Here is a 72,089-nt window from a genome sequence, read left to right as displayed (position 1 = left end):
CCTTTCTGTTTTTCCCTAGTTTTCTCTAGAGCTCCCAAAGCCAAGCTCTTACATAAACACAAGGATGAGAACATTCCAGCCTTTCCCCCCAGCCAAGGTTATCTATATCCAAGCCAAAAGACCCATTTGCCCTTCCATCTAACTTTTATTCTGACTAATCTTCAAGGGCAACTTAGACCTTTCCTATCCTCTTACAAATATACCATTTTCTCACTTAGAGTAACTATCCTCAATGGTTACCTATGGTTACCGAAGCTACTAAAATACCATTAACCATTAATTAATAATCCCCAACTAAATTTATAGTAATCCCGAAATACCCCTAGGCTCCTCCTGAGCCGGGTATTTAATCCCGTTGTGACTTTAAGCATAATAGCTCTCTAGGACCGTCTCAAAACGTGCATCCCAAATATATCACCATTATATCGAAAATATCACATATATCACATTTATGCCCTCAACGGGCTAAAATTGCCAATTTGCCCCTAACTACCAAATGGGACCCACATGCATATTTAATCACCTAACACATGCATTCTAACCATATATTCATTAAATTCACATAAATTAATATAGTATAACAATTATTTCCCTCCAGGCACACTAACCAAGGCTCCAAGCCTTATTAGCAAATTTGGGTCGCTACAAAAAGGATGATCGGGAGGAAGAAGAAGAGGAAGATGAGCTCTGTTTTTGGTTAAGTTTAATCCACAACCTTCTAGTTGAATATATCCCTTGGTCAAATGACCAAAATGCCCCTAGGTTAAGTAAAATCCTTTCAAGGCTAGCAAAGGCAAAATCGTCATTTCCCGTCTATCTCATTAATCATAATTAAAGTCCTCCAATTCTCATTGTTTCCAATATTTTCAAATGCTAATAAACCATATCACATTACCCTTTAATTCTCGATAATGTACTAATCATCAAATTACCCCGAGACTCACCTCGAGCCTCGAAATTAACCCCGTTATGACAAAACCGCTAACTTGCATTCAAAGATCATCTCATGTCGAATAGCTCGAACAAATACAAATTATAATGTGGCCTCTTCAATAATCACCAACATGCATGAAAATATACAAATATGCTCTCAACGGGCCAAATTACCAAAATACGCTTATAATGAAATGTGGACCCACATGCATGCATTTATCATCATATAATAATATAGTTCACATAAACATGCATATAATCATTTAATGACATAATAAATAAATTATGACCCTCCCGGCCTACTAATCTGACCATTAAACCTCATTAGGGATTTTGGGGCATTACAAATATAATATTTATTGAGGCGAAGGCCCTTCCCACTTCAGTTCGTGGTATAACGACCTGAGGGCTGATAAAACTCTAAAGGAGTTGGTTTGGAGTTGGAATGGGGCGAGCCCAACGAAGTCTAGAAAATTCTTGAAGTATGATTTTAGGGGTAGTAGAGCCATTGCCCTCATGTGTTGGCGACTTCATGCAGCGAGCTTGGTTTTACAATCGGGATTTCCATTTCTTGGGGAGAAGTAGCTCCGTTCGTTCGAAGTTGCAGGCCAGCACATCAAGGAGCCTGAGAGCCTAAGACCGCGGTACGCCAACAACTCAGATATTTGACTGGTAGATGTGATTGAGCTCCAATAGTGCTCAGCCTTGAAAAATTCCTCTTTCAAGGTGGGAATTAAAACGGCTTGGGATGTGGAAGGACATGTTGAAGGATCTTCCATCAGAGAGAACGAGAGTGCACCGGGCTTGAAGGTGACGGTGACTTTGAGTTTAGGGTCCAACGAAACAGGCCTAATCTCGGGATATGGATCGGGATAAGCTGCCACTCGGAGTACCCTTCTCTTTTTCTCCTGGACCTCGTCTATTTGGCATTGAAAGCGATCTCAGATATCTTCTTTCTCACACCTTTCTCTGTGCTCGCGTATCAGTCGCTGGTTTTGGCTGTAGGGTGATTCAGGATTGGGGGTTCATGGGAAGTAAGGGATAGCAAGCTCGGGCCCCCACCGATTCTCAAAGTACTGTGACATCTAACAAGAAAGAAAAGGGTGAGGGCCCAGTATATTAGAAATAATAAAGGAAGCTTGATATCGATTACTCGAGCTCAAAAGCTCAAGATAACGAGATTGCCTCAATCAAGACTGAAGTCTCGAAAGGGCGAAGTTAACTCAAGGTGATCCCCAAACTATTGTAAAGTTCGGGCTTTGAGCGTGTACCCACATGATGGAAGGGGGAGGTGGATACCCGTTTCAAGGAATCCCAGATTTTCAGGAATAAAGCTGACGGTTACCCAAAAAGGTGAAATTTTTGGGATTTGTGCAATAAAAACCCTTGTTTCTTGGATTACACGAAACTCCATCTCTAACCAGAAAAACCCCATTTTTGCATTTTTGCACTGGAGAATTTGGGTTTAAAACCGTGATTCTGTTATATTATGATACTTCGGACCACAAGTTTGCTTAGTATTAAGTAAACAACTTTATAAAACTAAAATAAAAAAAAATTTAGTGAATATGTTCATAATATAGAGGATACATGCAAAAAAGAAAAATAGGAGAATAAGGATTAGAAACTTACACAAAGTTGTTCATGGGTATGATGAAATCATCGACTGAAGTAGCAGAAGCAAGAATGATTTCACGGAGTTGAACGTACTGGAATGACTTTGCTTCTTTGGTTTAGAGAACATGCAAAGAAAACTCTAGTTTTTCTTTTTTCTTTCTCTGGTTTGAGTTTTCTGAGAGGTAAAAATGATGAAGATGGAGCGTGTTAATATATATACCCCTGTGGGGATATCAAGGGTCAGAAAAATCTGGGCCGTTGGTTTGATTTAGAGTCTGATCCGATGGATAGGGTGTAAATATGATAATGGCGGCAAAAAGAATATACGAAAAGACGTGGGCAGATATAAAGGATACTCAAGTACCCTGAGTGTGCAACCCTTGGTTGACGCGTGCCCATACTCGAGTACAGTGGGTGGCACGATTTTCGAAAGTAGAAGTTCAAAAGTTTCATTCACATAGGATTCGAACCTATACTTTTGAGGGGGCAAAATTTTACACCCAAATTTCGAGAATAGAAATTATGATCTCGAAAGACAGCTCGTAAAGTGTAAGCTCGAATAAGCAAGTGTGCCATGTCATCCGCATTTATGTGAATTAGGTTTGACAGTTTCACTCAAGTATTAAAACGACGACGTTAGAGTCGGTGAGCTTGGAACTACATGCGGTCTCGAAGGTGTTCTGAGGTTACAAGTCAAGCTTGAAGCTACAATTACAAGCGTTCAACACTTGTATAAATTTCCTGGTTTATTCTTGTTGGCGATCTAGTATCAGTCAAGAATGTTCGAGCTTGGGCGTTGCGAGCTCAGAGAGGATGATCACCATAAAGTTATTTGCTAAGGCCGAGGCAAACCAATATAGCGAGCTTGTGATGATGATCGATCTAAAACGTATGTAAGTTATATGTTCGAGGTCAATAATCTAGTGTGAATACAGTTACCATTTTAAAATCCCTGTATCTAGGGGATTTGTTGTAATCTGTTCATAAATCTTGATTGTTATGGGATATTATTTAATTAAAAGAATTTATTTGTATTTGTTTGAAATTTGAATGATAACTTCATGTTACACCCAGATTTCGAGACCAGAGGTTATGACCTCGAAAACTAGACTCGTCAGGTGTGAGCTCGAAAATTATGAATGCATTGTATGGTCCAGCTGTAAGATCTCCGAAGTAAAATGACGACCTCAAAGATGTGTAACCTCGGGAGGCTTTCTGAGTTCGAAATAACACGACGTCAGGATACATCGGTTATCGATCATCTTCGGATTAAACAGTCTGAGCTTGGGAAGTGCAAGCTCGAGTGTGATAGCTTCGGCAGTGTCTATCTGCTCTGAGCATGTCCTGAAGTAGGATGGTAAGCTCGTAGCAATACCATGAGTCTCAACAGCCACAGGGTCGATCGTTGATCTCGAAGACCCGATGAGTCATCTGGGATAACCCTTTATGTATGAACATATTTATTGTTGTATAATCTCAACATTTAAGGGATATTATTTAGTATGTTATCCGTTCCCGATTCTTATGGGACGTTTCCATATATGTAGGAGATATTGCATTTAATGTCATTATTTAAATTGATATATAGAATATCTTCCCGAAATATGTGGGAATGAACTCTGTAACCTCCCCTATAAATAGAGGAGGAATGACCACTTGTAAAGGATCGATTTCTTTTGGCTAGAGAACAATTTATGGGTAATTCATCTCTGAAGAATTTCTAGAAATCTTTAAGCCTTAATAACAAAGTCTCGTGGACTAGGCAGAGTTAACTGCTGAACCACGTAAAATCCCTCTTGTATTTCTTCGTTATTCATTCTCTTCATAGTATATGTTGTTTAATTTCTCTAAGATTTAAGTTGACGAAAAACGGCATCAACAGTTTGGTGCTTTCATTGAGAGCATTAAGCAGTACGTACGTGAGTCTATTCAGTCGAAGAAGCTTCCCTGAATCAACTATGGCCGCGAATGATCCCAATATTCCTAAGGAGGAAATCTTAGAGGGAGTTAACTATCCCCGGCGCCCTGGGAAACAGTCGATGATGAATTCGGACCCAGATGAGAGGAGTGGATCCTCTGACTCTCGAGGACCACCGGCACCACTTGCCCCCAGGGACAACAAGGACATGTAGTACAACCCTGAGCGATATGTCCCCATTGTTGAGCTTGAAAATCGTCAACTGCGAAAGCAGTTGGCAGAGGCCAAGAAACGTAATGAGGAGCTGGCCAGATTTGTTGCTGAGGCGCAGACGGCTTAGCCCCTGCCTAAGGCCCAAGCTCCACCTCCATGAGATGTTCATGCTCCACCACACAAGCCTCGTGGATGACCTCGCAAAAACACGGCCACACGAAGAACGGAGCAACCTCTGCCACCAACAGAACAGCCTGCTCCCTCAAGGCCCCGTCGAAATACCCGGGCTGGGGCTCCTGTCAACTCAACTGCTGAGGTACTAGCCGAGACTGGGAATAACCGATCCCCCGCGGTGGCTCGAACCCAAAATCTTGGTAACACGCAGAACGTTCCAAAACCAGCACAGGCAAACTCGAGACCTTCTAGGCCTCGTAATGGATGGCAGCCACCATCACCCATAAGGCACCCACCATCGCCGATAAGATATCCCTCACCGCCTCAGAGAAACACGCAACTGATGCAGGGTGATAGGGAAAGGCGAGCTGGGTGGAAACATGGGAATGGGGAGACTGCTAGAGAATGTAGAGGCGCCCAGCCTACGAGAAGCCAAATGTCCCGGTCTCAAACTATTGAGACGAGACAACAAGAAAGGAACCCATCTCGAAACTACCGTGCAGTGAGCCATACCAGTGAAGGCTCAGGAGACACTAGATCGATCAGTATGTATGACCGGGGACGCATAAATACTGGGAATCGAAGGGATCACCCAGATTCACGAGAACACTTGAACCAGAATCAGGGTAATGATAACCCCTCAAACCCAGACTTGAGGGACCACCTAAATGTGCACAAGAATCCCATGCAGAGGCACGAAGCTGGAATTATGATCAATGATAACCAATTTCAGGTCAGGACCCCCGTGAATCCTGTCCAAGAAAGGATTGATCAACTGGAAATAGCGTTCAGGCTCTTACAAAATGAACGAGGTCAGGATCGGGACAAAGAGTTTGACGAGGAACTCGAACCCTTCACCCCCCATATTTCCAGCACCCCGTTTCCTCAAGGATTTTGGATTCCTCATGTCCCACCATTTGATGGGAATTCCGATCCATACAGTCACTTAAGTACATTTAATACCATTATGAGAGCGAGTAATGTGGGTTACGAGCTCAGATGCATGCTGTTTCCAGCTTCACTCACAGGACCAGCAAAAAACTTGTTCGAAAAATATAAGAGGCATTCAATTACTTCTTGGGATCAATTATCTAGAGATTTCAAGAAGCAATTCAGAGCCATGATCGGAATAAGGCCCGAGGCGTTTGCCTTGACCAATGTCCGACAACAGCCGAACGGAACATTGAAAAGTTACCTCACAAGGTTCAATTTGGAAGTCGCTCAAGCTCGGGACGTAGATGACAGCGGTCATCTGATGGCTGTCCGAGCTGTGGTAATGCCTGGAAGCCCTCTCTGGGAAGACATGCAGAGAAAGCTTGTGAGGTCCTTAACCGAGTTCAATCGACGAGCTCAGAGGTTTGTCAATGTAGAGGAGGAAATGTCAGCACTGAATATGGCCTCCCAGGCCATAACTACAACGACAAACATAAACTCTGCCTCGACCTCGGTGGACCCATCGGCCTCGAAGCCCTCTGTAGACAACCCTTCCAAAAGAAAGAAGACTGAAGGGAGTAACCCCGAGGCGGAAGGGGGAAAGAATAAGAAAAAGGAAATATATTTCTTCGTGTACAAAGTGTATACTGAGCTGAATGAGTCTCGGGAGAATATCTACCTGGCTAATGAAAACCAGGTCCCTTTCAGGTGTCCGGACCCTATGAGGAACCAGAAAGCAAAGAGAGATTCTAGTAAATACTACAGATTCCATAGGGATATAGGTGATACAACCGATGAATGTAGGCAACTAAAAGACGTGATAGAAGGCCTGATCTCGAGAGGATATTTCATGCAATATGTAAGAAATTAAAATCCCAAGCAGGCTTCTACTAGTTAGAGGGCAGCTGCACCACCACCTGCCCAAAATAATAACTCCCGAGCCTGGGAAGATGAGAGACCCCCTCCGATTGATGGAGAAGATGTTGTAACCATCTCGGGGGGACCTCATCTCGCAGGATTGGGCAGGAATGCCCAAAAAAGATACGTGAATGAGCTAAAAACTGGTGATGCGTCCCCTTACAAACCGGAACCCAGGGCTCCAAAACACCAGAGGGTTGAATCTCAACCTATAACTTTTACTGAGGACGGCGCATCTCATGTGCAGTTTCCTCACAATGACCCGCTGGTCATCACTCTTCAGCTAGCGAATAAGAGGGTTCATCAAGTCCTGGTTGATAATGGGAGCTCAGTGAATATCCTCTATAAGGCCACCTTAGAAAAGATGGGACTCATGCTTCATGACCTAAAGTCCTGTGCAACGACATTGTACGACTTTTCAGGAGAAGGGATTGCCTGTATGGGATCCATTGAACTCCCTGTGACCTTCGGAGACTTCCCGGTCTCAACAACCAAGATGATGGAATTCGTAGTAGTGGATCTACCATCGGCCTACAACGTGCTGCTCGGGAGACCCGCCCTAGTAGGGCTGGGGGTAGTTTCGTCTGTGAGGCATTTGGCCATCAAGTTCCCGACTTCTAGTAGCATCGGGACACTGAAGGGAGACCAACTAGCAGGGAGGGAATGCTATAGCATTTCCATTAGAGGAAAGAAACAGATAAGCGCACAAACACTTGTCATAATTCAGAATAAGGATGGAACGATCTTCGAGATAGACGAAGAAATTGATCCGAGAATAGAGGAAAGAACCAACCTCGAGCCGTTAGAAGAGCTCGAAGAGGTCAGGCTCGAAGAAGTAGACCCCCTAAAGACAGTGAAGGTAGGGAAAAACCTTCCAGAAGAAACAAAATAGCAATTAATTTGCTTTTTGAAAAAGAACTAGGATGTGTTTTGCATGGTCACACTCGGATATGGTAGGAATAAATCCGAATGTGGTAAGCCATGCTCTAGACAAAAGCTTTCCCCTGAAGCAGCAAAAGTGAAGACTCTTGGATGACAACAGGAAGAAGGCCCTAAAAGAAGAGGTCAACAGGTTGAAGGCAAACCGATTCATTCGAGATGCCTTCTACCCCGATTGGGTCACCAACCCGGTACTAGTCCCAAAACCTAACGAGACACGGCAGACCTATATTGATTACTCCGACCTCAATAAGGCCTATCCAAAGGATTGCTTCCCCTACCTCAAATCGACCAGCTCGTAGATGCCACAGCTGGGCATGGACTTATGTCATTCATGGATGCTTATTCTGGATATAACTAAATCTCCATGCATGCCCCAGACCAAGAGCATACGAGTTTCGTGACAGACAAAGGACTATACTGCTACGATGTCATGCCATTCAGACTGAAGAATGCTAGAGCCACTTACCAACAACTCGTAAACATGATGTTCTCCGAGCATATAGGTAATAACATGGAAGTTTATGTTGATGATATGTTGGTTAAATCTAAACATAATAGTAACCATGTGGATGACCTTGAAGAATGCTTTGCCGTGTTGCGGAGATATGGCATGAAAACTCAACCCCCAAAAGTGCTCTTTTGGAGTATCGTTAGGAAAATTCCTAGGCTTCATTGTAAACGTCCGAGGAATAGAAGCTAATTCAGACAAGATCCAGGCTTTAATTGATATGCCCTCACCTCGAAAGCATAAGGATGTCCAAAGTTTGACTGGGCGAATGGCGGCACTAAGTAGGTTTATCTCGAAATCTAAAGACCGTTGTCTTCCATTTTTCAACCTTTTGAGGGGAGGCAAAAACATTGAGTAGACAGAAGAATGCGAGTTAGCTTTTCAAGAGTTCAAAAAGCACCTCGCGGAACCCCCCATCTTGTCGAAACCCATCACGGGGGAAGTTTTGTACCTATATCTTGCTACGACTGAGCATGCCATTAGCGCCGTGCTCGTCCGAGAAGAACAAAAGGTGCAGATGCCAATATACTATGTCAGAAAAAGGTCACTGGGGGCAAAGTCGAGAAACCCCTTAATGGAGAAGCTGGCACTCAGCCTAATTCACTCATCTCGAAAGCTCCGACCTTATTTCCAGGCGCATCCCATTCATGTGTTGACTGATCAACCACTAAGACAAGTCTTGTCCAAGCCAGAAGCCTCGGGCCGATTATTAAAATGGGTCGTCGAACTCAAACAATTCGAGATTACCTACCATCCAAGGATAACTATAAGAGGACAGGCCCTGGCAGACTTCATAGTAGAATGCACCGGAGTGGCCAACGATGAAGTTATAACCCCAACCCGCGAGCTGTGGAAACTTTATGTCAACGGGTCTTCCAATGAAAACGGGTCAGGGCAGGAATAATACTGATCACCCCAGCAGGGAGTCGATTTCACTCCGCTTTGAGATTTGACTTCGAAGCGTCAAACATCGAGGTTGTATAGCCAAGGAACTCAAGGCTAAGGCAGTACATTGCTATAGTGACTCCCAGTTGGTGGTCAACCAAATCTTAGGAGAATACCAGGCTCGCGGGACAAGAATGGCCACATATTTAGAAAAAGCGAAGGAAGCCCTCAAGCAATTCGAATTTTATACGATAGAATAGGTTCCCCGAGAGAAAAATTCGAATGCAGACGCTTTAGCCAGGCTCGCCACGTCCACCGAGGTTGATGAACTGAATTTCATACCAATCGAACATTTATCGACACCCAGTATAACCGAGCCTGAACAGGAAGATGTATGAATGATAAACTCTGAATTGACCTACATGACCCCGATAAATGAGTACCTTGAGACCGACATTCTCCCAGAAGAGCGGACCAAGGCTCAAAAGTTGATGTATCAGATCCCCAGGTATACCGTTATGGAGGGAAGGCTATATAGAAGATGATACTCTATGCCATTACTCAGATGCGTAACTCCACCCGAGGCTAAGAAGATCATGGAAGAAATTCATGAAGGATTCTATGGAGACCACACTGGGGGGCATAGCCTATCCAAGAAAATCATACGCCAAGGATACTTCTGGCCTACCATCAAAGCATATTCGTTTGATTACGTCAAGAAATGCGACAAGTGTCAACAATTCGCCACAATCCCTCGAGCTCCACCTTCCGAGCTAACTATGATGATCTCCCCATGGCCATTTGCAGTCTGGGGAATAGACCTCATAGGCTCGCCGCCAACTGGCAAAGGCGGAGTCAAATACGTAGTAGTCACAGTAGATTACTTTATGAAGTGGACTGAGGCCGAGCCTCTAGCAACAATTACCTCAAAAAAAGTCTTGGACTTCGTGGTAAAGAACATCATATGCTGATATGGGATACCAAGGAAGATTGTGTCCGATAACGACACTAAATTTGATAGCGGCATGTTTACTGACTTTTGCGAGAAAAATGGGATAATAAAGAGCTTCTCCTCTATGGCCCATCCCCAATCGAATGGCCAAGTCAAAGCTGTAAACAAAACCCTAAAGAGTTCTCTGAAGAAAAAGTTGGAAGAAGCAAAATGGAAATGGCCCGAAGAATTGCCCAAGTTTTGTGGGCATATCGAACCACAGCTCGTACTTCAACAGGACACACCCCCTTTTCTCTGGCATATGGATTCGAGGCTATGCTCCTAATCAAGGTTGAAATACCCACAGTTTGTGCCCACTATTATGACCAAGCCTCGAACTAATCCCAGCTCAAAGTAAGCCTGGACCTGATTGAAGAAAGAAGGGACGAGGCACAGCTAAAAATGGCTGCATACCAACAGCGAGCTACCCGGTATTTCAATAAAAGAGTTCAAGATAGAAAATTTGGTGTGGGAGATTTGGTGCTGAGGCGTGTGTTCTTGGCAACACGGGATCCAGTTGTTGGCGTGCTCAGGCCTAATTGGGAAGGACCTTATCAGATTGAATCAGTCATCCAACCTGGCGTCTAAAAGTTGGCTAGATTGAATGAGAGTTTGGTACCACAAGCATGGAATGGCGAACATCTACAACCTTACTATCAATAGTGTAGGAATGATGTCACCTGTAACCATACTTGTTTATCTGTACTATGTTCCTATTAATAAATTATTCAAATAAAGTTTGATTTCATTTGAATATGCTGTATTTTTAGCAAACTCTCTTAATTTAATAACCTATGGTCACACTCATAGGATATTAAGGGGGCATTAGTAGTACATATACCATCAGCTTGAAAAAATGAAATAGCATATATCAAAAGAATACAAGTGTTTGGATTTAACCAAATACGCGAGATAAGATAATTTGGAGACAACCAAATTATTAAAAATAAAGTATTTGGATATAACCAAATACGCGAGCTAAATTTTTTTGGATATAACCAAATACGCGAGATAAGATAGTTTGGAGACAACCAAATTATTAAAAATACAAGTGTTTGGATATACCAAATACGCGAGCTAAAATGTTTTGGATATAACCAAATTATTAAAAATAAAATGTTTGGATGTAACCAAATACGGGAATATAAGTGTATGAATTACAAACCAAACACGACTTGAATAGGTTTGGAACGAACCAGCTAAAATTAATTGACATTAAGTTGGAACACGACCGACTTCAAAATAAGTCGAGATCGAGGCTAGAATATCCTGCGAAAGGGTAGTTTCGACCACATAACCTTGGGGAGCTACCCAAGGACGAGGAAAAGTAACTAAAAAAAGCAAGATATAACTAAACCACTTATGTTACATGCCATAGAATTACTTTCGGGTGCATGGTAAAAGTAAATTTTGGCCTTGACAAACAACGAGATCGAATACGGATATATCGTGCAAACTATGCATGAATGTATTGAAGCTCGAACCTAAAAATCCACCGCGTGTTTGTATGAATAAATAGACATAAGGACACTTTAATATAAATTGCGTGAAATATTTTGACCTAAGAAATGTAAAGTAAATATATTAAAGTAAAGTCAAATACGGTATCATAAGAAAATATCTCTTTCACGAGCTATAAATTGTCTTAGCCCCAGGGGCATAAAAAGCAGAAAATAAAAAACTATTACAAAAAATTTGAAGGGACACAGCTCCAGGAAAAGACTTAGGAGGGAGGAGCATCCTCCTTATCCTTCTCGGCATCCTCCTTGGCTCTCTCTGCCTCCTCCCGAGCAGCCTTCTCCTCATCGAGCCGAGCCTACCACTTGGCCACTAGTTCTGCCTCGAAAGAGCCTAAGAAGTTGGTATCGAGATCGGAATTACTGGCCCATATCCTATACATGGCCAGGTCGACCGCCCGATCCTTCTTCTCCTTAAACTCTGCAAGGAGACGAGCCTTTTTTCCCTCCATAATCTCAAAAGTGGAAGCCATCTCTTCCTCAAGCTTGGCATTGATCTTCTCAAGCTCTGCGACCTGGGCATTCACCTTCTCAAGCTCCGCGAGCCGGGCGTTCAACTTCTCGAGCTCGGCTGTCTTGGCCTTTAGTTGTTCAACTTTAGCCTCCATCTTTGCTTTTGTGGCCTTGAGCTCGTCACTAAGCTTGAGTTGGAGATCCTTCGACTCCTGAGCATAAGACATGCTCGAATGGACCTCATTGTTCAACTTATAATTAAGTTGAGCAGAGACAGCAAGAGTCTGACATAGAAAGAAATTAAATTAGAACATGAACTAAATATAAATACAACTAGCAATGAGATGAGGAAGGTTACTACAGCAGTGAGCTCGATACTCTTCTCATAAAGAGTGTTGCAATCTCGAGCATTGTTCAAGAACTGCCATTGAGGGGCGTTGAAGCTACCAAAACTCTGGCCCATTCGAGAAAGAATGTCTGAGCCAAGTGTAGCCCCATGGGTTCCGGCTGCATTGTCGATTACATACTCATCAATGTGAGTAGAAATCAACAGCAGATGCGTTTTGGAGGCCGAAGGCTTTTTCGGAGGTGGACCAAGCGCGGAGTGGACCAAGGTCGGAGGAGGCACAGGAGGAGTTACCGTAGAGGACGCCTCGAACTGAGGAGTCAGATCCATAGCTGGGCTTGGAACAGCTGGAGCTGGTGGGGGAGGTGTCTTCTCGGTCCTCTTAAGGACCTTGGCAGGTCAGTCTGATTTCCGCGACCCCCTCGGGCGCTTACTCCTTTGGGCTCCCTCGCCACTAGCGAGCATAGAGTCGAGGTCAAAATCCATATCACCTGCACATTCACATCGCATTATGAGATATTCCAAGTCAAAAAAGTTAGCATGATGCAGACAGGCAAAGAATAAAAAGACAAGTAGAGAGAAACCTAACTGGAGCTCTCCCCTAAGCTCGTGCTCGGCGACTACGTAATTCCCCCATCTTTAGAGGAGGTGGGGGGAGTACCTTCCCTATAAGTGGAAGTCAATCTCGAAAGGTCTCTATAGTCGTTTGTCCCGTATTGAATGGCTATTCTGTTCCATACCTCGTTTAGACTATACATGGTGTCATACTTCCCAAGCCAACTATCAAACCTATGTACTCTCTCATTTACCCAGGACCAAACATAAAAATGGTCCCTATCGTCCTTGCACAATACTAATCTATCGGGTTTATGCTTAAGTAGTGAAAGAGACCACAAATCCGAGCTAAGGATGACTGTACCTCTGTCACTCGAGCTCGAACTCGAGGCTTCGTCATTGGCCACATTCCCCGATTCTGGGCTCCTGCGGCATCAAACTGGAGATGGAGGCTTAACATTTCACCTCGGAGGGAGGCTGCCGGTTGGAAGAAGCACAAGCTCCCACTGGGCATATTTCTTGTTAGACCAGTTGAATGTGGACTGATCCTTCTCCAGGAGGTCGCAGGCTCGGAGGTTGTCTTCATGCAAGAGATAGGAGAGGGACCTCCTGCCGTAGGGGAGTCGGAGCAGAGCCTCCTTGTGCTCTTTCATCTCCTTGGTGGGAGTGGGACGTCGATAGTTAGCTGAAAAATTGAACATATTGTGACTAAGCGCGAGCTCAAACAATACTCGAGCGCAAAAAGAAGAAATCAGTTGGGGACTTACGAATTCGTCTGAACAAATAATATCTGGAGGGAGCTAGACCATCTGTCCAGAAGAAAGCCTTCTTGAAATCTGGAGGATGGTTGGGAAGATCCTCGAAGAACTTTTTCTCCTTGGGATAGCTCGAGAGGTAATAAAAGCCATCCCATCCCCGAGCTCGGGAGGGATTGCTTTTCAGACAAAAGAGATACAAAATCTCTTTTGGCGAAGGTCCTTCCCACTTTAGCTCGTGGTAAAGCGACCTCAGGGCAGACAAAACCCTATAAGAATTGGTGTTGAGCTGGAAAGGAGCCAGCCCAACGAAATCCAAGAAATCCTTGGAAAAGGACTTCAAGGGCAATACAGCCCCTGCCTTCATGTGTTTCTGGCTCCAAGCTGCGTATCTTAGCTTGCTGTCAGGGTTTCCATCTCCCGGCACATGGCAACTTCACTCGTGGGAGGCCGGAGCTCGACACCTCAGCGAGCCCGACAGTCCGATATTGTGGAGGGCCAGAATGTCGGAGATCTTCCCTAGTGAAGAGATCGAGCTCCAGTAATGCTCGGCCTCGAAAAATTCCCTCCTCAAGGTGGGAACAGAGGTTGGCTGTGAGGAAGAAGGTTCCCCCATCAGTAAGAATTGGAGATCACCTGGCCTAAAGACAACTGTCACTTTGAGCGCAGGGTTGAGGGGAATCGGTCTAGGCTCAGAATCCGGATCTGGGTGGATGGCGACCCTTAGTCTTTTCCTTTTTCCTTATTTGACCTCGTCTATCTGACGTCAAAAATGATCTCGGATGTCTTCTTGCTCACACCTCAGTTCGTGCTCTTGAATCAAGCGCTGGCTCCGAGTAAAAGGGGATTCCGAGCTCGAAGTTACTGGAGAATAAGGAATCGCGAGCTTTGACCCCCACCACTTTCCTGAGTTCTGCGGCATCTAGCAAGAGAGCAAAAGGGTGAGGGCCAAGCGAACAAGAAATAATGAAAAAACGGGATGACCTAAGCTCGAATGACCGAGGCTATAAGGCAAACTTGATCCAAAGGACGAGGCCAATCTCAGAGCGTGAATTACACCGAAAGAAAGGAAGGTGGATTTATTTTTGAAGATCCCGATATTTCAAGGAAAAAGTTGGCGGTTACCCAAAGAGTGGAATTTTTGGGAAACGTGCGTTTTACAAAACCCTAATTTTATACCTGATATCTTGTGTACAAGATAAGCCATTCAAAATTCAAAAAATTCAGTAAAAGAACTGTGTCTGGGTCTTCAACGCATGAACTGGGTTTGGAACCCATGATATCAGAATTTAAGACTAGTATGTACTGAAACATTCTAATGTGCAAAACTAGCAAGGGAACTAACAGTGCAACAATATAAACATGCATGAAAAATATACGGGCATACAAAGTTATGAATAGAAACTTACACAATGCGATCGATGGAAAAAGAGAGATCGATAATTGAATAAGTGGTTGCAAGAACGATCTCACGGAGTCGAAGAGGTGAACGTTGCTCTGTTTTCGTGGCTTGGAGAACATGCAAGAACTGGGCAATATTCCCTGGTTTTTTCTTCTTTTATCTCTGCAAAGGCTTGAACGTGAAAATAAAATGGGGACGACAAATAAAGTCCTATTTATAAACCCGTGGAAGTGTAAAAGGTCGGATTAATCTGGGCCATTGGCCAGATTCCGTATCAGATCTAACGGCCAGGGACCTATGGGTTGATAGTACCATAAATAATGGCAGGCGGATAGACGTGGGCAGGTTTCCAAGGTACTCAAGTACTTTGAGTGATCAATACCCATTTGATGCATGTCCACACTCGAGTGTATTTGATGGTTGACGACCTCGAAGATGTGTAACCTCGGGAGGCTTTCTGAGTTCGAAATAACACGATGTTAGGATACATCGGTTATCGATCATCTTCGGATTAAACAATCTGAGCTTGGGAAGTGCAAGTTCGAGTGTGATAGCTTCGGCAATGTCTATCTGCTCCGAGCATGTCCTGAAGTATGATGGTAAGCTCGTAGCAATACCATGAGTCTCAATAGCCACAGGGTCGATTGCTAATCTCGAAGACCTGATGAGTCATCTGGGATAACCCTTTATGTATGAACATATTTATTGTTGTATAATCCCAACATTTAAGGGATAATATTTAGTCTGTTATTCGTTCCCGATTCTTATGGGACGTTTCCATATATGTAGGAGATATTGCATTTAATGTCATTATTTAAATTGATATATAGAATATCTCCCCGAAATATGTGGGAATGAACTCTGTAACCTCCCCTATCAATAGAGGAGGAATGGCCACTTGTAAAGGATCGATTTCTTTTGGCTAGAGAATAATTTCTGGGTAATTCATCTCTGAAGAATTTCCAGAAATCTTTAAGCCTTAATAACATAGACTCGTGGACTAGGCAGAGTTAACTGTTGAACCACATAAAAACCCTATTGTATTTCTTCGTTATTCATTCGCTTCATAGTATACGTTGTTTAATTGCTCTACGATTTAAGTTGACGAAAAATGGCGTCAACACTTCCTGAAATAAGAAGGAAGATATTCTGTAAACCAATCTATAAATAGACTGGAGAAATTCCTTTATAAGGACATTGAATTAGGTACTGGGAAGACTCTGCTAAATTTCTTTCTAAGAGCTTTAGGAGAATTCCACTATTGAATAATATTGACTTGTGGACTAGGCAGATTTTAACTGCTGAACCACGTAAAATATCATGTGTTTTTCATTGATTTTTATTATTTTGTGTTTAGTGCTCTCCTTTTCTATGTTGACGAAAAACAGTGTCAACGGTTATATAAATTTTAAATAAATAAACAATATTATATATTAAAAAATGACACAAATATATTAAAATAAAAATTAAACCAAAACATTGGTTATGACTTCTTTTTTTTTTAAATAATACGGTAACATTTTAGATCACAAACTACCCTATTTAAGTTACAAATTATTCATGATATTATTCAAATCACACCTCAATTATTGGAGAATAAATTTGTTTATTCTTGATAGAAGATAAATGTTATTCTAATTTCTTATTTAGTTACACATTCATACTATTTTTACACATATGACACATATATATAATGTACTTATTATGTATTAAATATTATTATAATAATGATATTTTATAAATATCTAAATTTATATTAATATATTTACTAAATATTTATTCTAGCAAAATTTTATAAAAATTAGGATTATATATTATTATTATTATTATTATAATATTTATAAAATTTGAATTTATATTAGTATAATTATTAAATATCTAGTCTTGTATTATATATTATTATAATAATTATATTTTATAACATTAGAATTTATATTAATATAATTAATAAATATATAGTTATAATATTATTTTATAATATTTAATTTTATATTAATATAATTAATAAATATATATTTTTAATTTGTTTTAAAAGTTTATTTCGTTATTCTTTACGGTATAACACACAATCATTCAGACATGTATGGATTTTCTCATACTTCAACCCTATGCAATTTAAAGTTTTCCTCACTTCACACATAGACTCAGGGAAGTAATTATCTGATGACAAAATCTCCTTAAAAGTAGCTAAAAATTGACTAAAACATATATCGCTCACTCCATATTATACTTTTATGTTATAAAATTTCACCATCGTTGGTAATCTTTATTTCAGACAACCATTGAATAATGATTTATCTGCATCTGTAACAAATTTATCAAATTTTGAAGGATCATCAACAAACTCTTGTTGTGCTTCATCAAGCAATTCCATAGGATGATCGTCAAAATCTCTATTATCCAAATCATCAACTCTTTGACTCCCGAATGGATAAGGATTATTATTTTCAATGATTCTCCATGCAAATACCATGTACGATAACTTGTATCAAATCTTCGACAAAATACATGATTCTTTATCATGGTAATATTTCCTTTTGATCAATTACCATAATCTATACATGGACAATGAATTATTTCCCGATCACTACAATTTGTTTGATAAAATTCTAAAAATTAGTTGAATCCGTCTTTAAATTGTTGTATTTTTCTATTCTCAAGCATCCATGATTTACCCATAATGATAATATCTACCTAATTCCAAAGTGAATATTGAAAAGAAAATTAATATTGTAATTGAACAAAAATATGTTCATTTAATAAATTCTAAAATAAAATGGGCACAATTTCTTCTATTTCCATAACATATCCAAAATTCATATGTATTTACAATTTCAACATAATAACAAATGTTATCCCCAAAAATTGGAGATCGATGACGTGGCGATAGAGGTGACAAGTGGCAGTACATGGTCCGTAAATGACACGTTAATAGTCAATAAATATATTGGCTCCTCAGAGTTGTGATAATTTTTTACTGGCTTGAGAAGTGTCATGACCGACCAGGCATGACCTTGTCCAACCAGTCACGTGTTTGTCTACCCAGGCGTGACCTTGTCTGCCCAGGAGTGACCTTGCTGCCCAGTCATGACCTTGCATCCGACCAGTCATGACCTTGCTGCCCAGGAATGACCTTGCATCCGACCAGTCATGACCTTGCTGCCCAGGAATGACCTTGCATCCGACCAGTCATGACCTTGCTGCCCAGGAATGACCTTGCATCCGACCAGTCATGGCCTTGCTGCCCAGGAATGAACTTGGCCGATCGGTCATGCACATGTCCGACCAGCTAGGTGCATGTCCGACCAGCTAAGTACATGTCCGACCAGCTAAGTGCATGTCTGCCCAACTAAGTGCATGTCTGCCCAGCTAAGTGCATGACTGCCCAGTCAAGTGCATGACTGCCCAGGCAAGAGCGTGTCTGCCCAGTGAAGGTGTGTTCGACCAGATTGAAGGTGATATGGATCAACTAGATAGAGCATGACTACGTCAAGATTCCCAGAAACAGCTTCAACAAGAATCGGTCTTAGCATACGCGGGAATCTCTCATTCTTCCCACAAATTTGGTGTTATGTTACATTTTGAATATTGTTGTAATTTAAATATTATGAGAATAATAAAATATCCCGATTATGGGGATATCATCTGTACAATCCTAAGCCTATAAATACAAGGCTTATGGCATCATAAAGAGGACTTTTGGGGGGCTTTTTGGGAAATTTTGGATCCGAATTTTCTAGAGAGAGAAAGTACTCGTATTTGAGAGAAATTCTGGTATTCTTTTAATTTGCACTGAAGAAACTCAGTTGACTCAGGTTCATCTGATCTTGAGTGCAAATCTATAATCACAACTCTAAGTGGATTAGGCTATTACCAACATATTGGGGCTGAACCACTATAAAAATTTCGTGTGTTCTTTACTTTCTTTTCAAAACTGTCTGTGTCGTTTTATTTCTCTTGAAGGTTTTATCGTTTTTGACGTTCTCACATCGTTGGCCAAAAACGCGGTCAACAACAAACATATTACATACATTAACATATAAAACATGTTCAATAAATATATTAGTCTTACAAAAATCGAGCAGGGTTTCCTCTGTTTCTATAGCATATCCCAAATTATTACTACCTATAAATTCAATTCAAACAAAACACAACAATCAACATGCATAATTTCTTCCATAAACCACCGCAATACACAAAATTCGCAGAACCTACTTCACTAAGACATACATGTTCTCAACCTTTTGTTATCTCCGTAGCACACAATTTTATCTTAGAATCTACTTCACTACGAATGAATATCTAATATATTCAAACTCCTATAATAATAGTTTGTATAATATCAAAAAGAAAAATAAAACATTAAGTAAAAATTATTACTCACCTTCAAAATTAATCTTGAACAATTTCAACACACTTCAAATTCAAGCAAGTATTTCCTACAATACAAGTTTAAATAATGATTAGTAAATATGGTAATTGGTATGATTTAGAGTATTCAAAATTACTTATTAAATTAAAACAAGTAAACTCAAATTTCAACTAGTAACTTTCTAATAAATTAGTTAAACCACTAAAATTAATTTACTAAACCATAATTACAAAATTAGTGTTAAATTAATAATAAATTTGCATTCCTAAAATAATTAACAAAAATTAACTTTAAAAAACTCATTCTGTAAATAATATAAAAATTAATTATGTAAAAATAATATATTGTAAATAATTAACATAATTAATATTAACATTATTAAAAAAAATACATTAGGTAAATGATATACAAAATTCCCAAAATCCGAAATATTAAAAAAAAGTCAAGTTTAAGAGATCAATACTTGTTTTGAAGCATGAAAATTTCTTCTAATCCTCCACAAATAACATTAAAAAGCGTTCAAAAGTTGTAAAAAAAAAAAACTAACTGTTATCCCTGTTTTCCACCGGTGACACGTGGCCTGACTCAGTGGGTCCGTGGGCCCTCTTTAAGGGGTCCGGCCCCATCCTGAGCCCAATGAACGGGGAAGGAAGAAGTCCTGATAGCCCAATCATCATCGAGCCCAACTACATTCGATGGGCGCGACCATAACGAGGGAACCAGGACTAAGATGCAGACCAGACTCATCTTCTCGATCCTAACCTACCTGTATCCTTCGGGATGCCAATAGAGGTAGCATACCTACCTATCTTCTCGGTCCTAACCTACCTAACTAGTCGATGGAAATAGACTTTGTCAAGAATCCAGGGGAGATATTCAGTGTCATAACGTTTATCCTGGTGAACGAACCTGAGTCCTAGTGAACGAACCAGGACTCCAGTAAATAACCTAGGACATTAGTAAACGAACACGTACCAAACTTCCAGGTAGGGTAAGCCTGATCTTCCCTGACGCTGACATGTCCCCGAGAAATACAGAAGTTGGTCTCCTCAACGAACGTTGGTATGCATGGAACGTACACTGTTCCTAGGAAACATTACTGCCACTATTATAACAGATCCTGTCCCCAAGATCTCTTTAGAAGCCCACGCAGACCAGCCCGAGCTAACATACTATAGATAGCTGTAAGGCTTGGCCACGCCCAAGCCGGCCCAATGGGCCTAAATTACTATCTTTTATTATATAGCATTCTTTGTATTGTGACTCCATTAGTGAGTAAACGGTGATTACATCCCTATTGGACCCGGATTATTTCGGCCCAAACCCAGTGCACTTGACTGCCTATAAATAGAGCCAGTTGTGCATTGTAGCATGGATCCCGGATTTTCTCTTATAAGCAATTACTTTGCTAAAACTAGCAGAAAACTCCATTGTCAAAAGCTCCCTAAAATCTAATACAATAGACTCGTGGACTAAGGCTCATTAACAACCATGTAAAAACTTTGTTGGTTCATCTTTTATCCTTTCTTTCCAATTCTTATTTTTTGAATACATTTCTAGTTTCTGAAAAACTCGGTAAACACTAACCTATAAACATACATTAAAACATCATTAAACCCACTCAAAATTTCTTCATTTTTCCCCTAAAACTTCAAAATAAATCATTTTTATGAATATATACATGATTTAAAGCATTAATGTGGAACAAAAATAAATAAAAAAACACATAAAAAGGGTGAAGATGGTGATTACCGTAGTTGGGGAAGATGGGTTTTCCGTTCTCGCGCACGACTGGAATGAGGGGCTGAGGGAAATGAGGAGAGTGAAGGGTCGGGGTCGAGTATATGGGGAAGGAGACTTTTCTCAGCGGCTATTTTGAAAAAACCACACAGAGAAAAGTCTCCGCTTCCCCACACTTACAACTTTACACTGCGTTTTTTTTAAATCGCAATAACATAGTATTTTTTTTAGGCAAGTATTAAATGTGATATTTGAGAATCATTCAAACACTTTTTTTGCGCTTTTTATTTAAGGTTGAAAAAAAAAGTGCAGAAAAAATATATATTTGTAATAGTGATTATTATAATAATGATATTTTATAATATTTAAATTTATATTAATATAATTAATAAATGTCTATTTTTAATTAATTTTAAAAAATATATTATATTATATATTTAGAATATTTCGTTAAAATTAAAAAAAAAAATCGTTATCTATATAAATGATATAAATATCACTTAAAATTTGCTTTTTTTCTCAGTATGGCCTGAATTAATGGTCCAATATACTATGCTTTGAATATAAGCCAATTTACTCTAATATTAATTAAATTAACACCTCATAATGATTAATATTGAATCACTGTCAAAAGATGGATGTGGTTAATGATCGTTCCTGACCAATATCATTTAAAAAATAAAATAAAATAACACAGCTACAAATTCAATTATTATCATATTTTAGTTTTAAAAATAACATTGTATTTTATAAATAAAAAAAATTGATTATCAATAAAAATATATATTCACAATAAATTATATATATGTTTTATAATGATATGAATATTTTAATAGTGATATAATTATAAAATTAAGATTATATATGTATGGTCTGATTACATTATCACTTGTATTTGTATATATTGAAATAATGTTGAATGTTTATCACTGTCACTAGAATTTCACTTCTGTTGTCAATTATTTTTCTTCGTAACCCTAAACCATCTAAAATGTTGACTTGATGTTTTGCACAGAGACTAAAATTATTGGTGCTAGATTTTTGTTTTGATTAATGTTTGGTGATTATTATAATAATAAATTGATTAAAGCATGTGCATATATATATATATATATAAATATATATATATATATATATATTTATAGAATCTGAAGATGATCTTGTAAAGCAATTAACATGAATATTCCTAAACAAAATGTTGCAACTTTCTTGTTTCTAATGAATCCCGGTTTGGTTGGGTGAAAAAAAATCTATTTTGCAGAATGGTTATTCTTAAAAAAATAAAAATAAAATAAAAGATCATTTTAATAGATAATGAATGTTTTTTATTTATATTATATTAAATTTTATTTTATTCTTATTCTTGCATTTTTATTATTTCTAACCAAACATGTAGAGTTGTTTGATCTAAATTAAATTGTTTTTTTTTAAATGGAGCTAAATTGTTTTTATAAATATATAAAAGTAAAATATAAGTTTTGTTCCTTTACAAAAAAATATAAGGGCACTTAAAAAAATAGTTTTTTATTTAATTAATTAGAAATTTAAAAATTAAACATAAAATGTGTTTGATAACTCTATTTTTATTTATTATTTTTTTAAATTTTAATTAAAATTTGTTAAATTTTGAAAATAAAAATTTTTCACTTTCAAAATTTTTTTAAACAGTTTTCATTTTTTTCTTTTCTTCTTCAAATTAACACCTCACATTATTAAACAAAAAATTAAAATAAAAGTTATCAAACACGTTTATTATTTTTTGTTTTTAAAAACAAAAAACAAAATAGTTACCAAACATATTTTTATTTTTTAAAAATAAAAGAAAATAATATTTCTCTTTTGTGTTTAAAAAATTTTAAAACAAAAATTTGCCAAACGGACCCATAAATTTTGTCTGTATTATAAAATGTCAATATATTTCATGTCAAATGTGGAATTTCACTTGCAATACAAAACACATGCAATTTTTGAGTATTGATGATCCGTATACAATTGAGTGTACACCAAGCTTTTTCCTTCCACATCTTAAGAAGTTGACTTAAAAACTGTCTTCAAACAATAAATAAATAAACACAAAATCATCTCTTTTGAGGCTATGATGTTAGAAATGATAAAAAGTAGAAAGATTATTATAGATTAGATTGTCCTCTCCAAGTACTATGAAGGACGAGCATGGTACTGTACTTACATAGATAATGTACAGTGATATTTTCTTAGTTCCGTGTGCACGGCAAATGGAACACATGATGATGCTTTGCCTTAACTATATATTTACTTGTTGTTTGTTCCTTGTAATTATTAAGGTGCAACTCTTCAAGACAATATTTGACTAGGCAGTAGGCACTATCTTATGCCACTTTTAATGTATATATTTTTATATATATAGTCTTTATACAAATTGAGAAAAAGCAGGATCGATTAAAGATGTCAAAAGATATTCATATATCTATATATATTTATTATTTTTTAAAAAAAATTAATTTTTCAAATGCTTTTTATCCAAGACTAGTACTTCATTAATCTCAATATATAGGACAACTTGTCGAACTTTAATTAGTGCACGTATCATAATATTTATTGCGTGCTAGCTAGCTATTGTTTATTGCTATATATTGTTCTTTTGTTCGATCGATCACATCATTACTTTCTATAATCACGTTATTAATTTGGAAAGAACTACTGGATAATTTTTGTTTCGCTTTTTTAATTCCAACATTCTTTTGATTTTGGTAAGTAAATGTAGTTAGTACATATATATTATAATAGTCTAGATTCAAAACAGTGTATTAATTTTTTTTTTTAAAATAAATAAAACTAGTGTTTTAATATACTGCCTAATAATAATAATAAGATGATTAATTTGTGAAAATGACATCTTTTTTTAAATTATTTTGTACTTAATTTAGTTTTGATAATTTCTTGTAAAATTGTTTGTCTAAAATTTCGATCAATTGTCTTAATTTTTTAACCAGTTGTCTAGAAAATTTTGACCAATTTTCTTGAGTGTTGGATAACATTTTATAAACAAATTATCAAAATTAAGACGAAATACATAATAATTTCAAAAAATAAGTAATTTTGCAAAAAGAGCCTAATAATAAAGAACTGTGCTATACATCATGACTGGAAATGCTTCACCATCCAGGTGCTTTCAAAATATTGGTCCAAGTAATGGTTAAAAACATGAAGTGTTTATTCAAAAGATGGTAAAAAATTTTAAGGCCCGATAATTTTAAGGCAAGTCAGATTGTAAAAAAAATTAATCGGGAAGATAAGCATTTTTCAATAATAAATCCAATATCATACTAGGGATATATATAGCTAGCTTGCTAGCTTATAGGTCCTTCCTTAGTAGTGTTGAGAGATCGAGTTGATTAACAATATCAATAGTCTGTAAAAAGTGAACATGACCTACTAATGTAATTTAGTGCATTGAATATAAATTAAGGACAATTTTTCTATAGATGCTTCACTTTAAATTCTATCAGTAGGGTTTTCAGTGTTTCTTGACCTGTGAACAGTTTTTGGCGCGAATTTTTTTTATGACCGTGTATATTGTAGCTATTTAGAGCATCCTGCAAATTTTCAGAAAATTCTGAATAGTTTACAGTACCGAAACGTAGGTTCAAACATGTTACTTTCCACGCGCATAAAAAAAATTAGTCACGCGTACAACAACATGTTTGAACCTAATTTTTGGTACTATAAACTATTCGGAATTTTCTAAAAATTTGCAGGATGCCCTAAATAACTACAATATATACGATCATAAAAAAAAATCGCGCCAAAAACTGTTCACAGGTTGTAAACACTGAGAGTCCTACCAGTAGGGCTTAAAGTGAAACTACTATAGGAGAATTCCTCTATAAATATATACTTTATATTATGTTTAAAATCCATCTAAATATAGTACTGATTTACTCATGTAGATATATAAGAGAGATAATATAGGTATACTTAGTGGAGAAAATACTGGCTATATATTGTCAAAATTTTCTTAGATTTAAGTCATGATTAAAAAAAGTGTAATAATTTTATGCCTTGTAGGCTCTAGCCTCGAGTTTGGGGTATGCATTAGCAGCCGGCCAGTATATTCCATATAATATTTATGTTAGAATCAATAAGGTGGATATGTTACTTTGAAAGTCTCTTCCTTAGCATTTGAAATATATATGCATTCGACTATATATATAATATATGTCGTCCCTATCTAAGAAATAAATAGCTATATAATCTATTTTTCTAGTTCATTTTAACACAATTTTTTTTTTAAATAAAAAAATTGTGTGTATTATCACATCAATATAAAACATCAATTTGTTAAAATTTATAAATAATTTTCTTATATCTCACAACACGATATAAGATCAAAATCAATAAGAACGATGGCGAAAAGAGAGAGGAATACCTTCCGTGTTAGTTCTAGAGAGGACTAAATTAATCTATACTCCTTCTATAAATATTTGAACATATCTCTTCTATATAATAAGTGTGTAAATAAGAAATATTTTTTGTTTTAACTATTTTTTATTTTTGTAATGTTAACTTTAATAGAATATTTTTATATTTAACAGAATATTTTTATATTTAACGGTAATTTATAAATACTTAAACATAAATAAAATAAAATAAATAATTAAAAAAATTAAAATAAAATAGTTTTGAGATATTTTACAATAATAACTATTTAAAAATAATAAATATTTAAACAAATTAAATAAGATATATTTTTTTAGATATTTTACAATGATAGTTATTTAAAAATAATAAAATCATACGTTTTATAACTTAAATAAAATTTAACTAAGCTTAAACTCACTTATTATAATAATATCATATTAAACATATAATATAATATACTGTCAATTAGCAACAAATTATTTTTAAAAAAAAACTAGCAAGACACTTAAATTTAAAATCCATGTATAATATTTAATATTACATTAAACATATAATATATAATCTCTTGTTGTCAGTCTCAAATTTAAAAACTAGAATAAATATAAAGTTAAACAAAAATAAATAAAATATTTAATTAAAATAATATATTTATTTGAAATTTATATGACATTAATATAAATTTAATAAAATAATTAATAAATTCTATAAATAAAACTAAGCAAACGTGCATATTGCACGTTCCTTATATCTAATATATATATATATATAGATTTTGGATTTTATTCATATTTTATATAAAAATAGAATAGAACAAATTATATACTACAAATTTTATTTTATTAACTTGAATTAAGTTATATTTATACCAGTTTGATATATTTAGATTTTTAATAATTAATAACGGTCTAATAATTCTAATAATTAATCCCACACTTGTGAGAGTAAAAAAAATGCATCTTTACGATATGTATATTAATTTGGTTTATATAAATAAAGAGAGCTTTTTAGGTAGGGACATCACTTTTTTTCATTATGAGTGGAGACATTTTTTTTTCGGTATGTAGATAAATTATAACTCATTTTCTTATATATATATATATATAAATTTATATATATATATATGATAGTATACAATATAGTTATAGCAGACATTGCACTAATTTTTTTAAAAATCTGAATAATTTACGGTGCTGAAAATAAGATTCAAATAGTCTCTATTTACGGTGATTATTTGAACTACGTTTTCAGCATTATAAATTATTCAAAATTTTCTAAAAACTAATAAAAAAACCTGCTATAACTACAGTGTAGATTCCTATTAAAAAATTAGGTTATAATTACCTAATAAAATTTCTAAATATATATTTATTTATGGCCGACCTCGTACTATTAGATTAGATTCATCACATTCTGGCCGACCTACTATTAGATTAGAATAACGATACGTAAGGTTATTGTCCTTGTAAAAAATTTCCTAAAACTTTTGAGATTGTGCGGGGGTTTTTTTTTTGGTGGTGCAAGTGAGATTAAAAGGTTAGTCAACAAACACGTTGATGGTCCAGCTCAAAAGATTTGAAATTGAAGGTTTAAACTAATTATTAATGATTCTATGATCTATATAATTATCACAACCATTTGAAACTTTTATTATTTTTATAACAACCTAATTGATTAAGAGGAGGTAGGTCGAAATTTGTCTTTAATTTTGTTTCTTCTTTCTCAAAATTCTAAAATCAAGATAAGATCAATCGAACATGTGGTCGATCGAGCTTGACCTAATAAATTACAACAATAAGATGAACTTTTCTATATAGCTCTGCTTAGAATCACATTGTAAAAAAATATATATAAAATCTCAAAGGTTTGCTCCAAATCTCACTCCATTATTTTTTTTCTAATATTTTACACCTCCTCCTTCTAATTAATATTAATAGATACAAACAACGTACAATGCACGTTTATTTAATTTTATATTGTTATACTCAAATTTTGAGATAAGAAGTTATGACCCCGAAAACTGGGCTCGTCAGGTGTGAGCTCAAAACATATGCGGTCATCATATGATTTAACCGTCGCGACCTCGAGGATGTGTAGCCTCAAATATTCTCTGAGCTCGCAATGGTATGGTATGACACTTGAATATATTTTTCACTGATTGCCTTCAAGCGAGATGGTTCGAGCTCGGGAAGTGCAAGCTCGAATGTGACAACATCGTCTACATCTACTTGTTCCGAGCATAAGCAAAGCTGGGCGGTAAGCTTGTGAATGTCTCATGGTCTCGGCAAACTCAATGCCAGTGGCTGATCTCGAAGATTTGATGAAATATATGAGATAACCAGTTACGTGTGAACATGTTTATTGTTGTACAATCCCAATACTTAAGGGATATCATTTGTTATCCAAAAAAATAGCATTGATGACATGGCAAGTGATCCCTGGACACGTGGCTGACACCTGGAAGAGCTCTGCTAGGGTATCGACCAGAGGACGCACTAGAAGCAGTAAGCAGCCCAGTCTTACCTGCGACCAGTCTGGTCGATAGTTCCGCATGCAATGTCATATTACTGTAAAGATCTTTGTAGATCCCGAATTTAACTCACACAATCTCCTGAATATCCGATTATTTTTGAGAGAATATTGGCAACTAAATCATGTAATCCCCCTTGAGCCTATAAATAGGAAAAAATAGCTCAAGGGAGGGACTTTTGGCTTTTGAATTATTTGAGATTAGAGTAATTCTCCTTGGAATATTGTATTGTTCTTCAGAGGTTAGTGAAACTCATTGAACCCTTGTTCTTTGATCACTCCTTTGATTCTTATATCAATAACAGTCTAAGTGGACGTAGGTTATTACCAGATCCTGGGGCCGAACCACTATAAAAATATCGTGTTCTTATTACTTTTTGTCATTACGTTCTTCTCAATACATTCATTCACATCAAGCATATTCTGACTCCGTGTCAGTTGACCAAAATCTGGGTCAACATTCTGGTGCTTTCATTGAGAGCTTGATTTATCATTGTTGAGAAAATCAATGGCGAAAACTGGAAGGAAAGCTGGACAGGCGGCCGCTGTTGTGCCATCAAACCCACCTCCTCCTCCCCCTGTGAGCGTGGCAGAGGATGAGCCACACCTGGACTTTGAGGAGGAAGAGATGGATGATGCAACGCTGAAGAGTACCCTGGGGGCGTTGCAGGAGGAGCTGGCTAGTCTGAAAGCCAGTCAAGAGACTGCTGCCAAAGTTGTGGCGTGGCAGCAGCAGGAGATTGAACGGCAGCGCGCGGAATTAAGCGAAAGGCAGGCGGAGATGGACTACCGCCAGAGCGAAGCCATGGCAGCCCTTGAGGCGGCCTTGCAACTGGCAAGGAATCAGGCTGCACCTGTTTCGCAGCCTGACCAACCTGTCAATGGGCCACCCCAGAGGGGTCCTAATCCCAGCCCACCAATCCAGCCTTTGAGTCCGCAAAGGCCCGAGCAGCCTCAGGTGCCCCATGACGATGTCCCACTGGACCCTGAGGTGCAGCCACCATCCCAAGCTGGTCGCGACAATCCCCCGCAACAGAGGCAGAATAGGGCCGAGCATCAGCCTCGTAGTCCTAGACACCGTAGGGGCGATGAGCCAAACCTACCGAACAGAGGTCAGTATCCCCCTGGTAACAGGAGAGACTCAGAGTTAGGCTCTGCAGTCTGGGGTTCCCCATGGCATAATAATGCACGGGGACACCACGACCAGTGCAGGCCGCCCTCTAACGTTCGGAACGTTTCAGCGAGGGACGGAAGTCGAGGGAACAGTCAATCCCACCATAGCCAATCAAGGTTCAGAGATGGCCATGGGTATAATGAGGCCGACTTAGGCAAGGGAAACGCTGGGCGAAGGAATGAAGAAAGAGGTAAAGGCAGGAGCCAGGTACCTCAAGATGACTGACCCGATAGACGGGATGCTGGGGGGCAGCCCAGACAAAATAATGTCTTCAACCGGCTCGGGGGTAGCGAGCAGCGGAGAAGAGACGAGGATTTGAGAGACGTACTCAACGATCGCCGGGAGCGGCATGGCGAGAATTTCCCCCCAACAACAGATGCCACAGCGATTCCTGCCGCTGTATAGGTCCAAATAGATGCCCTCAACCAAGCAGTGCAGCAGCTGGTCGGGGGAAGAACATCTTATATCAACCACGATAGGAGGAAAGGCACTCCTTTCGTACAAAGGATAGCTAATGCTGAAACTCCAAGCAAGTTCAAAATGCCTACACTTCCAAACTTTGACGGGTATGGAGACCCAGTGTCTCATGTCAATAAGTTTGAAATACAAATGGACATTCAGAAAGTGTCCGAAGACGCTCGGTGCAGGATCTTCCCTGCAACAATTTCTGAAGCCGCGCAGGAATGGTTTTTTAAGTTCCCTCCCGCAAGCATAGTTTCCTGGGAAATGTTCGTAAGGAAGTTTTACGGACAGTTCTATGCAGGCCGTGTGCATCCGACCGAAGCAAACCAGCTGGTTGAAATTCGCCAGCAGGATGGAGAATCAGTGAAGGACTACATCCAGCGCTTTATGCGAGCGGCAGCTGGAGCGAAAATGGTGGGGGACGAAGGCAAAATGATGGCCATAAATACAGGGGTTAAACGTCGTTCTCCCCTCTGGAAAAGTCTCCGAAAGGAAGAAGTGAGAACTACCCAGGAATTTTTGGACCAGGCTGATTGCTACATCAAGCTCGAAGAAGCCATTGCCGACGATGGAAAGCCCTCAAGCAAGGATAAGAAAGCTTCCAAAGCCGCCAAAGCCGCCAATGGGTCCAAGCCTAATGGCAACGGCAAAGGCAACGGGAACGGCAATGGCAATGGCAAGAATGGTGGAAAACGGTCGTATAACGAGCCTTCCACCTCTGACAATAAACGAGCCAAGGGTAATCGTTATGAACCTCAGTTCACTAACTACACGGCCCTCGTTGAGTCTCGGGGAGAGGTTTATCAGGCCACAAGTTCTAGTGTGCCTTATAAAAAACCTGGCCCCATTCGAAAGGATATTTCGAAAAGGGACACTACCAAGTTCTGTCGTTATCATAACAACTACGGACATGACACCAACGAATGCAACCAGTTGAAAGACGAAATCGAGTTCCTTATTAGATAAGGACACTTGAGAAGATACGTACGGGCCTCGGGAAATTCCCAACGAGAAGCTCCGGGTAGCAACGAGCAGGTGCCCACGCGCCAACGCTCGCCACCCTTACAGCCTGCCCCCGTGACTGGCACACTCTTAACCATCTGTGGAGGCCCGCACCTCACGGGAAATAGCGGAAAGGCCAGGGAACGATATGCTCGGACTCTGCGCCACGACCAGGACATCGAGATGATGATTGTGGAGGACCGTGCACCAAAAAAGGCTCGGTCAGAGGAAGGTGAGATAACCTTCTCTGATGGCGATGCCCAACACGTCCGGTTCCCACATTCTGATCCGCTGGTCGTGGACATCCAGATGGCCAACATGATGGTGAAGAGTGTACTGGTCGATACAGGAAGTTCAGTGAATATCCTGTATAAATCAACACTGGAACGCATGAAATTGTTCGTTAAGGACTTGGAGCCCTGCAACCAAACGATATACGACTTCTCTGGAGAAGGACTCGCCCCCGCTGGATTGATCAAACTGCCAGTGACGACGGGTACAACGCCTGCAACAAGGACATTACTCGCCACTTTTGTAGTGGTCGATTGTCCTTCAGCATACAATGCCGTCATTGGGAGGCCTATACTAGTTGATCTACGGACCGTCATCTCTATGTGGCACTTGGCCATGAAGTTCCCAACAGACGCGGGGGTAGGACGCGTGTTGGGAAACCAGAGGGAAGCCATGGAGTGCTACAACGCCTCAATCACAAAGGCGAAGAATGGGACGTCGAAGAGCACTACCTCAGATAGGTTGCAGATGGCAGTTGATACACAAGCCCAATCCGGTGATGAAGTCACCAAATAGGGTGTTGCCCAAAGTGAGGATGGAGACTTAGATCCTCGCTTTGGGGATTTTGAAGAAAACGTTGGACCCGTCAAGGACCTGGAGGAGGTCCAACTCGACAAAGAAGACCCGACCAGAGTCGTAAAGGTTGGGAAAAACTTAGAGCCTACCACAAAGCACGCACTGGTGGAATTTTTGCGAAAGAACCAGGAGGTTTTCGCCTGGTCGCATAAAGACATGGCTGGGATAGATCCTGCAGTTATCAGCCATGTCCTGAATATAGACAAGACCTTTTCACCCGTGCAACAAAAGAGAAGGCTGCTCGATAAGGATAGATCGAGAGCCTTAAAAGAGGAAGTTGAAAGATTAAAGGAGAATGGGTTCATCAGGGTGGCATTTTATCCATCGTGGGTCTCCAATCCAATGCTGGTTCCCAAGCCTAATGGCAAGTGGCGGACCTGCGTGGATTTTACAGACCTCAATAAAGCCTGCCCAAAAGACTGCTTCCCACTCCCAAGAATCGACCAGCTGGTCGATGCAACTGTAGGGCACGAGATCCTCTCGTTCATGGATGCATATTTGGGCTACAACCAGATTAGCATGCACCCCCCTGACGAGGATCACACCAGCTTTCGGACCGATACGGGCTTATACTATTACAAAGTAATGCCCTTCGGATTGAAAAACGCAGGTGCGACTTACCAACGGCTAGTCAACCACATGTTTAAGGAGCTGATCGGAGTAAACATGGAGGTATACGTGGACGACATGCTGGTAAAGTCTAAGAAGGCAGAAGTACATGTAAGGGATTTACAAAAGTGCTTTGATGTATTGAACAGATACCAGATGAAGTTAAATCCCCTCAAATGTTCCTTCGGAGTTGGATCAGGGAAGTTTTTGGGGTTTATTGTAAATTCAAGAGGAATCGAGGCCAACCCCGACAAGATAAAAGCCCTGATCGACATGAAGTCGCCAGAAAGGATCAAAGATGTACAAAGTTTAACCGGGAGAATCGCAGCCCTAAGTAGATTTATTTCGAAATCAACAGACAAGTGCGTCCCTTTTTTCAATCTACTTAGGGGAAATAAGAAGTTTGAATGGACAGGAGACTGCGAGCAAGCATTCCAAGCCTTGAAAGCCCATATGGCACGACCTCCCATCTTATCAAAGTCGATCGAAGGAGAAACTTTGTTTATTTACCTGGCGATTACTGAAGTTGCTGCTAGCGCGGTACTAGTACGAGAGGAAGAAGGCGTACAAAAAGCAGTCTATTATGTCAGCAAGAGACTGATCGGGGCAGAATTGAGATATCCACCAATCGAGAGGTTAGCATATTGCCTAATCCTGGCCTCTAGAAAGTTGCGCCCCTACTTTCAAGCCCATCCTATTACAATTCTAACCGACCAGCCCCTTCGACAAGTCCGCCAAAAACCAGAGGCGGCTGGGCGATTATTAAAATGGGCAGTCGAATTAGGGCAGTTCGATTTAACTTATTCACCGCGAGCAGCAGCCAAAGGACAAGTCTTGGCCGACCTTATTGCAGAGTTCACTGAACTCCTAGACAGCAAACAGTGCGAACAGCCTAAAGCGCCTGAGCCTCAAGACAAAGCTCCTTCGTGGAAGTTATTCACGGATGGGTCATCCAACGAATCCCACGCTAGAGCGGGAGTGATATTGATAACGCTGGAAGGGCATCGATTTCACTGCGCTATTAGGTTCGACTTCACTGCGTCAAATAATGAAACTGAATACGAAGCACTCCTCGCTGGATTGAGGATGGCGAAAGATATGAGCATAAAAACGCTTGATATTTATAGTGATTCACAGCTGGTGGTGAATCAAGTTCTAGGAGAATATCAAGCACGAGGCTTAAAAATGGTGGCCTACTTGAATAAAACAAAAGACTTGCTAGCCCAATTTATGGAGTACACCCTTCAGCAAATTCCGCGGGATCAGAATTCAAACGCAGATGCCTTAGCCAAACTCGCGAGCGCGAAGGATGTTGACACTTTAAACATTGTGCCAGTGGAAAGACTGAGTAAGCCAAGCATACAAGCGGTCGAATCCAGTATGGAGATTCGAATGGAGGATACATGGATGGCACCTTATTTGGAGTATCTGACAAATGATACGCTACCAACGGATAGAAACAAAGCCAGAACTCTACAAAGGCGAGCTGCTAGGTACATACTGGTCGATGGTGTTATGTACCGAATAGGATATTCCTTGCCACTACTCAGATGTGTTACACCGGAAAAAGCTAAGGAACTCATGAAAGAGGTGCATGAAGGCTTCTGCGGAGATCACACTGGGGGGCAGAGTTTGGCAAAGAAGATTCTAAGGCAAGGCTACTTCTGGCCAACTATGAACGAGGATTCGGTGGAGTTTGTACGAAAATGCGATAAATGTCAAAGGTTCTCCAAGATTCCACGAGCAGCTCCGAACAAATTAAAACAGATGCAAATTCCGTGGCCTTTTGCAGTATGGGGTATAGATTTGATCGGATCCCTACCTACAGGGAAGGGCGGAGTAAAGCACGCAGTCGTAGCAGTCGATTACTTCACCAAATGGGTCGAAGCTGAACCGCTTGCTACCATCACGACCAAGAAAGTTCTTGACTTTGTTATCAAGAACATTGTCTGTCGATATGGCTTGCCTAGAAAGATAGTTTCAGACAACGGAACCCAATTTGACAGCGACTTATTCACCGATTTCTGCAAAAGACATGGAGTTATCAAAAGCTTTTCTTCAGTTGCACACCCCCAAGCGAATGGGCAGGTCGAAGCCGTGAATAAAACTCTTAAAGATACCCTGAAGAAGAGACTTGAAGAAGCTAAGGGAGCGTGGCCAGAGCAGCTGCCTGAAGTCCTCTGGTCGTATAGAACGTCTCACCGAACAGCGACAGGACATACCCCATTTTCCTTAGCCTACGGATATGAGGCGATGTTGCCTGTCAAATTAGATCCCCCCTCACATCGACGATTAACATACGACCAAGACCAGAACATCTAACTGATGATGGAATCCCTAGACTCGATTGACGAGATACGGGAGAAAGCCCAACTCCGAGTTGCTGCGTACCAGCAAAAAGTCGCCCGGTACTTTAACTCCAAAGTTAAAGAAAGAAAATTCAACGTCGGAGATTTGGTGCTACGATGAGTTTTCTTAAACACCTGCGACCCCACTGCTGGAGTACTCGGACCTAATTGGGAAGGACCTTACTAGATTGAAGAAGTCCTTCATCCGGGCACTTACAAACTTGCACGCTTGAACGGAAATCTCGTTCCACGTTATTGGAATGGAGAACACCTGCGCAAGTACTATCAGTGAACAGTCCTTTTTAAAGGACTAGCTTGTATTAAATTTTACTTTTTACAAGTTTAGCAAAGAGGGTTAGCCACGCTGTATGGCTAATCGCTCGTATATGTAAGATTCTATTTTAGAATCACTCGTAAAGACATGTTTAGTCCATTATTAATACGAGATTATAAGGGACTGTGCGCAGCCAGTCATTCTTTCCAACCTTTGTGAATTTATATTTACAAGTATTTGTTCATTACGTGTGTTGTTTTGTTGTATTATAAGTATTACTTTTTCTCCCGAGCAGAAATGTTCGAACAGGTCATGGTCAAGGCAAGTGACCAAGGACCTAAAGCCCCTCGATCACTTCGGGGGCATATAAGGCACATCGATAGCAAAGCATACCATGAGGTGTGTAAACACATGAACAAAATGAGTGAAAGCATGCTAAGGTATTTAGAGTATTTTTCAAAATTTATATTTTGTTAAATCAAGCCAAAGTACTATGCTAAGTTCAGTCATACGAACAAATGTTATAATAAATAAAAATGTTATAGCATCATGATGTAATCTCTTACACCGCAAGCATCACTGCTTGGATGTAAATGTTCGAATAAAAGAAAAGGTTTGCTGCCCATGCAGCAAATTCAAAAAAGGAATTGTCTTTACATCACGACCTGTGGGTCGTATAATCAAAAGAAAGAAAAAATATTAAAAAAGCTCAAGAGGCATTGGGAGCAGGAGGGTCTTTATCAGCATTCTGGTTGGCAGCATCCTCAACAACTCCTTCTTCCTCTATGGAAGCAATACTTGGGGAAGCAGGGACCCTGGCTCTTGCCTCCTCTTCAGCCAGTTGAGCAGTGCAGCGAGCCAGCTCAGCAGTCCTGACATCTTCTGAAAGGTAGCTGAAGTCGGCACCCTGATTGTGTTTCCAGAAATTGTAAAAACAACGGAGCGTCGTCCTCTTATATCTTTCCAGATTCTTGGAGTTGTCAAGCTCCAGCTGCTTTACTTTGCCCTCAAGAGTAGCAATGGCCTCGTCTTTGGCCTTATGCTCCTCTTCCAATCTCTTGACTTCGCGATACTGGGTGCGGCTGGCATCTTGATACTCCTCCCTCTGCTTTATTATAGCTGCCTTCGTAGCTTCAGCCTCTGATAGCTTTGTCACCGCGGCATCCCTCTGCTGAGCCAGTGCCTCCAACTCCTTTGCGTGCCTGGCCTCTGCAGCCGAAAGTTCCTCGGCTGCCTTCACCTGGTGCCTCTCGATGGCCTTTGCCCAAGCCTGTTCAATGGTGGCTTGGGTGCGGGTACGGGCAGCAGTTGCAGACAGCAAAGCCTGAGGACAGAAGATAAAGTTAGAACCTATTGCAAAGAATAAAAGACTAAGGCCTAAGAGATAAAGGGGCACTTACGCTGGCTATTTCGTTCAGAGTCCTGTTCAGGATTTGGTCGACTGCCATACTCTCTGCCTCGACCAGTGCATTTTTTATGTGGTCATTCTTCGCGATGTGCGCGAGGCGGTCTTTAGCTGCTCGTAAGGCATGGCTCGAGAGTTTGGCCCCAAGAGCTTCTTCCCGCTTGTCTTGTTCCCTGGTGGGCACAGCCGGAGGGTTTGGCGGGGGAGGAGGAGTCTGCTTCTTAGCAGGAGCTGGAGGATGAGTAGAAGTTTGCCCAGATGGCACGTCCCTGGGAGCGTCGTCTGTTCGACTCTTCTTGGCCGGTCTCTGGCTTGTTTCGCCGGCCTGTCTCCTTGACGACTTTCGCCGGAGCTGAGGAACTTCCTCTTCCTCCTCAGCATTGTACAGGTCGAAGACATTGGGAGTGGCCATATCTGCACACAAGAAAGAACATGCAAAGGGTAAAGATAAAAGCAGATGAAGACTCTTTATCAAAATGAAAAAGAAGGTCACCAAGTTAGTACCCGAGCTACAACTACTGGTCGCTATACTATTGACTCTATTAGTCACACACTCACTATCTGGCATGAAGAAGTCTGGCCCTAGATTTGGAGTATATGTAAAGTTGCCCTCCCCGTCAAACAAATGACAGGGAATTGGCAAGCTATTTAAAAGAAAAATAACTTTACCATTTTCATCAGAAGATTCCCCCAGGTCCACAACTGGCTCTTTGGCCTTTTGTTTCCCCTTGCCTTGGGGAGCAGAAGGCCTTTCTGCGGAAGGATTGCCCGTGGGCTCCCTGATTGTAACCCCCGTCGGCCTCCTTCGAGGAGGGGACGCAGAAGGTTGCTGCTCGGGAACCCCCTCGGCAGTGGCATCGCCTACCACGGACCCTCTTATTTCATGGCGAGGAGCCAGGAGGCCAGACAGCCTCAGGTTTTCATCAGTAACCAGGGACTTGACGCTTTTTTCTGCGTCTGTCATCCTGGCCAGTCTATTGGACCTCAACACCATGTCTGGTGTTGGGGTCGGACGTAACCATGGGCTTGAAAGACAAAGTACAGTTTGAGAAAAATGAAAGGAAACTCCTTGATTAAAAGTATCGACCAGTCAAAGACGGTACTTACCTCCTCGGGTGAAGGCCAGGTTGTTGCTGGTTATGTCCGGAGTAAGGAAGTACTCCTTAATGTACTGTCCTACGTTAGAAATGTGCGTAGTGTCACTCAGGAACGTCCGGTTTGTCTCCTGGTGACAGAGATGGAAGAAACCCGTCCCATATTGTTGCGGGTTGGATTTAAGGTCGAAAAGATAATTGACCTCGTGGGGAGTAGGTTCTGGCCATTTTTTGAGTTTGTACAGGATATAGAGTGCGGCCAGCATTCTATATCCGTTTGGAGTAATTTGGAAGGGAGCGACATCGAAATAATTAGCCACCCCCTGGTAAAAAGGATGTAGAGGGAGGAAAGCCCCCGCCTCTATGTGATACCGAGATCAGGCGCTGTATATACCTCCGGGGAGGTTAGCCCTTTGGTCTGCGGCAGGAATTTTGATGGAAACCCCTGTGAGGGGATACTTCCTAAAATAGTTAGCAACCATTCGAAGGGTCACTACACTGGTCAGGGAAATATACCACTCGACATCAGGCAGATTCTGATGGCGGGGGCGGGCTCTAATTTGGATGTTAGGATCAGGAATAGGATTGTCTCGACCGCTGGTCGAGGGAGCCCTAGCCTGCGAATCAGGCTGGGCAGAAAGGTTTGGACTATCGTCAGACTCAGGTCTTTTCTTGCCTACGGATTTGGAACGGGACATTTGAGGAGGAGAAGGACGAGGTCTGGAAGAGGATCGTGAGAAGGGAATCTCGTGGACTCGGCCGGCCGGTTGTTCTTCGCCTTCGAGCAGCTAGGAGAGAAGATCGTCGTCGATGGGTCGTTCACCTCCCCACAAATCTGGCATCAATGTCTGCAAACAGAAGAATGGGGAGGTGAGGATAAAGAATTTTTAAAGGCCTTTTTAGAATAACGTTGGTCGAGTATAAAAGCCAAGCTTTTATACAACAACATTCTAACAAAAGCTAAATTTTCCGCACGAACAGTTTGAAAGACGGATCAAAGGGTGAAAGTAAAAAGTTTTTCAAGAAAGCTTTTTCAACTCCCCTTAGGGCGGGAAAAACCTATTTTCCAGCTAGCCTAAAAATTGAATTTTTACTTCGATTTTACGTCCTAAAAGTATGATCCTGACTATTAAACTAACTCGTAACCCTTTTTTGCCTACAAAACATTCTACTCACAAGCGTCTCAAACCAGAAGCAGATGAACTCAAACAGTCAACATACAGGAGCATGCATCATGAAAATTTGAAGCATAAGAATTCGAAAACTTACCAAGAAAATGATCGTGGAGATGGAAAAAGGGTCTTCGGAGATCAAGGAACTCTCGGACTGAGTCTTGAAAATGCAGAAGAACGGTCTCTGGAGAAGGTTAAAACTCTGGTTTTTAGGGTTTCTTGAGAAGACAATGGCGTGCGTAAAAAGAAAAGGAAGATCTCGAAGGTATTATGTAAGTTTGTCTGTGGCATTAAAAAGGTGTAATCATCAGTTTCCCTTTTTCGAAGTATGGGGAAGCGGAATGGCCGTCGAATTATTACTGGGGAACCGAAAAGTCATGATTAGACAGAAGTAGGTTACTTTTTCCAAGAACACACGAAGGGTTCTGACACGTATGGTGGGGTTGTCGAAGAGTCGTTCGCTCAAAAGTTTATTTATTGCTCGTGATAAATAAACTTGGGGGGCAAATGTTATCCAAAAAATTAGCATTGATGACGTGGCAAGTGATCCCTGGACACGTGGCTGACACCTGGAAGAGCTCTGCTAAGGTATCGTCCAGAGGACGCACTAGAAGCAGTAAGCAGCCCAGTCTTACCTGCGACCAGTCTGGTCGATAGTTCCGCATGCAATGTCATATTACTGTAAAGATCTTTGTAGATCCCGAATTTAACTCACACAATCTCCTGAATATCCGATTATTTTGGAGAGAATATTGGCAACTAAATCATGTAATCCCCCTTGAGCCTATAAATAGGAAAAATAGCTCAAGGGAGGGACTTTTGGCTTTTGAATTATTTGAGATTAGAGTAATTCTCCTTCGAATATTGTATTGTTCTTCAGAGGTTAGTGAAACTCATTGAACCCTTGTTCTTTGATCACTCCTTTGATTCTTATATCAATAACAGTCTAAGTGGACGTAGGTTATTACCAGATCCTGGGGCCGAACCACTATAAAAATATCATGTTCTTATTACTTTTTGTCATTACGTTCTTCTCAATACATTCATTCACATCAAGCATATTCTGACTTCGTGTCAATTGACCAAAATCTGGGTCAACATCATTTAATCTGTTATCCGTTCCCGATCTTCATGGGACATTTCCGTGTATGTAGGAAATAATGCATTAAATAGCATTATATAAATTGATTTATAGAATATCTTCCCGAAATATGTGGGAATGAATTCTGCAACTTTCTCTATAAATAGAAAAGGAAACACCATTTGTAAATGACTGATTTCTGATTTCTAGAGAGAAAACTCTGGGCAACTCTTCTCTGAAAAGTTTCCGGAAAACTCCCCAGTCTTAATAACATAGACTCATGGACTAGGCAGAGTTAACTGCTGAACCACGTAAAAATCTTCTAGCTTTCCTCTTTATTCATTTGCACCAGTATTTTATTGTTTAATTGCTCTACTATTTAAGTTGAAAAAAAATGACGTCAACAGTTTGGTGCTTTCGTTGAGAGCCATTAAACAGTACATGCGTGAGTCTGTTCAGTCAGAGAGCCTCCCGAATCAACAATGGCAACAAATGATCCCAATGTTCCTGAGGAGGAAATTTGAGATGAAGTTGAATACCCCTGACGCCCTAGAAAGCAGCATATGGTGAATTCAGATCCTGACGAGAGGAGTGGTTCATTCGACTCTCGGGGACCACCAGCCCCAAGGGACGACGAGGATATGTACTACAATCCTGAACGATATGTCTCGATAGGGGGCTCAAAAATCGTCAACTGCAAAAGCAGTTGGCGGAGGCTAAGAAACGCAATGAAGAGCTAGCCAGACTAGCTTTTGAAGCGCAGGCGGCTCAGGCCCCACTTCCACCAGATGCCCAGAATCTGCCTCCGCGGGACGTTCACGTTCCACCACATAGGCCTCGAGGACGGCCACGCAAAAACGCTGCCACCTGAAGAGCAGAGTAGCCTCCGCCACCAGCAGAACAGCCTGCTCCGCCAAGGCCCCAGAGAAGTAACCGGGCTGGAGGTCCTGCCAACCCAACTGCGGAGGCACCAACTGGAGTAGGGAATAACCGAACCCCAACGGAGATTCGGACCCAAAACCCTGGTACCGCGCAAAACGTTGCAAAACCTGATCGAGCAAACTCAGGGCCTTCTAGGCCCCGTAATGGATGGAAGCCACCATCACCAATAAGGCACCCACCGTTTCCAATAAGGCATCCCTCACCAACTCGGAGGAACACACAACCGACCCATGGTGATAAGGAAAGGCAAGCTGGTCGAAGGCATAGAAATGGGGAAACTGGTAGGGAGCATAGGGGTCCCCAACCCACGAGAAGCCAAATGTCTCGGTCTCACACTATCGAGACGAGGCAATTGGCAAGAAACCCGTCTCGAAACAACTGTGCAATGAGCCATTTCAATGAAGGCTCGGGTGACACTAGATCAGTTAGTATATATGACCAGGAACGTAGAAACGCTGGGAATCGAAGAAATCACCCAGATTTACGGGAACATCTGAACCATAATTGGGGGAATGATAATCCATCGAATCCAGATCTAAGGGATCATCTCAATGGGCATAAGAACCTTGCGTCGAGGCGCGAAACTGGATTTGTAATCAACGATAACCAGTTCCCGCTGCTTCAAGTCAGACCCCCCGTAGATCTAGTCCAAGAAAGGATTGAACAATTGGAAAGAGCATTCAGACTCTTACAAAATGAACGAGGTCGGGAACGGGATGAAGAGTTTGATGAAGAACTCGAGCCCTTCGCCCCCCATATTTCTAACACCCCATTTTCTCAGGGATTCAGAATTCCTCATGTCCCACCATTTGATGGGAATTCTGATCCGTACAGTCATTTAAGTACGTTCAACACAATCATTCGAGCCAGTAATGTGGGGTACGAGCTCAGATGCATGCTGTTCCCAGCCTCTCTCACGGGACCAGCGAAGAGCTGGTTTGAAAAATATAAGAGACATTCGATCGCTTCTTGGGATCAATTATCAAGAGATTTCAAGAAACAATTCAAGGTCGTGGTCAGTATTAGGCCCGAGGCATCTGCCTTGACCAATGTCCGACAATAGGAAAACAAAACACTAAAGAGTTATCTCACAAGATTCTATTTGGAAGTCCCTCGAGCTCGTGATGTCGATGACAGTGGCCATTTAATGGCTGTCCAAGCTGCAGTAATGCCTGGAAGTCCTCTCTGGGAGGATATGCAAAGGAAGCCCGTAAGGTCTTTAACCGAGTTCAATCGATGAGCTCAGAGGTTTGTTAATGTAGAAGATGCGAGGTCAGCGTTGAATATGACCTCTAAGCCCATAACTACAACAACAAACACAAACTCTACCTCGACCTCGGTGGATCCTACGACCTCAAAGCCTTCTGGGGACAGCCCTTTTAAAAGAAACAAAAATGAAGGGAATAATCCCGAGGCGGAAGGGGGAAAGAAAAAGAAAGGGGAGAGGTATTTCTCCGTATACAAGGTGTATACCGAGCTCAATAAGTCTCAGGAGAATATTTACCTGGCTAATGAAAACCAGGTCCCTTTCAGACGACCTGACCCCATGAGAAACCAAAAGGCGAAAAGAGACTCCAACTGTTAGGACTATGTCCTAAAAGCATGTAAAAGACATTAATTATTTCAATGAATAAATAAATACAATGGACTATTATTGTTATATTTAGATTATTAAATTTATTGTTTGAATAATTTTGTAAATATCAGAAAAATTCCATATTCATTATTGAGGATGTGATCTTGTATTAGTACAAGAGAATTAAGATCACATGAATGAATAAAAATAGTCAACAACAATAAATTGAAGTTATGGAATTCTTTAATTGGGTTTGTAAGTACGGTTTGCTGAGTATCATATTGATACAAATAATCTAGATTCAGATTATTGATGTGGTAAGAAACCTCGGTAAATGTGCTTTATATAATATGATTATATACGACATGGACCGATATGAATAAAAGTCTTTATCCAAAAACTATTTAATAATAAAGACTTGTAATTCTTATCATAACTGATGATCATTTATAGATCAACTTAAATCCTGAGTGTTCATTAACTCCTGTTCATGTTTATTAAATCTTTTGATTCATTCGTTAAGGTCTCTTCAAAGAATGAGGCTAATGACTTTTGTTTTGGAGATTTAATATCATTGATGGCTGGGAACATGTATCAACAATATGATATGAACACAATCGGAGATGAGGCCCGCCCCGAGATGAGGCCCGCTCGAGATGGTTATCACATCTTCTCCATCAATCGGAGGGGGCTTATCTTCTTCTCTAGCTCGGGAATTATTGTTTTGAGCAGGCAGCGGCGCAGCTGCCCTCTGGCTAGTAGAAGCCTGATTATTATTCTGGTTCTTGACATACTGTCTAAAGTATCCTCTCGAGATCAGTCCTTCGATCTCGGCCTTCAACTGCCTGCACTCATTAGTAGTATGCCCAGTTTCTCTGTGAAATCGACAGTACTTGCTGGAGTCTCTCTTGGACTTCTGATTTCTCATGGGGTCTGGACGCCTGAAAGGGACCTGGTTTTCATTAGCCAGGTATATATTTTCCCGAGACTTGTTGAGCTCGGTGTACACGGATAAATACCTTTCCCCTTTCTTCTTCTTTCCCCCTTCCGCCTCAGGGTTACTTCCTTCATTCTTCTTCCTTTTGGAAGGGTTTCCTGCAGGGGGTTTCGAGGCTGATGGGTCCGCCGAGGCCGAGGCAGAGTTTACGTTTATCGTTGTAGTTATGGGCTGAGAGGTCATATTCAGTGTTGACCTCGCCTCTTCTACATTGACAAATCTCTGAGCTTGTCTATTAAACTCGGTTAAGGACCTCACAGGCTTTCTCTGCATATCATCCCAGAGGGGACTTCCCGGCATTACCCCAGCTTGGACGGCCATTAGATGAATGTTGTCGTCTACATCCCGAGCTTGGGCGACCTCCAGATTAAATCTTGTAAGGTAGCTCTTCAACGTTTCACTTGGAAGTGGCCGAACGTTGGTCAGGGTCGATGCCTCGGGTCTTACCCCGATCATGGCTCTAAACTGCTTCTTGAAATCTTTTGATAGTTAATCCCAAGAAGTGATTGAATGTCTCTTATATTTTTCGAACCAGTTTTTTGCTGGTCCTGTAAGCGATGCTGGAAATAACATGCATCTGAGCTCGTAACCCACATTACTTGCTCTCATTATGGTGTTAAATGTGCTCAAATGATTGTACGAGTCGGATTTCCCTTCAAAAGGCGGGACATGAGGAATCCGAAACCCTTGAGGAAATGGAGTGTTGGAAATATGGGGAGCCAATGGTTCAAGCTCCTCATCAGAATTCTCGTCCCGACTTCGACCTCGCTCATTCTGTAAGAGCCTAAATGCCCTTTCCAGCTGATCAATTCTTTCTTGAACTGGGTCCGCAGGGGGTCTCGCTTGAAATTGGCTATCATTGATCACAATTCCAGGCTCGCGTCTTCACAGGGGATCTTTGCACCCATTTAGGCGATCTCTCTGGTCTGGGTTCGATGGATTACCACTACCTCGATTCTGATTCAGGTGCTCCCGCAGGTCGGAGTGGTTCCTATGGTTTCCAGTATTTCTACGTCCTTGATCATACATGCTGACTGATCTGGCGTCCCCTGAGTCGTCACTGGCGAGGCTTGTCGCATGATTGTTCCGAGATGGATTTCTTTCATGTTGCCTCGTCTCTGCAGTGCGAGATCGAGACATTTGGCTTTCTCGCAGGCTGGGCGCCTCTCTGTTCCCTAGTAGCCTCTTTATTCCCCTGTTTCCATCCTGCCCGCCTTGCCTCATCACCATGAGTTGGTTGTGCGTTCCTCTGAGGTGGTGAGGGGTATCTTATTAGTGACGGAGGGAACCGTTTGGGTGATGGTGGCTGCCAACCATTTCGGGGCCTGGATGGTCTCAAGTTCGCCCGTGCTAACTCGGTAACATTCTGTGTGTTACCAGGAATCTGAGTCCGAGCCTCTGCAGGGGCTCGGTTATTCCCAGTTTCTGCTAGTAACTCTACAGTTGAGTTGACCGGAGCCCTAGCCCGAGTGTTTCTTCGGGGTCTCGAGGAAGTAGATTGCTTTGCCGGTGGCGGAGGTTGCTCCGTTCTTCTTGTGGCAGCGTTTTTCAGAGGTCGCCCACGAGGCCTGCGGGGAGGAACATGAACGTCCTGCAGAGGTGGGTCTTGGTTCTCCTGCGGAGGTTGAGGCTAAGCCGCTTGCGCATCCGCGGCTAACCTAGCCAACTCTTCGTTCCGCTTCTTGGCCTTAGCCAACTATTTTCTTAACTGTCGGCTTTCAAGTTCCACAATGGGGACGTATCGTTCGAGATTATAGTACATGTTCTCATCGTCCCTGGGAGCCGGAGGTGCTGGAGGTCCTTGAGAATTGGAGGACTCACTTCTCTCTTCAGGTTCAGGATTCGTCATCGGCTGCTTCCCAGGGCGCCGTGGATAGTTTTCTTCAGGAATATTCTGATCATTCGCGGCCATAGCTAATCAGGGATTGTATTGCTTAAGGCTCTCAATGAAAGCACCAAACTGTTGATGTCGTTTTTCGTCAACTTAAAATGTAGAGCGAATAAACAATAGGAACTATGGCGCATATGAATAATACAGTAAAACAACAAGAATTTTATGTGGTTCAGCAGTTAACTCTGCCTAGTCAACGAGTCAATTTTATTAAGACTTTGGAAATTTCAGGAAATCCTTCAGGGATGAATTCTCCAGAAATTTCGTCAAGGTATGAAAAATCCGTCCTCCCCAAGTGTTCATGATCTATCTATTTATATAGGGTTCTCAGAGTTTGTTCCCAAATATTTCGGGAAGATACTCATATTTATTAATGGAAATAATGACATTAAATTCTGTAACTCCTTATACAAGGAAACATCCCCTGAAGACCAGGGGGCATATAATAGATTAGTTAATATCCCTTAAATGTAGGGAAGTTACAACAATAAATATCTTTTGAATGCATGGACTGCGTCTCATCAGATGACCCACTAAGCCGTTTGAGGTCGGTAATCAGCATCATGCAAGTCCAGGTGTAGAGATAAGTTATGAGCTAGGCACCTTTCCCCAAGACCAGCTTGGAGCGGGTAAATACCACCGAGGCTGTCACACTCTGAGCTTATACTTATGCCAAGCTCGGGTGACTTGATCTGCAGACACCCGATATCGGGTATATCCTGATGCCAAGTTCTTTCGAGCTCAAAAAGAACTTCGAGGTTAAAAAATGTCTTCGAGGTTGCCATCTTGATTCGAGGGTTCGACACCTGAGTCATGCATATGCGTTTCAGATATTTCGAGCTCGCAATTGACGAGTCCAGCTTTCTAGATTACAATCTCGGGTCTCGAAATCTGGGTGTAATAATTATTATCATTATAATATTTTATAACATTTAAATTTATATTAATATAGTAATTAAATATATCTAGTCTTGTATTATATATTATTATTATAATAATAACATTTTATAATATTTGAATTTATATTAATATAATTATTATATATGTAGTCTTCTATTAAATATTATTATAATAATTATATTTTATAATATTTAATTTATACTAATATAATTGATAAATATTTTTTTTAAGTTAGTTTTAAATGTATATTTCGTTAAATGTTTAGAATATTATGATATTTAACTGAATATTTTTATATTTAACGGTACTTTGTAAACACTTAAACTCAAATAAAATAAAATAAATAATTAAAAAAATTAAAATAGAATATTTTTTAGATATTTTACAATGATAATTATTTAAAAATAATAAATAATTAAACAAATTAAAATATAATATTTTTAGATATTTTACAATGATAATTATTTAAAAATAATAAAATCATACGTTTTATAACTTAAATAAAATTTAATTAAACTTAAACTCACTTATTAGAATAATACCATATTAAACATATAATATAATATACTGTGAATTAGCAACAAATTGCTTTTTTAAAAATACTAGCAAGAAACTTAAATTTAAAATCCACGTATAATATTTAATATTATATTAAACATATAATATATAATCTGTTGTTGTCACTCTCAAATTAAAAAACTAGAACAAACATAAACTTAAACAAAAATAAATAAATTATTTAATTAAAATAAAATATTTATTTCAAAATTTATATGACATTAATATAAATTTAATAAAAATAATTAATAAATTCTATAAATAAAACTAAGCAAAAGTGCATATTGCACGTTACTTGTAACTACATACTTATTATATAGAATATATATATACTAGGTGGAAGCAACTCGCAATGCACGTTTGCTTAGTTTTAAAGTTGTAAATATTGTCTTAATTTTAATAAAAATTGGTTCACTGTTTATATTTATATAATAGACTAAATTATAGTACTTCTATAGTATATATAAATATTTATATCAATAATCTCTACATATATGACATCTAAACACGACGTTAACATATATATTTACATGGCTACATGACGTATATATATAATACAATATTATTTAAAAAGAAATTGTTAGTAGAAATAAAATAGGAATAGAAAAAGATATAGTGTAGATAGTAGTATATATACATAAACTATTTTTAGTTTATAATATATCTCGCAATGTCATTTAGTGAATTTGATGAAGAAAAAGTGCTTTAATCACTTGATAAAAAACAAACTATCACACAAATTTATAAGATAAAAAATGATATGTATGCCTTTATTATTTTTAAATAAATACGATTTAATTATTTAAATGATTATAAAATATCTTAAAAATATCATATTTTAATTAATTAATTAATTAGTTTATTTTTGTTTAAATTTATGTTTGTTCTAGTTTTTTAATTTTTCAATGACAACAAAATATTATATATTATATTTTTAATATAATATTAAATTTAATTAAATTTTATTTAAGTTATAAAATGTATAGTTGTATTATTTTTAAATAATTATCATTGAAAATATCTCAAAAATATTCTATTTAAATTTATTTAATTATTTATTTATTTGATTTTATTTAAATTTAAATCATGTTACCAATTTACTGTTAAATATAAAAATATTTTGTTAATGTTAACAAAAAATAAATAAAAAACTGTTAAAATAAAAAAATTTCGTTATACCGATGAGATATATAAGCTATGCTCTAAAAATTAAGTTGTTAAGAGGAGCGTGCGTATTAAATTTAAAATTATTTATAATTATATACAATTTGTCCAAACATAAGCGCATAAGTTTATCACACTTTCGTGACATCATCGCCATTTTTTCAATAGTGTAAGAGCATCAATAATAATATTAAACAAATTCGTACAATTAAGTTGATCAGAACAATTACCATCAATCAATTTGTATACAACACCTTAAAGTTTAATTATAATGAAAATAAGGAGAATATGACCGCAACAGTTTTTTTGTACGTATAAGATTTATACATAGGCAATGATCAAAAGCTGGACTGTTTTTTTGGATGGCTTATTAATTACGAGATTTTTTTTTTCCTAAGAGATAATATTTTCTTTCTTTGCTTTCCTTATTTTTTATGGCTAGTCCAATTCAAATATATTTTTCATTAGCACAAATCAAGATGATACTAATAAAATTAGCAGCAAATAACTCAAATATTTAGCTAATACATATACTTATATACAATTATGAGATCAAGAATCTTCTTAATTAATTGCATGGCATGGTTTTTGGTACATGTGGAAAACAAATAAATTTAAAACAAAAGAAAATGGATTATTTAAAATTTCGTCGTACGTAAATACTATATTTTTCCACATAATCAAGTAAAAATGCGAAGTTGCTGTAATAATAAGAGATTCAAAAAATGGTCCCAGTAATATTTTATATGGTCAAAATAAGGAAGAATCCATGGCTGGATCAAGGAAAATAACAATAATATAGTACTGTAGGATTATATTATTAAATATTAATTAAGGAACTAAACCAAAGTTTATTATGGGATGGTCCACTCTAGCTAGATAGCTATATATAGCTCTTTCGCAGCTGTTATTGTTGGTATAATTAAGAAGACCTTTTTATGTGTGAGAGACTTATCGATCGATTCCAAGAAATAATCCCAATTACTAGATCCTCACATACACTTTAATTATTAATTAAATATGTATTAAAAAGATTAATAATATTTTTATTGTGAGACTTTTCTCTTAATTTTTTTTTACTTTTGTTCCATGTGGGTAGGTTTAGCTTTGGATTAAACCCAGATCTTAAAGATGAGACAAGATCCATTGTCGTTTTGAGCCACATATATGGCTCAAAAGCTAGCTGGGAATCCAAGAACTTTACACGTCTGTCTTTTGCATCAAAGCTACATTAACTTTATAGTTCAGTTATTATAATTAATTTTATGTCATAATTAATTTACACAGACTCCTAGTTCGATAGGATACTTAATTAAAACATTTTTTGAATACTAAATGTGCCGAAGACTTAAAAAATTTGAAAGAAGAGTTAGTGGGACAAAGAAAAACCGATATGTCTCTTATGACGCAATCTCTTGCGTCACTCTTAACTTAGCTTTATATAATTTGGTATTATAATGAAGCTTAACTTTTTATTTTTCAGTGACAGCCAGTACTAACTTAGGGCTTAACATTAAATATTTATAGCAATAAGATCACCACAAATTTTAATTGATTTATATGTATAATTAGTTGTTATGATTCATTTCTCCCCTGTTCTATTAATAATAGAATATCGCCCATATAATATTTTTACATTCTTTTATGTATACAAATACAAGTAGTTGCTGCATTATGTGATATATACCATTAAAGTCTTAGGGATTAATTATGGAATTTGACCATTATATATATAACTAGCTAGTTTTCCCTGTAGGGTACAATAGTTTAATAATCAATTCTTGTCGAACTGATGACTTGTTTGAATATATGTTTAGAACAACCAAAAACAACGTAGGACCATATATAATAGGGATTAATTCTTGTCGAACTAACGTGAGTGTTGGTATATATATTTTGAAAGAAATAAAAACCTAGAGAGAATATAATCGTATAACAATATATATATATATATATGACATTTAATGAAGATGAATCTTCATAGAAAAATGAATACAGAGATATATATAGTGACAAAAACTTCAAACTTATGGTTAAACCAAACCCTAAAATATGACAGGAGAGTCCAAACCTGCCATCATCATGACCAAATGAGCTAGCTATACTAAGCTTTCCCAAAGTGGCCAAATATATATAATAACATATTTTCTCCTCTATTATTCACACTACTTTATAATAACCACACATGGTCCACAATAGGCCCCCCCTAACTTTCTCCCACATATAGCATTTATATCCTCATTAAGCAAACCCTAGGTCTGGTCCACATCTATATATATATATAATCTCTCCCTCCCAAAAAGATAGTAACTATCATATAAAACAAGTAGTATATAGTACACACACAGAAATATATATGGTCTAAGATCTAGAAAAGTGTCATTTATTTTGTGGAGTATGACGTGTGCCGCGTGGCAATTTTTTTGCAGCATATAAATCTCAGTTTTGTGTTTGTTGGCGTATGAAATAGCTGCCCAAGTGGAAAGAGGGAAAAGAAAGGCTCTACCATTAATATAATTAGTACTAGTCTACTAGACATTATAACATGGTATCATGACACGTAGTGGGTCTCTGTTTTTATTATTATTATTTTTCTGTACATCTTTGCCCTATTAGATTTGCTATCCACGTCCTTTGGAGACAAATATATATATATATATATATATATATATATTAACAACAGTTTACACCAATATTATTTTCCACATTCAATAGATAAAGGGCTTGTCATTAAGTGGGCGATATATGTAGGTGCATGTTGTAGTGAAATAGATTTTTTTCATTGTCAAAATTTATATACTATTCTTTGGCGTTATTATAGTGTGGCATACAAATTAAGCAATTTTTTTTAATTATTCAAGAATTATCATTGTATTGAAATAATCTAATTAGTTTTTGTCTATAAAGTTAATTTGACTCAATAAATAATTATTTTGTTAGTCCTTAAATTATATTTGTGAAAGCTCGCTTTGGACCCTTACCCTTTAACCTTTTTGTTTTTGTCCTAAACTTTTAAGATTATTCTTTGTTAGCCAATGAATACATGATTTTATCTACTATAATTTCCTGAAACTGAAGGCTATAATAATGAAACATATATATTATGTTTAGTATTAATTAGTATGTATATATAGTCTAGAAAAAGTTTTATTTGTAGGAGTTCATCATCTTATTATTAATAAAAAATGTTAAAAAGTTTAAGGACCAGAATAATAACAAAATTTCAAAAGCATATATATAAGGATCAAATTGAAAAATTCTCAATAGCTTAAGGTCTCTAGCATAGTAATTTAATTTATTCTAACTGGTTAAATTTTATGCGAAAAATCGAAAATATTGTGAGAGTACTATATAAATTATAAATGTATATATATATATGTAATTGATAAGTACATACTTATAATGAGTCAACCAGGTAACTATATATAAATAATAATACTTTATATTTAGAAGTAGTTAATTGCCTAAAGATCATCCAAATACCTTTTTAATATATTATTTCTTCTTCTCTGGCTTTAAGGGGAGGAATTATTGCTCAAAAGGATTGAAGGGTTGGTTTTGGAATGGGATTACCACTGAGTATAGGCAAGTGGGAATTAAGAGTTTGTAATTAAATCATATTTGTCGTTCCCATAGTAGTGGTGATTAGATATTATGCATGATCAATTTATTTAAATTAAAAGTCCCTATCAGAATCTTCAGCAACTTCCATAACAGTTTAGGTTATATGATTCTTTTCTGTCATGGAGGGACCAATCTAGCAAGTGGGGGAGATCATGATTTCTTTTATTTTTTTTACTATCACCAACACATACACCCACACATACACACACACACATATATATATTTATATCATTTTTAAACTAATCAATATTCATATAATTATTATAACTATATGCATTGGTAAATGGTAATATAATATCTAACCACTATTAATTGATGAAATTGTCATTTATATATTTTGTGACTTTGTCCAAATCAATAGAAATCAAGCATATCGATAATATCTATATAAAGGCACGTATATCAATTTAATTAGGACACAATTTGTTCGTACTCATGCAGTTTGATCAACTGCGTGGTACAATACAATTTGTAAATGTATCTAGGCAAACAAATCACAATCACAAACATTGCTTAGGCAGAATAACATAATTATTCACATAATGTGTATTTTTATATACTTTTACGGAAGATGACACAAGTCATGCCCAATTTCCACATAATGATTCACTTTTAGCTCGCCAACAGAAGATTCCAAAAAATTCTGATTGACAATGGGAGATCAGTGAACATGCTATTCAGGTCCACATTGAAGAAGATGAGACTCTTTGTCATGGATCTAAAGGCCTCCTCCACAACTTTGTATGGGTTTTCAGGAGAAGTATTGGCAGCTATTGTGACAATCGAGCTCGTGGTAACTATCGGTGATGAAACGCGAGCTACTACGAAGATGCCTGAGTTCATTATTATTGATTGCTCAATAACATATAACGCTATTCTAGGGCGATCTGCTTTGATATTGCTCGTAGCCATAAATTCCATTCTCCACTTGGCCATGAATTTCCCTTCACCTATAGGGGTATGTATGGCATAACATAGGGAAGAGCACAATCAGGGTAGCAAGCCATGGTGATTATACTATAACATTATAGCATGCTATAATAATTGAGGAAGGGGAGAGAATGCTATAACATTTCTATGAAGGGAAGAGCACAACCCGGGCAGCAAGCCATGGTGATAATTGAAGAAGCTAAAGAACCTCAGGCAATGGTGCTGGATGAGGAAGTAGAAAATCCTCAAGTGATGGAGGTCGAGGTCGCGAACCTAGAGAAAATTGACCCATGGATAGGTGAAGACAGGTTAGAGCTCCAAGCTTTAGAGGAGCTGGAAGAAGTGATTCTCGATGAGGAAGCAACTTCTAGAGTTGTAAAAATTGGGGAAAACCTTAGTGTCGAAAAGAAGAAGAACTTGAGCGTGTTTGTAAGGAATAATCTCGATGTCTTTGCTTGGTCACATGCTGATATGGTGGGTATTAGTCCTAGCGTCATCATGCATACGCTAAATTTGGACAGGAATATACCAGCCAAGCAACAAAAAAGAAGGTTGTTGGGAAATGAAAGATGATAAACTCTACAGGAAGAAGTAGCCTGCCTCTTGAAATGTGGGTTCATCAGGGAGGCGAAATATCCGACCTGGACATCCATCCATGTGCTGGTTCTGAAACCTAACGGAATGTGGAGAACTTGCATTGATTTCTCCGATAACAACAAGGTCTGCCCAAAGGATTGTTTTCCTTTGCCTAGAATCGACCAGTTCGTAGATGCCACACATTATGGATATAACCAGATCACGATGAACCATGCAGACCAGGAGCATACAAGTTTCAAGACCGAGCACAATGTATATTGCTACACTGTCATGTATTTCGGGCTGAAGAATGCTAGGGCTACATATCAGATACTGATGAACAAAATGATCGTTAACCAATTCGGGGAGAAACATGGAAGTGTATGTTGATGAAATGCTAGTTGAGTCAAAAATTTCCAATAACCATGTATCCGATCTAGAAGAACGTTTTGTTGTGCTGATGAAGTACAACATGAAGCTGAATCCCAAAAGTGTACCTTCAGGGTCTCATTGAGAAAATTCCTAGGCTTCATTGTTAATTCAAGGGGGATTGAAGCCAATCTAAAGAAAATAAGATCCTTGTTGGACATGCCGTCTCTTAGGTTGCGAAAAGAAATTCAAAGTCCAACTGGAAGGATCGCAGCCTTAAACTGTTTTGTCTCAAAGTCCATTGACAAATGTATTTCTTTCTACAACTTATTTGGAGGGAACAAAATATTTGAGTGGTTTGATGAATGCGAGCAAGCATTTCAGGATCTGAAGAAACACCTAGTTGAACCTCTCGTTTTATCAAAATTTATATAAATCACGAATAGCTATCAAGGGACAAGCCCTAGCTGATTTTGTGACTGAATACACTGGCTTAGTTGTGCGGGCATTATGGAAACTGTTCGTGGACAGGTCATCTAACGAGAACAGATCGAGAGCTAGAATAATTCTGATCACTCCTAAAGGCCACCGTTTCCACACTACTCTTCGGTTCGGATTCAACGCCTTGAATAATGAAGTAGAGTACAAGGCTTTGTTGGCCGGAACTCGAATCGCCAAAGAATTAAAAGAAAAAGCCACCCAATGCATCAGTGATTCACAGCTCGTGGTAAACCAAGTTCTAGGAGAATACCAGGCTCGCAGAATCAAAATGGTTGCATATCTTGCTAGAGTAAAAAAAATGAACTTTCAGAGTTTGAATTTTATGCTATAGAGCAGGTCCCACGGGAATAGAATACAAATGCAGATGCCTTAGCTAGGCTTGCAAAAACCAAGGAAGCGGACACGTTGAACATAGTTTCGATCGAGTTTCTTGGAAAGCCCAGCATAGAAGAAGAATTAGAAAAGGTCGAGTTGATCCACACAGAAACAAATTGGATGACACCAATTGTAGAATACCTCACCTCAAGAAGACTACATGATGATCGTAAGGACGCACGAAGATTGTTGTACCAGATCCTAAGGTATGTCTTGGTTGAAGGAGTTCTCTATAGGCGAGGTCATTCTATGCCTTTTCTCAGATGTGTCTTACCAGAACAAGCCCATGCTATCTTGACGGAAGTTCACGAAGGAATTAGTGGAGACAAAACTGGGGGACAAAACTTAGCTATGAATATTTTGAGGCAAGGGTATTTCTGGCTGACTCTAAAGAAAGACTACTTCATACATTCATAAATGCAATAAGTGTCACTGTTTCTCCACAATAGCCCGGGCAGTACCTGTCGACCTAACCATGATCTCCTCGCCTTGGCCTTTCGCCATCTTAGGGAAAGATTTGATCGGGTCATTGCCAATTAGGAAAGGAGGAGTTCGCTATGTTGTGGTTGTCATGGACTACTTTACAAAGTAGGCTGAAGCAGAACCACTGGCAACGATAACCTTGAAGAGAGTACTTGATTTTGTGAAGAAAAAAACCATAATTTGTTGCGTTGGGCTCCCCAGGAAGATCGTATCAGACAACGAGACCCAGGTCGACAACGAGCTATTCACTAAATTTTGTGAAAATATGGGGTTATCAAGAGTTTCTCCTCGGTGGTGTATCCACAGGCCAATGGACAAGTATAGGCAGTGAACAAACCCTCAAGGCAAGATTAAAACAGAGATCAGAGGATGCTATAGGTTATTGCCCGAACAACTCGCACAAGTGCTTTGGGCATACAGAACCTCTCATTGCACATGATTAGTGGTGAATATGCATATTTATTGATTTTAAATGTCAAAATAAGTTAAGTTTTAATGATTATTCTCATTGAATTATTATGATATATTTGATGATTGAAAATAATTGACTAAAATTTAATTTATTGTTATTTTGTAGGAATAAATTTCATTTTTTGCATTTGGAATAACAAGAAAGAAAGAAAGAAATCTGAAAATGAAAGGAGAAAAGTGGAATTTTTGAAGATTAAAGCCCATGAAAACAGGCCCAGCCCATTTTCTCTCTTCTCACTTGCAGTGCCAAGTGGCCTCCTGTCCATACGACATGCGTTTTTGCTTAGCAAATCCTACCCGCCTGGAGCCCCGCCCGGACCCACGTGACCTAGAGCCCAACCCAGCTTCACCCGCCCATGTCTGACCTGCAAACCACCTGGCTTGTCCGACCTGCGCCCAGCTATTGCTTCTTTCCCTTGCCCAGCCACGCCACGTGGCGTGCTCCCACTTGCTGGGGCTGGGTCAAAGCACCAGCTGCCACCAACCACCCACCAGCCCACTTTGTGTGCACTTTGGGCATTGGACCTTCCATTTTGAGCTTTAAAGCTCACATTTTATTGTTGATTTAGAAAAATGGGCATGATGACCATTCACTAAAATAGCTAGGTTAATATTAATAATAAGATTTGATTTTTCAAAATCATATTTTATTGTTAATATTTCAGTTTTATTTTGTAAATCCCATTTGTAGTTTAATTTCCTTTTAGCCATTTTCCTCTTCTATAAATAGGGACTCTTCTTTCATATTTGGTATGTAATTTTTAGGTAGCAAGACTCTACCAAATTTTAGTCTCATTTCTCATATTTTCTCTCTATAATTTTATGAGAATGTCTAGCATAATAGGCTAACCTTCTTAGGAAGGTTAGGATTATCCTATACACATTATGACTTTGTTTGGTATTTTTGATTCACCGTGTGCTTAAAGTTCATATATTTGAGTGATTTATTTTCTTTCATCTCTATTTCTTCAACATCTTTATTTATGTTTAATAATAATATATATATTTTGTCAAGCACTTTCTATATATTATCAAATTAGTAAAAATAATATTGATAATATCTTTATCATTTTCTCCATATCATTTATATATATGTATTTACTTTTGCTAAATCTATATAGAATTAGTCATGCTCTTCTATGTATTTTATAAATAGTAAAAATAATATTTGTGTTAGGTTATGTCCAATCTTTTATTACATTATTGTCAATGGTATAATGTCATTTTTAGATTTCTCATAAGATTTATCTCATCCTTCCATGGTAAAGAATACTAATCACTTGAATGCATTTTTGTGAAATATATTTGTGTTTCAATGTTAAATTTACCAAATGAATAGTTGGGATGTGAACTATTCATTTGTGTAATTTTTGTGAATCAAAGATCTAAATAAATAAGTATGCATATTGGTGACTCTTGATCCTTCATACTTGTTACTATTTGTTACATCACACTATATTCTATCTTTATTTCTAATCTTTAAATCTAAAAAACAACAAAAAAATCACTTGTTCTATTTTTCTCATATTATTTATCTCTTAACTTTAATTATTGAATAAATTTATTTCTTTGCCTCCTTGTGGAATTGATCGCCTGATCTATACTATAACCACCGCGTAGTGGATGCACGTTTTGGGCATTAAACAACACATCTACTGGATATACGTTGTTCTCGCTAACCTTCGGAAGTGAGGCAATGCTCCTAGTCGAAGCATTAGTGGTCACACAAACAAATGACTTTTAACCAAGAACAGAACTATTGTAACGTCCTACTAATCCATGACTGTTACACTGTGTGTTTAAAATAGTGTTTAACTCGCTAACAAGTCATTTGGACTTAAACTTTGTAATTAAAACTAACACAAGGTTTAGGTACTAATTTTTTTTGTCAAACAGTAACCATTTCATTAAATGAGTTTAATTTTCATACATGGGATCCTAAAAGAGTTTATAAACCAAACTAATTACAAAACAAATACAAGGGTCGTCCTTGGTGGCAAAATCATGGTTCAACCCTAGTTCCATGTAATGCCCCGGATTCCCTAATATGGTTTAATGGATGGATTAGTAGGCCGGGAGGGCCATAACTGTTTAATTATGCCATTGAATGAATTTATGCATGTTTATGAGAATTGTATTTTAATATGATGTTAAATGCATGCATGTGGGTCCACACTTGTTTACAGGGGTGTTTTGGTAATTTGGCCCGTTGAGGGCATAATTGTATATTTGTTTGCATGTCAGTGATATATTGTGAGGCCATATTATAATGTGGATTGGTTCGAGTATTTCGGCATGAGATGATCTTTAAGTATAGTTTATCGGTTTGGTAATAACAGGCTTAAGCTCGGGGCTCGGGGTACCAATTTTACCCTTGGAATGATTTTAGGAACCTTAAGTGACCTAGGGGTATTTAGGTCATTTGGTTTTGGATTTATATGACTTTAGATGGCTGTAGAAAAAAACAGAGCAAAACAGGGTTTCTCCTTCTCCTTCCCGTGCATCATTCTCCTCCATTTCTCCTTTGGAGTTTTTGAGCTCAAAGTGAGGTTTCAAGCTAGGAAATCAAGGGGCTGGGTTTGTAGACTTGGTTCAGCCATTGAAGGAGGTTTAAACTCGGATTTGAGGTGAGTTTTAGCCATTGGTTTCTGGTTTATACTCTGTTTTCTTTTAGTTTTCAGCCTATGTTCTTGTTGAGGATAGTTTGGATTAAAGGTGGTTTTGGTTGATGTTTAACTTGGGTTTTGGTGAGGGTTTGATATAGGTGATGTTTAGAGGGTGAATTGAGTGTTTGGAGGAGGTTTGGAGCTGGTTTGAAGGTTTGGTTCCAAGGGAAAATGCAGGGGAAGTCGAGCTGGTGCGTGTTGGATTTTTGGCTGGTTTGGGTATTGAGCCGCGGCATGGCAATGGTGCGCCGCGGCCCATGGTGTCTGACAGAGAGGGCCACCTCTGTTTGAGGGGCGCGGCGCGGCGCGGCTAGGGAGGGTCGCGGCCCTTAGGGCAGTTTTGGCCAGAATGGGGTTTTTAGCTTGGGGATTCAAGCCTTAGGCCTTCGGGTCGAACCTATTACCCGGTTGAGTAGTGTTTGATGTCTTAGAGGCTAGGTTTTGGTTTGGGAACCCTTTGTTATCATTTTCATTGATGAATCCTATATTTTGGTTATGACCAGGTGACCGTCAAGGAATTTAAAGATTGATCGTTCTCAAGGGTCGTTCTTATAATAATTTCCACTCGAACCAGAGGTAAGAAAACAGTGTATGAATACAGTTGCACCCTGTATATGTATATGACATGCGTGGTTTGTTATTGAAGCATGTTGGTTGATATATGTGGACTTGGATTGCATATTAAATGCTAGTGAATATTGATTACTTGTGTATTGCACTGACTAGTTAGGGACACTGACCTAAAGGTCAGAAACGACATAAGCACTCTAAATGCAGGGCCGAATGAAGATTAGATCTAAACGATATCAGCATTGAATGGCTCTATGGCATTAATGCTGGACCGACCCCAAGGTTGATGAACTTATAAGCGCTTAACTAGTCTAAGACTACCACTCAGAGCTAGGGCATAGGGCCCCGGTGACTATTTGTCACATGGCTAGGGAACGTTGTTCCATAGTTACGACTCTAGAGTCGGGAGGAAGGTTATGTTGGTGACCATTCACCATACACCTATCCTGATCAAACTTATGAAAGGATAACTTATCAGTTAAGCCCTGGTGACCCTATCGTCACATGGCAAAAGGGAGCTGTACCCACTCTTATTGCTTTAGCTACTGCCACCTATCTGTTTTGGACTGTTAGTCCTGGATGATTATTATGATCATTGTTGATATTATATCATGCTTTATTATGTTTTCTTGCTGGGCCTTGGCTCATGGGTGCTATGTGATGCAGGTAAAGGGAAAGAGAAGCTCGCCCAACCTTGAGTGGAGAGCTGAGGTGGTGTTGTGTACATATTTGGCCGCTTGACCACCACAGTCAGGGAGTTCTCCGAGGGACTAGGGGTTTACCCTATTTTTGTTGCTTAGGTCGGCGGGGATTGTAAATTTGAAACAATAGCGACCATTTTGTATTATAAACGACTTGTAAACGTTTTGAATGGCTCATGAGCAGTTTATTTACTTAATGAAATATATCATTTCCTTTTTATTGGTTTTACACCTTAACCTGATTATAACACTTAGATCACGTTTTTAACCAAAGGACTCGGGTAGCGGGTCAAATTTCCGGTTCACTGTTCACCGTAACTGTTCTGGGGTAACCAGGGCGTTACATTCCAGCAAGTGGTCTCGGCCGTGGTGGTCGAGCAGGCTGCATATGTACACCCCGCCCCTGAAGTTCTCCAACTCGTGGCTGGTGCAACTTTTCCTTTCCTTTGCCTGCACCATGTCACACCCGTGAGCCAAGGCTCAGCAAGAAAACATAATCATGCTTATAAGCAGTTAATGAACAGATTTCATAATCATAAATAACATGCTTAGTAGTGATAACTATACTCATGCATACATTTCATCTAAATAATCGACTATAGAGCCACACCAGGGCCCATTGCCCTATCCCCTTTTAACCAGCCTTAGAGCTAGCCTCACGCACCTCGTGCTTTATATTTGAGGCGGTCGTAGGGCTATTCAAGCATATATCACGCTTCTAGGTTGGTCTAACCACATTAGCCTGCGTTTAGCACACTATTGCTGCCCTCAACTTATAATCCGATTTTTTCAATCAGATACAATAGATAAGCATACATCACTTAATACAAATATTCACAACGCAGTAAAAAATGTTTAATAAAACATTCTAAGCACAATTATAACCATGTTCGATAACTGGGTCTCAAGCCCTTATAGCAGTCCAGGTGTAGTTTTCTTACCTCAAGTCCTGAGCACACGAATATAACGACCCTGAGTGCGATCCTTTCCTCCTGAGCCAAGAGGTACGCCCTAGTCACAACCATAATGAGGAATAATCATCAAGAATCGAACTAATAAAGGCTTTCAAACCAAGTCCTAGCCTCCGGGACCTTGAATTCTACTAAACTGGGTAGTAGAATCATTCCAGAGCCCTTAGGTTTGGGTTCCCATAACCCAAAACCTATTTTTCTGACTTTTCCCATTTGAGTCGCGGTGCCCCCATAAAAGACTCGTAGCGCTTGACTAGGTAGAGAGCCCATGCCCAAAATCCCATACATCTGCGCTACGGCGCAGCCCGCCAAGCATCGTGGAGCTAAGGCGGTTCGAGGCACGACTGAGTTCATGCGGGTCGCGACGCCCAAGAACAACGCCGCGACGTGACCCTACGAACCTAGAATTCCAGCAATTTCAGAAATCGTAAATACTCCCAAAATCATTCCAAGACACAATTTTAACCCATTTCGACCACATGAATGATCTCAGTAGGTCAGAAATACCAAAACCAACTTTAAAAACTTACAAACACTCAATTAATACTCAAAATTCAGAAAAACTTCAAAACCCCAAAAACTTAAAACCCAAAACCATAATTTACCTCTAAGGAACTTGAATCCCTACTGGTTTTCCCAAGCTTGACAGCCTCTAACTCCAAACATAGCTCCAATCTTACCAAAGTTGTTTCTAGACTCAAGAATTTCTCTCAAAATGCAAGGACTTAGGGAGAGAGAGAGAGAGAGAGAGAGAGGGGGGGGGGGGGGGGAGAGTACGTGTTGTATTTATGAGTTAATTAACTCAGCTAGCTTAAATTAAACCAATGGTCCAAAAGACCAAACTACCTTCACTTAATAATTTTCCTCTCTGTAATGCCCCGCCTTTTTGAGTACCCATTAATAATCGGTTCGAGACGGTGAAAACTTATGTGGAATACTATTTTGAATAATATTATTTTGAGGTAACTCATGTTGCTATGTAGCTATTTGTTATGATCGGACGGATTTATTTAGCAAAATTAGAAGGGTTGATCTCGGACCAAAAATTAGAAACCCTAGCGGGTTAAAATCTCAGATTAATAAATTGGGAAATTATTTCTATGGAAAATATACTATTTTGGGGCATGGAAAATATTCCCTAAGGCCGATAAAACTAACAATTTTGGTTATGGTGTAAATTTCCAAATTGTTATGCATTTCATGGGAAAAATGCTTAAATGGGCCTAAGTGTGCACTTAGGACAAAATATTTAAATGAAAATGGTAAGATGTAACATATGGTGTGAAAAATATTTGAATGTCATAAATTTATTTAAATTATTGCATGGTTGGTTTTACGTTAGAAATTATAGGTTAAAAAAGGTAAAAATGCAAGACAGGGGAATTACTTATTCACCCTTGGCCATTAAGTAGGGTAGACTTGGAATAGGGTATTTTTGGGAGGGCATTTAGGTCTTTTCAGGGGGGTTGGGGGAAGCCTAGGGTACCCTAAGGATGGGTGTTTCATCTTCTCTCATCATTTCATGCATATCTCATCATTACATGCACAACTTCCAAGTTGAATATGTATGGTCTTCACTCTTCTTTCTTTTCTCTCAACCTACACGCCTAGTACTCCTCTCTCTCTTTCTCTCTCTCTCAACAATTTGAAACCTTTGATCTCAGCAACACTCTCATCTCTCTCATTAGGAGAAAATCTTCATTGAAGCTTAGGAGGAAAGTTTGTAGAAGATCAAGCTTGAAGGTAAGCTAGTATCATCCATTGTTGTGTTCTTCTTCTTTCATCTCCTCTATATGCCAAAACCCTAAAGGGTTTTTTACCATTTTCATTTCAAGGTTTCAATCATCCTAAGTTATAAAGAGCATTCATCAAGTGTGGGGACGTTGCATGCAAAGATTCAAGTGCATGCAAGCTTGATCAAGCATTTTCCAAAGGGTGAGTAGTTAGGTTTCTTCAACTCTCTCTTTTTCTATCTTCTTCATCTCCAAAAGCTATGAACAATGATCTGACTTTTGTTCTTAAAAATATGTTGTGAGAATGTTATAATACATTGGGTTACTCTTGGAGAGATAGAGCCAAGCCCTAGAAGCCAACCACCAAGCTAGGACATAAAAGGTAAAAATATTGAAGTTTTTAATAGAAATCTTGGATTCTTAGTGAATCTGATTTTTATCCTATATTTTGTTTAGTATTTTATTTAGTTTCGTTGGTAATTATTTAAAAATGCTTAGTATGTAATTTTTGATTGCATGCATGCATGGTAGTATAGTTGTTTAAAGTAGTTATGTATGATTTTAGGTGAAATTGCTTGCTGCCATTTTCGTGGTCTGACTTCCAACTGGTCAAACCATACATTTATGCCTCTGTTTGTAAAAAGGGTTGCTGTATTTTTATATTAATTGAAAATTACTTGAGTTTAGGCTTTATAAAATCTTAAAAATGTGTTACAAATCTCAACTTATAAGCATTTTGGGAAAATGGTTTGAACCAGGGAAAATCCTGACAGTTTGCACTGTCGAGTTTGTAAAAATATTTTGGAAATGTTTTACTTTTTAAAAAATTATGAAATTTTTTGGGATGATTTCTAACATAATTATAAAGGTCCCTGTATAACTTTAGTGTAAAATACATCATAGTTTAAGATTAATAATATTTCTAAGTTTGCCCAAAAATATGGAACTCTCAAATAATTGACAATAAAAAGTTAAGGTTTTGGCAAGGTTGGTTCTCCAAACCTATAATGAATTTTGACATGGGATTTTCTTATAGTTCTAATCCTTATGATGAGGTTTAAAACTGTAAATTTTCAAGGAGTGTGGATCTATACGGAGAAAATGGTAGAGTTTAAAAGTTAGCGAATTATCACTAAATTGTTAGTTCTAGAAAGCGAAAAAGGAAGTTAAAGAAAAATACTTTTCTTGATAAATATTGGATAAATTAACACAAGAGATGGAAATAATTTTTATAATGAATAAAGAAAAGATTTTTTTGATGGATTCAAATAAATTAGAGTCCATTGCCCTACTTTTAAAAAAAATACCAGAAAAAGGGACTTTCTTAAAAGAAAAAAAAAACTCGACCCTTATACTGTGCGCATGGTGGGTACGCAATGCATGAGTAGAATTTGGGATAGAAATGTCTAGAGTATCAATACTAAGTGAATGTCATAGATTAATCTGAGTATACTGTATCTTTTATAGTATTGGCAAAAGGGGGAAAAATGTCAGTGGTGACCCAAGGATTTCAGGAGGAGCTAAGAAATCCAGGTAAGTTAATCTTGACTTTGTTGGCTACAACATGAAACCTGCTAGTGTATTGTTTGTTATAGTTCTTTACACTAGATTGATTAAGGGTTGAATTAGAAATGGCTAGGGGGAACTAGTAAGTGTATAGAATATTCTAATGAAATCCAGTGATTACTAGATAAAACTGGTATTCGAGCTAGTGATTGTGGTAGGGGAAACATGGTCGAATATCTGTTGATTTGTGACCGGGCTAGGGGGAAGCACAGTCGATTGACTATGGACTAATGACCGAGGTAAGGGGAAACATGTTAGAATGTCTGTGGATTTGTGACCGGGGTAGGGAAAGCATGATCGAATGACTATGGACTGATTACCGGGGTCGGGGGAAGCACGGTCGAATGTTTGTTGATTTGTAACCTTACTCAGGGCGGGAGTCCGGTTTGTGTGAGAATTGATTATCGATATGTGAATTCGGATAGCTACTGGGATGATTAATTGTTGTATTATTGTGAAATCCAGTGTGTGTACTGGGACCGCACTACTGTACATCCAGTGATTACTAGGTTATACTGGCACTTGAGCTGGTGACCGTGGTAGAGGAGTACAGTCGGCCAATGAAATGATTAAACATGTAGTAAGTACCCCGTTAATTTAGTGGTTGTGATCTAAGAGGTGTCCGAACACCTCATTATATTTTTGTAGATCTTCAGTGATTTTGCAACCATTGTAGAATGGCGTTATGAATTTATATCTTATACTTGCTTGTACTAGGATTTTTCTGCGTTCAAGTTGATTTTGAATTTATTTGGTTGTTCGGTACAAATAAGCTAATGATCTGGTTTGAATTTTTATACCTTGTTTGATAGGGTTCGGAAGTTATGCAATATACTAGTGACTTATGCTTCGGTTACTCTTAGTAAAACCCCGTCCTTGGGTCGTAGTATGATTTTGTTTGAAAGATTAATCTTACTAAGCTTAATTGCTTACCTAGCTGTTCATGTTGTAGGTAAGGCCAAGGTGTAGCAGAGAGCGTCGGAGTCTGCTTGTCAAAGTGTACATGTGGCCCGACTTTTGGGATTTGGTTCTTTTTGGAAATGGCTTTTGGGAAACTCTTTTTTTATGGGCATTATTTCTTTTTATTCTGAACAAATGTTTAAGTTGACGAAAACAATGTAATTGTCTAAGTGTGCACACACGACTTTTTAAATGTTTTTTTATGTGGATTTTTGGAGACTATCAAAATTTAAAAATGTTATTTTATCGCATTATTTTGGTCTTGTAAGTTTGGGTCTTTACACTCTCAAAGCCCTTTAAGGGAAAATCGACATGACATTCTAATCTCACATAAACTCAAAATTCTCAATTAATTCCGCCAAATACCAAATACCACTATTTTTCCCAGAATACGACTCATACTCCAATGAGTCCTGGTAACTCATTGAATTACCAAAATACATCTTGGCTCACCCCGAGCTGGGTATTAATCCTCGTTATGAATATACCGCTAACTTGCTCAAAATGATCGACTCCTGTCAAATATCTAAAATATATCCACATAATAATGTGGCCTCAATCACATAATACAACATAATCATAATTATACCTTCAACGGGTCAAAATTTCAAATATGCCCATTTAAATAAAATAGGGTCTATTACACACATTTAATACACTTAAACATGCATAATTAGACATATCATAATATAACTCATGCTTTTCACATAATCACGTAGATATTCAATTAAATTGCATAATATCAAATAATATTCCAGTAATGTCCTCCCACCACCCTAATCAAGGCATTAAGACTTATTAGGAACTTTGGGATGTTACAACTATGATCTGCTACAAGCATCTCTAGATTTGATTGAAGAACGTTGAGAGGAATCACAAATTCAACTCATTCATTATCAACAGAAGGTAACTCATTATTATAACTCAAAAGTTAAGGAAAGAAAGCTCGAATTAGGAGATCTAGTGTTGAGAAGAATGTTCCTGGAAAATAAAGAACCTAAAGATGGCGTACTAGGATCGAATTGGGAAGAGCCTTATGAGATTGTGGACGAGAAGGCACATTCAGGTTAGCTAGATTAAGTGGAGAAGCAGTTCCTCGGACTTTTAATGTGTTGCTTTTGAAGAAATATTACCAGTGATTTATTAAGTTCAAAGTTTAAGTTTGTAAGGCTTATTAATAAAGGCAATCTCATTTAAAACTTTTAATTATCTAATTAAATAAAGTTATGGTTGTTGTGTAGTTTAAACATGGTACCAAGTTTTTCTCAAATTTTTGCATTATCACTATGTAAAAGTGACCTAGAATATTCATAAATTATGATCGCTTAGGGGCGGATACCCTTGATAATAATTTGCTAAGTCTTTGAAAATTTATGTAACTTAGAATTTTGAAAATTTTAAATTATTTTAGCTTGAAAGATCTAGTTTTCAAAACAATTCTGAATATTAACTAAGTTAAACGAGAAAATTCAAAGAAATAAAATCCTTGACTAAACCAGGTACGAGACCTGAATATTAACAGGTATGCTATTAAGCTATTAAAATAACCAAGTTCCACGACCTGCAAATCAATTGGTCAGCTATTAAGCATGAAGTTCTAAAAATACCTCGATCTAAAATAACTCCCTATAACTACACATGTGTGTAAAATTTAAAAGATTAACGTACAATAGTGGAAGGGAGATATATAAAGATTAGAGTATAGTAAATTTATAACGAGGATAAATAATCTCAAACAAAGCCACAAGGGAAAATTGTCTCAGCCTAAAAGACCTAATTACAATGGATATTACTAATCCCCCACAGAAAAAGAAAAAAAAAGAGTTAAAAATCCAAAACCAGAGGACTCTCAACCCTGAGCTTCATTAGCTTGCACATGGGAAGAAACTTCCTCCTCTCCGCCATCTCCACAGTTTCCGAGGGCTCATTCGCAAGGCGATCTAAGAATTTAGCATGATAACACTCCCATAGCTCAACACTCAGGAATGAGAAGTCACCTTCTTGGTTGAAGCACCAAACCTTGTAAAACATCTCCTCCACAGTTGAGTTAATCTTGGCTTCTTGGTCGTCCATCTTGGGCTAGAGTTTGCCAACCTTGAGTTGAAACTTGCCATCCTTCCTAAAGTTGGTCCCTAACCTTGATCACCTCCAAGGCTTGCGCCTAGGTTTAGCTACTTTGAATAAATCATTATTAAGTGCGAGGGGTTCGTTAGGTAACATAATATAAAGCCCATTTTCCAAACATACAATACACAATTGTCATCCATTGAAAGAAATAGATATATTAGAACTTGTGAAAGTCATAACAAATCGTTCTAATTGCAACATGGAAACTAAAATTAAATTTCTACTAAAATCCAGAATAAAAGATACATCGTTCTAATTCCTCTAGCTTGGACCGCAACGAACCCTCCGTTCCCAACTCTAAGCTTTAAGCCGCCTTCGTCTACTTCCTCCCACGATTCGAGAAATTGTAAAGATTTACAAACATGGTTAGTAGATCTAGAATCAATATTCCAAATAGATTTATCATTCTCAAAAACACATGTTTCTAAGATAAATGAACTATAATCATTACCTATGTTTTTCGCTGCTAGAAACTTGGGGCAATCCTATTTCCAATGCCCCTTCTCATTGCAGTGAAAACACTTACCTTTACCTTTCTTGTTTTTATTTTTCTTCCCCTTAGGCGTCTATGCACTTGGTTGTCCACTCGTCTTTGCAGCCTTTGCAGGCCTGGGGTTGGTGTTTTGTCCATCTTTCCTCTTGTTTCCAGCTTTTGAAGAAGAAGCCAGGTTAGCTTCAGCCTTAGCTGGATCAGCAGCAACAGCAGCAGTCTTCTTTTCTCCTCCCTTACTTGGTCCACCCATGATTGACTCGAAATTCTGAAGCTTATTCATGAGTTGCATCAGACATAGTTGAGTTTATACATCACATAGTTGGTGGTGAATGCCAGGAAAGCTGGAGATAGACTGTTGATGATTAAGCCGACTTTAGTCTCCTCATCTATTATTGCTAACTTATTAATTAGGATGGGAGTAGACACAACCATAATAATACTACATATTATCAATAAAATATAAATCAATAACATTTTCTCAATAAAACTTCTATTCACTCTAATTTCAAGAAATAACACAACATATACCATAAACATGTACGATATGGAAAAAATACCAAAATAATCATATCTCTATTTCTTTAGGTTTTTAACTATTCTATGATATTTTTGTCGCGGTTGGAGAGAGTAAAAAATATATCATTAGTTAAATAGAGTTGTAAACTCATTTAATAATGGACACCATTATTAACAACCTACTATTCGATCAAAATAAGAAAACAAAATTTCTTACTTTACGAGCTAGACCCACGATTTCAATAATCATAGATTTAGTCCTAGTAGTCACCGTAGGGGTGAGTCTAGTAGAATTTGACCTATAATTATTTATCTTTCGAGATCTAACATTGTCAAAATAACTAATGAAAACCTTCCGTAGGGAGATGAATCAAAGCGTCTCGAGGCCCCATTAAGTTATTGACCTTGTTAAACTAACGGTGGAGATTGAATATAATTCTTAAAATAAGCTCATTATTTAATTAAAAATAATATTTTTATTATTAATTTTCGAAAATTAATGACTATGATTCTCCAAAAGACTGTAAAATTAACTTTTTTAAAACCAAAGTCCTACAATTTCCTATTAATTCCAAAGTGTCACATTGAAACAAATTCAATTAAATTAGAATTAATTTGTTGATAATCAATATTTTGGTTTAACTATAATAATGAACTTATACAATTAAGTCTAACTCAGGCAAATGTGCCTAAACAATTGGGTTTGCATGGAGGAGGGTTTGGTCCAGTATGTCATTCCCACTGCTAAGGTCCCCAAACCTCCATACAAGGTCCAAAAGACAAGAATTTAAACTTTCATTTTATTAATTTTTAATAATTGATTAGGCCCACTATAGTCATGCAAAACAAATGGGCCTTCACAAGTGGAATCACTCACAAAAGAGGAATTTAAACTTTACATTTTCTAATGGGCCCAAATAAAACCTATCATTATATGAATATTTTATTTGGCAAAATCCATATATCTAACAAACATATGACCCACTATATGCATCTAAGCCCAATTGCAAAAATACCACATATAGTGCAAACACACATGTTATAATTGGATGTGCATAATCATGTTACTATATGAGCAAGTTTGAATTTATGCAAAAATACCACAGTTTATTTCATTTGCAAAAACACAACAATTGATTTTCTAGAATTTATCAAAATTTTGAATTAATTAAATTTTTGAAAAAATAAAGTCAATTTAAATGAAATTTATCAAAAATTAGCAAAAGTTAATTTAAATTTCATTTATCAACAATTAACTTAGTTTGGGTCATTTTGAAAAATATTAATTTAATTTAATAGGATTTATCAACATTTAATGAAAGTTAATTTAAATCTCATTTATTAAAAATATATTTTATTAATAGGTTTGAAAAAAATGTGATATTTGTTAAAATTTAACTAATTTTAAAATTTAAAACAAATATCTTTAACTGTTTTTCAAAAAATATCTTGTGTTCTTACAACTATGAGCAAATATCTTAACCATTTATTAAAAAATAAAAAATATTAATAGTTATAGCAATCCTAAAATATCTTAAAATAGTTAAACAAATTTAAATATTCATAAAAATATCTAGTCAACATATTTTTAAATTTTAAAACAATTTAAATATTAAAATCCATAGAATAATCAAATATTAATATTTTATAATAAAAGATATAAAAAATAACAGTTATTTTAAAAAAAGTATCTTTAATATCTGATAACTTAATTCTAATATTTTAATATATTAAAAGATTTAAAATTAATTAGTTAACCTATTTTTAAATTTGAATTTGAATCTTTGTAGAAAACATCTAATTTTTAAATATCAAACATAAAAATATCTTATTTTAAAAACATTTAAAAATGATAAAATAAATATGATATTTTTGGATTTGTTATAAAAAACCAGTTTCATATTTTTATTATCTCTAATTTTTTTATAAAAATAAAATAATAAAAAAATTATGGATGAACAGTACCCCGTGACCACGTGCGACTGCTAGGGAGACGTGCACGTGGAAAGGAAGACGCACGCAGGCGCGCGCGGCATGGGTGACGCGCAGGTGCGGTGGAGCCAAAAAAATTTCAAATTTTTTTTTGCATTATGTAATGAATTCTTTTGAATGTTCTTGTAAGAAGCAATAGTTTGTGTTATAACATATGTAAAATATCCTTTAGGTTGAAAAATATGTTGATGATTTTGTATCTAACAACATGCACTTGCCTATGGGATTTCATCTAACAATGTAGCTAAGATATATAAGGCAAAATGTAAGTGTGTGGTATCAATCCAGTCACCATAATACAGGTAATTGGTTACCCTTACAATGGTAACAAGTTATCCTAATCGTAACCAGTTACTTAAAACATAGGTAACAGGTTACTCCTAAGATAGTTGTAATTGATTACTTATAATGTACTTAATTGGTTACCCCTAAGATGGTAACATGTTACTTTGATGAGAACATCCAAATTCGGGAAATATATATAAATATAAATGTGAAAGGTAATTTATTAGGTAACTAGTTACTTACTCTAACTTAAAAAAATGATCTGACAAAAAAAGAAAGAGGAAACAATGTAAAAGGATTGACTGAAGAAATTGATTTGAATTTTTTTTCATATAGTTGAAAAAATTGTAAACAATATATAATAATAAATGACAATAAATACTAAACTAGTAAAATAATTATGTAATATTAAAATATATGTGAAAAAAAATGAAGGGGAAAAAAGAAATAAAATGGAAGGAGAAAAGAATTAGTAGAAGAAAGGTGGAAGAAAAAAGAAGAAAAAAATGAAAAAAAAAAACGAAAGGAAAAATAAGAAAGGGAAAAAAGAAAGGAAAAAAAGGGAAGAAAACGGAAAAAAAAAGAATAAAAAAACAACAAATGTTGAATGAAAAAAAATTAAAGGAAAAAAAAGATGAAGGAAAATAATGAAAAAACTAAGAAGGACAAAAATGGGAAGATGTTATAAATATTATATATATGAATGTCCATAATAATGAAGAATCACTGGGTTACCCAAAGTAAAATATTAGCATTAATTATTGATTGTATTCAGAGTAGTTACCCGATTTTCTTAGGGCTTATTTATCTGTATAAATAGGGGTCATCCCCCCATTGAAATAAGAGATACAAGAGTTTCACTCTCTCTTTACATCTCGATGTTATTCTGTTTATTTATTTATACTTTATATTTTTGTAATCTTAATAATTTTACAACACGTTATCAGCACAACTCTATAACTATCATTATTTGTAGGTTCGAATTCTTATCATGAATCTCTAGTCATAATCATTCATTGAATCTGAACTAGATGATTCAATCTTCAACTACCATCTTGTGTTGATAACAAAATTCATTATCAAGCCTCTAATCATCATAGTTTATTGAGGTAAACAATATTTTATTGCGAATGTATGTTTATATGATTACCATACTATATATATTGATCATAAAAAAATGTATCTGTGAGTTGTTATTGTACCACTGTTATAGTATTAGATGGTTTAATGTCTTGTTATAGTAAATATGATTATATTCATATGTATGTGTTCTTACTATCTCACATATTTAATATTAATTTCTCTATAGTATTTATTTTATAGTTATTTACAAATGATTACATTAGAATTTGTAAAGTTCCATGTCGATGGCATATTGAATTTTTTTTTATAGATCCTTGAGATAAGATCTTCCATATATCCTGAAGATTATACAAAAGTGATATTATTTATTAAAATATATAAAAGAAACATAATTGCTAAAGAGTTGTGATATTTTAGCGAAATTCCGTGAAGTGAATATTTCACATATTTGTCAATTATATGAAATTTATGAATACAATTAAAAAACATTGAAATGTATTATGATTGATGCAGTTGGTGGCTGATTTTTTCAAGTCCCAAAAGTTTTAAGAAAATTGCATCAAAATATTAAAATATGAAATAATGATAAACAAGATTGAAAAACAAATATGAAGAGAATAAACTAATTTAGGTGTAATTACCTTTGATATTGACTTGGATGTGTGTTTATTGTACAATAAAGAAGTTAACATGTATATCAATTTTGTTGTACATTTAAATATTATTCTCTGAAGATAATGATAAAAAGTAAATTTCATTTTAAAGAGTGTGTATCCTAATTTCAGGACGAGTCTTTCACTCAGATCGTGTACACCTGGCAAATAAATGCATGGAAGAAAATAACCAAGGAGTCCATGTATTCTCCACGTAGACAACACGGTTTTCATGATGGTTGTCCGAGCTAGGGATGCAGAAATTTATAAGGGCAAGCTTATAATATTTATAAGGCACGACCTCCACAATACGAGCTCGACGGTATATCCAGCTTGGGGTAATTTGGAGATATGGCGCATCATCGGATCCCCAAAGACCCGGATACTATATACGATTGTTTATGGCCAACCTGTGATATTTAATGTCCCAGATATTAGGAGACTATTTATTTCATGATCATATCATATCCTAGTATAAATGAGAATATTTCATATTAAATGTAATAAATGTGTAAATCCGTGATTGACTCACGCGGTTACCCAAACCTGTCCAAGGAATTTCTCTATAAATACTGAGAATATTTGACAGGAAGGGGGACGATTATTCTGTAATACCAAAACTCTGTCAAAATAAAGAGAGAAAAGTAGTAATAATAGAGACTCGTGGACTAGGTGGATTTTAACCTCTGAACCACGTAAAAAGACCAGTGTTCTTGAGAGTTATTTTCTTACTTCGGCTTATTATCAAGCACTAATTCAATCTTGTTATTTTCTTAATTTTCTGTTGGTGAAAAACCACGTCAACAGTTTGGTGCTTTCATTGAGAGTT

The sequence above is a fragment of the Humulus lupulus genome, chromosome 3, assembly GCF_963169125.1.
Source record: "Humulus lupulus chromosome 3, drHumLupu1.1, whole genome shotgun sequence".
Classification (NCBI taxonomy): domain Eukaryota; kingdom Viridiplantae; phylum Streptophyta; class Magnoliopsida; order Rosales; family Cannabaceae; genus Humulus; species Humulus lupulus.
This window is presented reverse-complemented; position numbering follows the sequence as displayed.